General features: G+C 41.6%; 1 protein-coding gene across 1 annotated transcript; it reads right to left on the reverse strand.

The window, feature by feature from the left end:
• Positions 1-1,177: 1,177 nt before the first annotated feature.
• On the reverse strand, positions 1,178-54,378 carry ablim3 (actin binding LIM protein family, member 3). The gene is made up of 23 exons (XM_059345739.1): positions 53,953-54,378; positions 44,466-44,600; positions 30,726-30,909; positions 24,942-25,057; positions 20,964-21,090; positions 20,718-20,811; positions 17,249-17,336; positions 17,093-17,151; positions 16,907-16,978; positions 14,798-14,959; positions 13,738-13,767; positions 13,462-13,588; positions 11,210-11,305; positions 10,855-10,905; positions 6,526-6,642; positions 6,251-6,321; positions 5,855-6,023; positions 4,647-4,676; positions 4,236-4,291; positions 3,907-3,973; positions 3,792-3,802; positions 3,582-3,662; positions 1,178-2,691 (listed from the first exon to the last, which is right to left on the reverse strand). The coding sequence occupies exons 1-23, from the start codon at positions 53,963-53,965 to the stop codon at positions 2,578-2,580; spliced, it is 2,070 nt and encodes a 689-aa protein (XP_059201722.1). The 5' UTR covers positions 53,966-54,378; the 3' UTR covers positions 1,178-2,577.
• Between the last annotated feature and the right edge of the window lie 6,661 nt (positions 54,379-61,039).

Raw genomic sequence — 61,039 nt, forward strand, 5'->3', positions numbered from 1 at the left:
TTGCACTTTGTCAGGCCTCTACCTTCAGACCTGTCCAACCAGCTGTCCCACCTGAAGACTAAGCTCCTGCTGATTTAGCTCTTAAGGTCACTGAGGCATGCAAATCCCCTGACCACAATACGGTGGCAATCCCTCAGTAGGGGAAACTGAAAAATAAAAATAAAATAAATGAATAAAATAAAATAAAATAAAATATCCTTCATCCAGATTTCAACTAACAATCGTGTATCGTGTCTCCATTTTTCAGGGGATTTTTCCGCTACTGCAGATAATTTGGTCAAATTTTTCATGTATATCAATTTTGTGAGTATATCAAAATGTGCTTCTTCTAAAAAAAAAATTCTAAAATTTTGATTTGAGGGGGCAAGACATTTATTTAAGGGGGCTCCGTCCCCTCTTGCCCCAGCGTAGAGCCGGCCTCATGTCAAATCATTCCTAAAGTTAGTTAACTTAGTTAACAGCGTGCTTATTCGCTTTCCTATCTAATTTAATGTGAAGCATAATAAAACTTTCAAGTACGTACAGTAAATATGCAATTTAGCTAGCAGGAGCCAGCATTCGGTTACCTTAGATTAAAAACATTACTGAAAGGAATTTTTTTTTTACAATTTATAAACATAAACTACAAACATATTAACATCTAGTTTGCTTAATTCATACAAACGTCAAGGTGTAGGAAGGCGAATTAGCTATTTTACTCTTTGCCATCTTGGGGCCGGAAGCAGTCTCTGCTGGTTGCCTAGCAACGGTAACAAGAAACAGCAATAAATGGCTACGTGTTGTCAACTTTTTACACTTTAGGAAATCTTTTCATTGTCTTGGATAAATATCATAATCATTCTTGCCAGTAGAAAGGTTGTAGGCTACTCCCTCTTTCTCTGATTTTATTTGTCATTCTGTCAGTTACTTAAAGTCTTTGAAGTGTGTGACTTTGAACCATAAAGGTGAAAAAGAAAATCCCTCATCAATATCTTAATATTTGCTATTTCAATGTTTCCTGCCTTTTTAATATATATATATTTTTATGCTTCTTTATCTATTAATCTGGTTGTTTTTTGCTATTCCTTTGTTTGTTTATTAAAAACCCTCTGGTATATTGATTGTAAGTATGATTGTGATATACATAATTTCCACCAGTGTTTCTTTTTGTTGTTCCCACCTTTTTTGTTGAAATACATATTTTCCCTGCCTTGAATTGTACACTGTCCAGCGTTTAAATAAAAATACAAACTTTTTACGCTTCTGCTCTCATATAGTACATTTTAAACAAACAAGAAATGACATTTAGTTTATCCCCGGGCAAGACAGCCAGTAGGCTTACTAATTTTACAAATGTCAAAACTGTATTCTTCCTAACTACAAACAAAAAGAGGAGACTGAAGTTGTTTCAAGTTCAATTTTTAGTGACAAAATCAAAAATAACAGTATTCAAAGGAAGTAAAGTCTTCAACAACCCTGGATTTCTGTCATTGTGTTAAATACCTTGCAGAGCGTTTCATTGTGAGTGAATATAATCTCTGTAGCTACAAAATTATTGGATTATCATTCTGAAAGAATATAACTAATAGTGAATGCATGGATGACTACAGTCCTCATCCTAAAACATTTCGTCACCGTTCTATTGCAATGAGCTAAAAAACATTGAGCAAGAGGACTGAATTGGTGCGTCCTTTATCTATTAAATCTACTGGATTGCACATTCTTTTAGGTTACCATACAGCTGCACAGTGAACTGTATCTATATGTGACCTTCAACTATTAAACCAGAACATTACATGGAAGTGATCTGCTAAACTGTATATCTGCACTCTCACTTTGGTTTTTCATTTGCACACAAATCAATGCAGGTCACACGTACAATTGAAAAAAATTGCGTCTCCCTCAGATTGTTCCTTGTTTCATTCCATTTCAATTAGTGTAAACCAGATGGACACAGTATTTCAGGTGAAAGAGCAAAAAACAGGGAAACGGGTAAACAAAATGCATCCGTATAAACCAAAGCAAAGTGATGTAGTATGCTCACTCACTCATTCTTCTCACCTAAACATTCGCACTGATAAAGTGTCATAAATGATATACTGTATCTACATTCTACTCATTCAGATTGCTGGTGCTGCACACTCATAACTAAGAGAGCATAACAAATAAGGCAAAGCCAAAATTCTCCTCTTTATGTTTTAGTACTGCGGCTCTGGTCACAGACATCCCCACATGTGGCCTTGTAGGGGCACAGTCATGCCATCCTCCATCCTCCAGGCTTAAGAAAAGCACATCACTAATGTACTACAGTCTCTATTGCTTACACACCACTCCAGCACACAGCCACAGTTGCACTGGCAGCCATGTAACAGTTTATCACTCCATCTGTGCATAATGTCTCTGTGGCCTTCCCTCGATCATCAGAAGTCCACGCTGGCGTGACCAGAATTTGGTTCATCATACGAGGAGATGTAGAACAGGTTCTCAGCCATGGCAGTGAAACTGAGCAGAAGTCTACCGAGCTCTTTCTTCTCCTCCTACAGTCTGTCAAGTCTCTCGCTCCACTTATGGCAGTATTCAACAGACGTCCATACGTTATTAAAACAGTCGGGCCTGTTTCTTGAGCTCATTTCTCTTCCACAGAGCCAGCCGGTCAAAGTCCTCCACAGTCATGCCAAACACTTGGAGGAACTCCTCTGGGGACAGATGACGCTGAAAACACAAAAATATGAAGATGAGACACAGCCATCACGTCATGCCCGTCATTCATTTATAGTACCCACTCAAGTCTCACATTCCTCTAATACACTTGTTCATATCCTAGGGGTGTTGACCCCCACCAGAGCTTCACGGGAGGTCATAATGCCTTGATTTTAAGGGTGTAATAAAAAAGCATATTTTAGCATTTCATTCATTTCTGTGAAGAGAATTAAATAAAGTTATGTTGTTTTGATTAGTATTTAGGATGATTTGTACTTACTTACTTACTTACTTACTTATTTATGTATGAATCTGCTCAAAATGTATCCAAATCACTAACTTTAATCAAATTTCCTGCAGTTATTGTGATCACTATTTGGGTTAATTGTACAGTTTATCAGTTGTTCTACGCTGTTATTGTTATGCATTGAATGTGATGTGAAATATCCATGAAATATAACACTAAGTCTGGGGTCATCAGTTTACACACTGAAAGAAAGGGGGTCCCTTAAAGAAGAAGGTCAGGAACCCCTGCTCTCATAAAATAGTCTTTTCAACTTGGCTTCCATTGAGGACATCAAGATTACAGATTATAGTGACAAAAACTCTTCAGACTAAAGTCAATTTTGTAGGCAAACTAAATGCATTAATGAAATAGAATTTAGTTTTTTCAACTAGAATTACATAACTGGGCCCAGACTTTAATGTAATGACAGAAACTATAATTGACCTGTTCAAATAATTTACTTTTTAAATACTAGACCAGAGTCTCGTTGGTGGCTTGTCAAAATCTCTTAGCTAGGTGGGGTACTGCTCTGGATGCAGCCTTTGTATTTCTAAAATCTTGGCAACTGTGGTAGTTCTCCCATCACAGTTAGCCTAATGGCTCATTCATAACTTACCTCCAGTCTCGCTCTGTCTACATCTTTGGGCAGCCTGTTGCGCCCTCTGGTGGTGACAATGAGCGCTTCGTAGGGGTAAATCTGCAGACAGGGAGAGGCAGCCGTGCTTTATCAAACTTTGGACACCTTGTTACAATAACACCGGGTTATTCTACATATAACCTAACTCACATGGAATGAATTATTCAAGTCATTAATTTAAAACCTTACCGTGTATTCAGCTGGGAGGAAAGAAAGAAAATGAAGTCAGTTCAATGGAAAAAAAACATTAAATTAATTGCTTCTATCTAATAAGGGTAGGTGTTTTAAATTCATATTAAATTACCTCGGCTTCCCCAGTTGACCTCGCTGCCACTGTCGTACTGGTACTGGTAGCAATCTGCACTCTGAGGCTGCAGGTATAAAGAAGGACAGCGACTTGAAATTAACAGATACTGGCATATTTTAAGCCTGAGATAGTATGTAAACATATCTAATATGATTAGGGAATAACACCAGCCCTAACAATAGTTAATTCTGGTGCCCCAAGGTTAATGGCAATTTCATATAACAGATGCAATTTTAAAGATGTCAGACCATCAAAAATAAGCCTCGAGCCTAAATGATTAATAGAGCTAATCATGCTGTGCTGTGTCGTGTTCACTGTGGTCTCACCCTCTGAATGCCGTTGCGTCCGTATCCTGGTAGTGAGGCTGACTTACAAACAAAATCTAAAATAAAGAAAGCAGTAAAGAAATAAAACCTTACTCAAGCCAACAGTACCTTAAATTTACAATTATTTTCATTTTGGCACTTTGAAATCATATAATCAGTGTCAGGTCAGTGCCAGAAGATGGCGCTCATGACTAAGCAAAAAGTTCCAGACGTGTTCACTGTTATACTGGATCTTTGTTGATGTAAGGTCATTGAATCCAACGTAAACACATCATTTATGATCCATAAATTCTCATTCAAAAGCTAAATATAAAAACAGCTGCTATTTAAATAAACTAGAACCTCAGATGAGGTTGGTCTGCATTACGCCTAAATCATTTTTGAATATTTGTGAAATATAAATGAACTCACCACTATCAACGCTGTACTGAGACCTGGGAGCTGTGAAATAAAGAGATCATATAGTTACATGGCATCTTTCTTTTTGTAAAGAAGCAGATATGATGCAGCATTTTTAATCTGCTCAGCTCCAAATTTTGATTAAATTCCTCCAAAAATATTCGGGGGGAAATGGCTATAGAGATCTGACAGCCATCTGTCTCGTTAGAGGTTTAACAAAGAAAGAGAAAATGAGCAAGTTGGGTACCCATCATGCCCTGGGAGGAACACAGAAACATCAAAGGGGCAATAAGGCAGAAAGAGGCCAGGCAGGACTGGTTCATGGGAGAAGAGGAGAAATAATAATCAAAAAACAACAACATAGAAACACCCAAGCACAAAGACACACTGCACGCTCCACCATCTAATCGCAAAACACAGCTTGTATGGGAACAAGCCTTTGTTGCCTTTCAACCGTAGCCAACAGAGTCCCGTTCAGTTGTGTCCCCTCCCATCCGAGAAACAGCTTTAATGAGAGATCTTACTGCTCATAAATAAACCAGGATATGGGACACCAGCTGTGAGAGGGAGAGTGCGATAGATACACAGATAGATGGATGATAGATAGAGAGATGGAGAGTTAACAGAGTAGAATATAGAGAGCCATAACCGGAGAGAGAGAGAGGAGGAGAAACAATTTGAGATGGAGCAAGGAAGTGAAAAGAACAAGCGGACCATTGGATAGTGATGGAGACAGGCTGGAGTCTGAATGCTCAAATAACAGTCCTAATACTCTGCTTGACCAGTGAAGCCTGGTCCTTAACAACAGAAACAACTGGTGGCTTCAGGTTCAGCTTTATCACATCTGGAGCACCTGGTTCACACGGTCTTTCCTCTGAAGCTCGCAACACTCAAAATCAGTGTGATCAGAGATCCTGACAACAATGACAGGCCACATCTGGTGCTGCTGATGGCCTACCACAGGTTCAGCAGCAGCTCTTCGGCTATCTTTCCATCTCAATAAACCGCCCCGCCTGCAGCAGCCATGACCCTCTCTGACCTGCATCCACAAACCCACCGCCTTCACTCCCAACGCTGATGACAGCAGATATTGAGGCTTGTAAAAAAAAGGCGTGTGTGGTGACACATATGATCAAACTGAGAGGGACAGAGATGTGGCTGCACGGGCATGAACTTGGCAAAACAGAAAGAGACAAAGAGGGGGCAGGGTGGATCCTTACATCCGTTGACAGTGTTGTTGTACGCCGTGGTGCCGTAGCCTGTAGTGTTGAGCGTTTCCTTGCTCCCACTACGAGAATTCCTCGCACTGCCCCAGGGGTCGTTGTCATAGGAACCAGATCTGGCTTTCATCTCCTCCTTTAGGATCATCCTCCCGATGCCACTCCCGATCTGCGAGGGGGCGAGGAAAGAGGCAGAAGGGGGGAGAAAAAGAAAGAGGCGTAAGGGAGAACTGCTAATTTAATGTACAGTGAATGCCAGATGATGAACTGCGCAATATTAGCATAGTTTAGGCACCATACCATAAGAAGTGCATTATTTATGAGTGTTTCTGAGGAGGTGGCTTTCTTCAAACCAGATGTTGAAGAAAGAGAGAAAGAAAATAACGAAGCTCTTACTCTTTGAAGACTGTGACTCCAGCCCTCTTCATCTCCTCCTGTTGAGAAGCGTCTTCTCGGCACACGATAGGCTGAGAGAGAAAACAGATTAAAGAGATTCCCTTGTATGAATATAGAGTTCAGAGTGGAAAGCAGTGGGTGAGTGAATAAATATGACAACACAGTTACAAAAGGAGCTGTACTTCGATGTCTGTGTTCAGCAGAAAATGTAAAAATGCAGCTTACTAAGCAGCTTGCCATTCTAAACTCAGTGTAGTGACTACTGTGTTTCCTACCCCTGGGGGAGCTGGTGTATGGGTAGTAGTCAGACTCTGACTGGGAGTATGGCTCAGGAGAGTAGGTGGACAGTCTGGAGGATCTGAGGATGTCCTCACTGGTCCTGCTTTTGGTGGCTGCATCCACATGATTGTCTGTGAAGAAATGGTTTAAGTTAGAATACAAAAAACACACAAAACCAACGTCAGTGGTAATTCTGTGAAAGGAATAGTTTGACATTTTGGGAAATATGTTAATTTACTTTTTTGCAAAGTTAGATGAGAAGAGGGATACCAGTGTCATACCTGTCTGTTAAATATACAACGGGAGCTAGGAGACTGTTAGCTTAGCTGAGCATGAACACTGGAAACAGGGACAGCTAGCCTAATCCATACAAGTTGTGGTTTCACAGGGATGATATGTGCCAACCTATTTTTTGGTACTGCAAGTTACCGGACAACCTCATGGTACAGCAAGAATTGTCAAAGAAGTCACTCTGCCTTTTTTATGTAAGTATGAAATCAACTCGCTTTACTATCTTAATCAATTACCTTTCGAGATGGTGGTCACCAGAGCTTGGCTAGCTGTTTCCCCTTGCTTCCAGTCTTTACACTACGTTACATTAGGTTACATTACATAACATTGCATTGCGTTGCGTTGTGCTATCTCCTGGCTCCAGCTTTATATTGCATCATTGACTATAATACATGGACATAGAGCCAATGTCAACCTCAGTATGGTGGCTCCAGCGGTCCCTATCTTGGCAGTGCCTGACTTCACCTTACTCTCTGCTATTTCAAGAATGGGTGAAGATGTGGACTGCAGATGAGTTGAGGTGAGGTCGAATGAAGCCTGGCTGCCCACTCAGCTTGCCACTCAAAGCTGCCACCTCTTTAATCATGTGTAACTTTTAGCCTCCATATTATTTAAACAGGTGAGTTATATAAAAAAATGAATCCTTGTAGAGTTGTTGTGAATGGGGATATTAGCTATAGAGATCAAAACTGTTTTTGTAACAGGCAGTTTACATGTTTATTTCTGCTGTAAAGTTGGGCATTCTAACATGGGGGTCTATGGGGATTATCATGCTTTCAGAGTCATCCTCAAGTGGCCATTTGAGCAACTGCAGATTTTAACTTTTCCATGTGTTGGCTTCTTTTTTTCAGCGGCCGAGGCTGCTGCCTTGTATGTAATACAGATTCTGTGTACTCACCGTCACTGTAAATGAGGGAAACCTCAGTGCCCTATGAGTTTGAATAAAGCGTGAAATGTGAGGTGGTGTCAATCTTCTCCTCTAGCTTTCACCAAGAACATAATTAAGCCACTTCCCAAAATGTCAAAGTATCCCTCTAAGGAGGAAAATGTGTTAATAAATATCAGAAAAATGTACAGCCAGTACATTTATCAACCGTCATCATATCCACCATTCCTGTCAGAGGAGATCAATATTTCAGCCAACTGCATGAAAATGTCCAGCATTAAAGTGAGTTCAGTTACTGCTCAGCCTCAGGCACACAGTCGCTTCATGAGTGGTGTGAGGCCATGATATTGATGCCACTCTGCGCTAACAGTCACAGTCAATGGGAGTCAATGGATGTGACATGCAGTGTAATGTCAGATAGATCGCTCTTCACTCTGTTAGCCATTAGCCATGCCGGCCCCGATCCATGATCCATTGAATTCCTATACACATGATGCATGACAGCGATGGCAGACATTCTCATCTTTGGGACACACACTTTCGCCACGTCGACAGGGCGGGCCGCTACACACACAAACATACTCACACACATATTCGGTTCAAAGTTGAGGAATTACGGCTGTACAGTATTATCATGGGATGACAAATACAGAAAGAGAGACCCCCCACACCCACACCCACACCCACACACACACACACACACACACAAAGACACCGACATATGCAACATCTATCTACCGACAGTGAGTGAAACAGCGAGAGGAGGGAGATACTTACAGGCAAGGTCACCGGGTAAAGTGAAGCAGAAGGTGGAGGGAAGTGAATAAAAGTGATTGGATGCAATAAAAAGAGGTGAAAAGAAAAGGGAAACATTATTGTAGGGTCCTCAAGGGAGATGTGTCAATGTGAGAGTTTTGTTACCCATACGGAGAACTAGGACAAGGCTAAAAAACAGGGGATATGATTTTTTTTTCTGCACAGGTAACAAACGTGTTAACTGAGTAGTACATAACTGGCCTTGGATGCACACAGATACACAAGTTCACATGTGTCTCTTTGGATTTACATGAATCCTGTTAAGTGCTGAAACAAGAGAAAACAATAATCGATAGCTGTTAGGAGGACATAAAGTACAAGAAGGATCACCATGACTGATGTTTAAGCATGTGCAGAATTCTAACAAGGCAAGCTTAAAGGGGACCTATTATGCTCATCTTCAGGGTCATACCATAGACTGTATAAAGAACGGAAAACGTGTCTGCAATTTTTTTCCATTGTTAAAAGTGAAGCCGAAATATCCTTGATATGGGAGCTGTCATCTTGCCCTGGTGACATCATTTGAAGCCAGTCTGTTAAGTAGTGAGCAGAGGTATCAAGTTCCCACCCAAAAAAAGTGCACGACCGAATCAGAGCACAATGCGAGCCGTCAATCATGTCGTTACAGCCCTGTTTTTAGCATCAAACAAATAATTAAAACCAAAGCTCCGACTGAGCGTCTGTGTTTTGAAAAAGCCCAGTCAGCTTTGATACCTCAGTGTTTGGGTTTTTCTCATCTGTGCTGTCAGCATTTCCGTACTGTTCGTCATTCCAACCGGGGGGAAGACTGTAATAGAGTAACAGAGCAGCACTTTTTGCTGTAAAAAAAAACGTCTAAACCAAAAACGTCACTATCAAACATGTTCCAGTTGGAATGTGGTCTGAAATTAGGAAGATATGAACAACATCAGCAACCAAGATTACAGGTTTTCCTGACGTTAGCATGAAGCTACATGTAGCACTGTATGTCATGTAAACACTGCAGTAAAATGCCTGGAATAGATGACCACGGATGACCAGAAACTCTTCACAAACTGAGGTCTGCTTGAGCAGAGATTAGAAAAAACTGTAGGAAAATTTGTATTCAGAACAGTTGTTTTTACTCACATGCATTACTTTTACACGTTTACGTCATTATTTGAATTTTTGCCCACGTCTGGCATGAACATCCAACACTGTAACATTATATTTTTCCACAGAAAACAAAGAAAAGCACAATAGGTCCCTTTTAAAGGTCTTTCAACTTGCCTGTACTTTATTCTTCATAGGCAAAGCATGTCATAAAACATTATGGCCAGTGATGTACTAAGTAGCTAAGAAATACAGAGGGTCAAAGTGTCTATACATGAGTCGACACAGTTTACTAAGTAATGCACAAATACCAACACACACAGTACAGAGGAACATGCAAGACAACAACAAAGATATTCTATGCTCCATCAAGAGATAGTGGGTCTTGTGATTCTCAGCTGAATGCCTGTTTGGGTGTGATGTGACAAGGGGATAGTGAAACTTTTCTCTCATGAATGTTTACACTGACGCACACTATCCAGATGGCTGAAGTGCATTTCAGTTTAATGACTTGTAAAAACAGCAAAAATAGCATCTTGTGTTAACCGCGCTGCTGTGTTATTTGACTCAACGACAACATAAATCCACACAATTAAGAAGTCAGACTTCCCTCTCACATGCTCACTTTGTTTCCGACCAAAAAGCGAGCACAACATTCGTTTCTGGACTCAAACAATTACACTTACAGTAAGGTCTCCTTAAATCACACACTGACCACTGGCTAACTAGGTGAGAATCTCCACAGCAAATATAAATTCCAGTTTCAATACAGTTTTCCACTGTGCTTTGTTCCATTGTCCTGTTCTATTCTGGTGAATTGTGTGTCCTCAGAGTCCCATGTACTCAACACTTGTCACGCCTGAGCAACCTTCACTTCATTCAGGGTCTATTCCAGACCCATTTGCCGACAAGAACCTGACGTGCCGCGGGAGCTGCATGCAGAAGCAGCTTGTAGCGTGCACACCAAGCATTGCTCTTTTGCATTCGGGCTACTTACTAATGCAACAAGTCTAATTGATCTCTATCTTCAATTTTGGAAAGAGTTGTAGAAGTCAAACTTGTCAATCTTTTCCATTTATCTGGCTTTGTTATTGATGGCTTCAATTTCTGCAGCATCAATACTAATAAATGCTAAATCACAAGGGGCTGCCTAGAAACATCAATAGGTCAGTAAAAAAACATCTACATCGAGTACTCAAACACAGCATGACTAAACCGACAGGAGGACAGGCAGACTAAGGCGGGGCTAACTGCACTGTACCCGTTCTCGTATAGATGGGAGGCTTCCTGTAGATGTTGGGGTCCCCTGTGGCTGAGGAGAGAAAGAGGAGATGGAGAGGTGAAACGTGGAGGAGTAAATAAGGGTGTGATGTGAGTTTCTGTCAGGATGATCGGAGGGAACGAGGTGGAGGTAGGTAGGGGTGGTTCTACGGAAGGTAAAGATGCAGCATGAGGAAAACAATGTGCCAGAGAAATTATGTGTGGTATAAAAATACGACTTGGTCACATTTTCACACACTCTGATCCCCACAGAACTTAAAAATGAATGATTTGTATTAGTGAGTAATGGCTCTATGAGATCGTAAGTGGTGCGATGAGGCGATGGGGAGTCCTACCTGGTACATGAAAATGTTTAGGGGGCTGGTTTGTGGTGGGTGTGCTTGACCGCCCCTCTTGGCCGTAATAAGGTGAACTCCTGCCACTCTCAGAGCCTGCAGCCAGCCACAGCCAATCACAGCAAAGGAAACATGAGCATGAAGGAAGGCCTCAACACATGTCTCATCCATGCAGGTGAAAAACCAATCAGCCTAAACATTCACTCATATTTCAAAGTGAGATAGGATAACTATTCCACTTGTGTAATGACAAAGTTTATTGACTTGTCTTCTTGCGACAGTAATTGCAGTGTCAGTGCACATGTGTAAGAGTTAAATGGAATGACGGCCAAGGAGCAATTGCAGCATGTGAGATAGCAAAACTATTTCGGTGTGAAGTAAAAGAGATTCTGCCCCTCGGGCTGTGAATCTGTACATCTTTTGTCACCACTGAAATTACATGATGGCAGATTTGTTAATAGAGAGTGGTGATGACATACAAATGGGAATGACAAGCAATTTCTTAAAGGTCTCTTAAAGGTATAGTTCAACATCTTTGGGGAAAATGCTTATTGATTTACTTGCTGAAATTTAGATGATCAGAACCAGTTAGCTTAGCTTAGCATTAATCACTGGGAAGAGGGAGACAGAGCTAGTCTGACTCTGTCCAAAAATCATCTGTCTTCCATCACCTCTGTGGTTCAGTAATTAATATATTATATTTTGTTTTTCAAAATTCCCACCAAAACGGAAATTTAAAAAAAGGTCCAAACTCTGTTTCATGATGTAAAGGATGTGACCTAAACATGTCCACATCTGGATGAAAGCACTGGGTTTGATCCAGACCTTTGGACAGAGTCAGGATAGCTGTTTCTCATTAACCCCTTTCAGACTGCCGTTTCAAGCCGCGATATTTAAGCCTCTGTGACATTTCGCCTTCAGTCTGAACATCCCAGAGGCGTAATGGGGGAACCAAGTGATCCCAGCTCTGTACTGCCTTCGGAGGTAGAGACATGACAGGAAATATGTGACAAGCATTATTTGTGCGACCAAGAACCGGGTAATAGGAGAGGAAGTGGACCGTGTCATCAGAAATACGCCTCTAACTTGAGTCCGTCAGAAATCGAATCATGATCAGCAAAATACAGAAAACTTTGCTTGAGTCTGTAGAATCTCTATAGCTAGAAACAGCACGACGGGCGGTTCTTCCGCCTAGGTCTGAGCTATTTATAATTTTTCGATTGAAATCGCGATTTCAGACAACGTGATCATGTGTTCGCCAAAGCTGCGTTTTTTTGCAGCGCTCCTGACTGACCCAGGATCTTTTGTGTCAACTATTTTACTATCATACATGCCTACCATCCTGCCAATCTCACCAATCAGAAGCGGCATGCTAATTGTGGACAGGTCATGCTTATCAATCAGTATTAACCTGCTCCAAGTGCTTTGTAACGTTAACATGTTTTGAAATGGCTTCAGCAGAACCAGAAGCATGTGGCTCTGATGGTAGATTGGTCACCTACTGATCGGAAGGTTGGTGGTTCAATCCCTGGCCATGGCAGCCTACAGGTCGAAGTATCCATGAGCAAGATACTGGACCTAAAATTGCTCCCGATGCTGCCTTCATCAGTGTGTGTATATATGCATAATAATATAATAATAATGTAATGAATTGGCAGGTGGCACCAGTGTAGCCAGTGCCAGTGACCAGTGTGGACTCGGCCACCAGTATGAATGTGTGTGAATGGGTGAATAAGCATAGTGTGTAGTGTAGAGCACTCCAGAAGCAGAGTTAGGGGATTTAATCCCCAAGAAAAAACAACACAGCAGTCATTTGGGAGTATTTCGGGTTTGAGGCTACACCAAAAAAAAAAAAAAAAACCTTGTTTGAAAAAACATGCCCCCTCCGTCTCTGTTGCCGAATCAGTATGAATGTGCTAGACGCAATGCCGGCAGAGCTCATTAGGGAAACACAGTGTGAAAAGGGCTACTGTTTCCACCCTTCGCATTGTATTGATCTCCTCATCTAAAAATCAGCAAGAGAGCAAACAGGCATATAACTGTAAATGTTGAACTATTCCTTTAAAAGACTTAACTTCAGAAGAATCATTCCCAAAATTAAAAAGTGACTCAGCTCAGAAACTCCATTGTACTTCAACTTTGTGCATTTCATATTAAGTACAGCGTGACTGACTTCATTAAAAAATGAACAGACTGATATTAAACTCTGAGGTTATAAGCAGACATTTAGGAGTGAACACCATCTGACTCACCAGGGTAGGCATAGTGCTGCGGAGAGCGAGGCATGATGGGTGACATGCCTTGACGACTAAACGTCGGTGAGTCAATATAACCTGGACTGGAGCACCGCCTCTGCTTCATATCCAGACTGTCGTAATCCTGAAGGGAGAACAGAGATGAGGTTAAAAAAAAGAGCAGGGGGCACAGAGGAGACAAATAGCTTAGTGGCAGGAAGAAATGACAACAGGTCACTTGTTTAAACTTGTCTTAAGTGCTCTGTTATTTACAGTGGGAGGAAGAATGCTTACCTGAGAATAGGGAGAGAGTGTCCCAAGTGACTGGAAAATCAGAGGAGAGAAAAGAATCATCATTTATACTGTACCATGGTGAAATAAAAAAGGTATATCAGATATCATGGTTTACAGAAATCACAAGCAAAGACCAGACAATCTTTTCTAACTCAATCAATGCTTTGTTTTGTACTACATGGGTCACTGGTGGGGTTTTCTGCATGAGATAAAGTGATGATTACAAGCTACACATTTATTTTAAATCATTTAGAGGAACAGCTTGTCTTCTAGGGAATTAAGTTAATTCATGTCCTTGCCAAAATTTAGATAACAACATTAATAACACTCTCATCTCTGTTTAAAGCTCACAATTAACTAAATATGTATTTCCCTGAAAAGTGAAATAATGTCAAGGTGTTTGAGTTAATGAGCTTTAAAGTGGGGGTATGCAAGTTTATTTGAACTTTGGACAGAGCCAGGCTGGCTGTTTTCCCTTATTTCAAGTCTTTATGCTATGCTAAGCTAATAAGCTCTAACTTCATACAGAGTAAACAGAGAGTGGTGTTGTTCTGCTCAGCTAACTCTCTGCAAACATCAAATAAGCATAATTCCAAAATGTCTATTACTATTCCTTTAGTACAGTAAAAAAAAAAGCTACTGGTCGGAAGGTTGTGTAAAAGTGTAAAATCCACCAATCTGTAACAAAATATTGACTTCAGGCTCATCATTTTCTAAGTCACATTTCAAATGAAATCCCCATGGTTTAAAAATGAAGTTTGGTTAAAGTAATTTTTATCACAAAATGAGTCCATTGGTGTACGTCACATTTTTTGTAAGCTTGTAATTTACTTAAATGTTCAGTTCAAAATTACAGTTTCTTAATCATATTTTATCAAATCAAAATAATTCATTCAACCAATTAAAAAATGAAAATAATGAGCCCTCCAAATCCTTTATGACTGGGTTGCAGTTTCTTATCAGCACATCTCCATCTTGAAACGAAGCACAATGTTTTTCCTGAAACAGATCAACGATGAGACCAATGCTCTGTTCGGCCTGGAGTGTGTAGCAGTAGTACCTCCCCATAGCTGTAAGTTTCTAGCCTGTCATCAGAGGTGTATCTGTGGTAGGGCTGGTATGAGGAGGATATGAGGTCTGGCTGTTGGACCTCATATATGGCCTTGACCTTTGGCAGAGCAGCTAGGTCCTTATAATCTAGGATCTGATTCTCCACTCTGGCCTGGAGAAAGGACACACACATACACCCACCACAGACAGAGACAACAGCAACAACACCCAACATCAACCACAGGGACAATGCACAGTACAATACACAGTAGAATGGAAACTCCACTAGTGATGGTGAGCAGATCATGCAGCGGTGAGAGGAGTGAAAAAGCGCTGATGAAGCACACACAAGGCTGCACATGCACATACATGTGTGCGTGTGTGTGTGCTCATCAGAAGTACACATGTACGCTGCAGAAGCTGACAGCTGTGTAAGTTGTTGACCTTCAGGAGCTCAGCATGTGTGAGAAAAGAGAGCAGAGGAAGCAAAGACAGCTAGAGAGAGAGAGAGAGGGAGAGGGAGAGGAGACAGTATGGACGACAAGCGTGCTTACACTGCATTTCTCCCTCATCCATCACCTTAAACAGAAAGGTCATTGATTATGAGACGAGAGCAGTGCGGGGCAGGGCTGAGCAGAGAGGGGTGACTCCTGCTTGCATGCAGACAACCCCTGACATGCTAATACTGCCGACATGCAGCAGCTCTCAGCAGACTGCCAAGCAGCACAGTTGGACACTGTTCCATATGAGGCTGAATCCTCGTTTTAAAATGGAACTGGTCCAACTCTGCAATGCAGAGTGACAATCTTCATATAAACTCTGTATGTATCGAGAAAGCACTGATTTGGTGATTTGCGCAACAAAACATATTTAGGTTTAGGGATACATTTGGTTGAAATATATGGGGGATTTTATTTCCTTTATATTTAGACTACAAATGCATTAGGAATACCTGCTTTGTAACGTTGAATCTACAGTAATTTAAGTGTCTCTGTACATACAGTAGGTACAGCAATACTGTGAGTACTTTCAAAAGAACAAAGGACAAAGACAGAGAATTAAATGCAGCTTGAATGCAGTCACTGTGGAGAAATAAATGTCTGAAGTCAAGGAATCTTGCTGGCAAATTTAAAAGCGTAGGAGTCAAAAAGCATAACTTTAAACTGTAGGTGGGGGATTTCAACATAAATGACCTAGCGAAACAAACACTGAGCATTTGACCTAAGGCAAAAAATCACCGATGAGAATATAGAAACCTTTGAAAGGTCTCCTGAATGTGTTCTAATAAGAGGAGCAATAGGACCTTGGGAATAAAAAGCATTCCTTCCTGCTATATTTTAACATTAGAATGCTAACACAGTCACAGTGTAAATGTTAACATGATCTGATGATGGCTTTAGATGAAAAGTCATTAGGATTCGTCCTCTGGGGACCTTGAATATCTGTGTAATGGCTACTTATTAAATATTACAACCAAAACCTCCTGGAGGAGTTACAGAAAAGTATGTTTCATGTATCATCTCTGGACCATGAATGTCTGTACATAATTTAATGCCAATCAGTCTTTTAGATGTGAATAAATTCTACTTGATGTTTGATAACTTTGGTTATTTTGGCTGGTGGTGCCAATTTGAAATGAAGTGAATAGGGATCATGAATGTGTGTACAACTTTTTATGCCATCCATCAAAAGCTGTTGAGACTTTTATTCTTGACGAAAGTGACTGCTTGACTCTGTCATCCCTGGAACCATACTGCTTAACATTTTAGGGTTTCATCCAAATCTAGCCCAGTTTAAACCCCCATGTGCTTTTGAACCTTCAAATCACAATATATCAGTACTTTCTGGGAGCTGATGACTGAAGATGGTTGATATAAACCATTAACATTGTATTGTGTTGTAACAAGATACTTCTTTTTAACTCCTGCCACATCACTAATGGCAGCAGAGATTAGACAGACAAGTGAACAGGCCAAGGGAGTGAGCAGCCTCTCAGGTTGGTGCTTAACCATTCAAGCCTGCGGGTAGTACTTGTAATCTGGTGTAGGAACTGTGCTTTTAGGGTGAGCTCATTGGCAGCTAAAAGTGACAAAAAGCTGCAAAGTTACAGGCTACTCACGCATATAACCCTACTGGGAGAGCCTATGGAGGAGCCTGGTGGCGAGATGGAGGCCTCTGACAGGCGTCTGTGCTGTGAGATACAAACAGACAAAGACAGAAAACAGAAGAGAGGGGAGAACACACACAGTGAGGAAATGACAGTTTTCATCTTATCTTAACCTTTTCATTTCAAACCCTATCTCACCCTGAGTCTGCGCTCTGCCCTCGCCGCCTGCTTGCATAATGGGTGCCACACCTCGCAACCTGAAGAGGAGAAGACAGATTGGTTTTAGGCGTTGCCACATGCCGCGCATTTGTCTACATGGGTGTAATCTCCAGTATGATTGGCATCAAGTTTCACCTGTCAGGTACATTTCCTCTCCTTCCTTAAACATCAAGTTGCAGCGGGAGCATCGAGCACAGGTCGGATGGTAGTGTTTCCCTCCCGCCTGTGAGGAGAGCAGAGAAGAAGAGGTGTGACTGAACATAAATTGTCATCATAAAGAGTTTCACAGAGTGCGGGCTAATCTACAAATGAGCCGGTCATTATCTCCATATGTTTTCTCCTGTACATCACCAATGGCCTCATAATGGACCGAGACATCATTGCATAGCCTGTGGCTGTTCATCAGCACACAGCCATCACATGATAGCCACCACCCATTCTCTTTCAAGCCATAATTAGAGCAAAGATCCCTGTAGGTCCGTCACATGAAGAAGAGTGTTGGTGTGTGTGTATGTGTGTGCTATAGAGGGTAAGAGGGAAGTAGGTGGCCATGTAAGTGAAGGACACAAGAGTGCGATACATGTCCTTGGATGTCCAGAGCACCCCGAGGGAACACATCCAAACAGGTGAAATGGACACATGAAATGATGCAGTATGATGTCACTGCACCGGATCCGTCCATTAATCCAGTCCGGTTCACGGTCCTGATGTTTCTCACATGTGTCTCGGCGGGGCTGATGGCTGAGGCGTGGCCCCGTCCTGTCACCTCTGCCTCCCTGACACACCATTAGAGAATTTCTATTTATAGAAGCACCGCTGACATGTGGCCAGTGTCGAGAAGACCTGAACGGTTTCATCCGAGCACACCCAGCATGTGTGTGTGTGTGTGTGTGTGTGTGTGTGTGAGAGAGAATGTGTGTCTGGTGGGGTATTATGTCATTTTATGCTGCATTGACTTTTCCTGCTTTTTATAAAACTGATACTTTTATGTGATCTGCAGGAAACCAGGCTTCTTAGACGAATGCACTCTCTCCAAGAAATGTACAGTAGGGTTCTTAAGCTGCATTTAACCAATCCCTGCTCGCCTTATCAGTCTCAGGTTACTCTGAAAGGAAAGCCAGGAGAGGATGCAGCATTTCCGTCCCATGATTTCCGAGCAGCAGAGCGTTTACCGTCTGTGGTCGTACGGTATCAGTTTAACAACTGCTGTTACCATTTCTAATGAGGCCCCCATTCTCTCCGGTGGCATTAATAGGCTGCTATATTTATTGGCGAACTCAGACACTGAGGAAGGAAAGAACTGAAACTAAAGAGAGGAGGTTTTATGCTTCTCTTTCTTCCGCTTCCTGTCTTTATTTCTCCATCCATTCTCCACTTCTCATTAAACTAACAACCACTGGCTCTGGAAAGTTGGACTGAAGAGAGGCTCTGTGCAAGAAGCCTAATCATCAACGCAGACACAAACACAGACAGATTAGTCTGGGTTTTTAATGATGGAGAGAGCAGAAATCAGTTTGGCAAAAAATAAAAACTTGAATCATTGGCTTCTGTGTAGCATTATTTTCATCATTTAACAAAAATACATTTTTTTTTTCACAACAAAAAAGAGGCTTCTTAGGATTTCCATCATTGACTCTTTGAACCTGTTGGTGCTCCTTGGACATGCTGCTCTTTAGTCTCTCTGTCCTTGGACGGTTCACACAACGGATCTTTTATGTTCTAAGTGCTGGATGGAGTTCAAATTAGGACATTTGTCTGTGTGAGTGCATTTCCTGTCCACTGTGGTCTCTATGCTCCAAGGAACCTTTATATGAACTTATGATCCTTTCCATGTGCACTAATGGTGTGTATGTGATGTGTGTGTTTGGGAAGATGAATAAAATCAATGTCCAACTGACCCTTGGGAGCATATGTGGCCAAATGGATAGAGCCTCATTGTCAAAGTAAATTATAACCACAGACCTCCGTCGAGGACATGCTCTTGTAATATTAACAAAACAATTGGTGTATTCCAACTATGATCTGCTCCAAAATTGGATGGGTTCTTACTTGGTCCATGCAACACCCTCACAGCAAAAAAGGGGTGATAAAAACACTAAATCTGAGGAAAATTATCTTGCTGCAAGGACAGATAATTTCACTTGACAAGATTTCTTAAATTAAGATTATTAAATCTAGAAATAAGATTGTTGTACGCTTAAAAAAAGAAATTAACTCTTCTAACTCATCAAGATTCATAAAAATCAGGCAGGTAGTTTTTCTGTAATCCTGCTTATGAACAGACAAAGAAATCCCAATATACATTGTTTGGTCCTCATTTCCCTGAATCTGTATAATGGAGGTGGTGAGTCCAAAGCTATCTCAACCCACAGAGTCACAAAAGTAAAAGGTACAAAAATCAAAATGTGACTAAAACTAGAAAGAAGAAGAAAAAAAAATTCAGGTGCCAAAATAAACACATCATCTGTGAGAGCCTCCACGTGGAATGCATATGTTCTTCTTATCCTAAATGTACTATACTGTACATGTTTGGCTGGCTACTGTTCATGGATCTGACTTTCTGTTAGGCGAGTGAGTTGCACGCTGCATCTTAAAGCAGCAAATCATTATGATATCAAATTTTGACAGGGGAAAAGAATGCGTCAGGCGTGCAGGCACACACAGACGATCAGAGAGTGATAGAGAGAGAGAGAGAGAGAGAGAGAGAGAGAGAGAGAGAGAGAGAGAGAGAAAGACAGAGAGAGGGAGACTTGCAGATAAAAACTGACATGTCCCCATGTCTATAAATAGCCCAGAGAGGCTGACAGTCAGGAACAAAACACTTCACACCAGCCATTCTGACAAGCAAAGGAGCACAGGGACAACAAGGCCCTGCGTGTGCATGTGTGTGTGTGTGTGTGTGTCCGAAGTTTTAGTACATCTGCTCCCTTTCCTCAGGTCCCGACAGACAAGAGACATCCTCCAGAGACTATTCCAAAACATTTAATTAGCATGTACACTTTATCACTTTCATTATTTTCAAACCTACTCCCCTCATTATTTTCACTTCTGTCTATCCGCTGCAGCTCCCTCTCCCTTGCTCTCCTTGACTCCTTTTTTTCCTCTTTTCCAAAAGTGCTTCAGCGTAAGAGCATGCAAAGCGCACATTTCTATCACAGGAGAATTTGCTTTCTGTGTCTCTCCTCCTTCCATCATTTCCCTTCACTCTTCACCCTTCTGATCTTTTTATAACTCCCTTTTCCTCTCAACTCCTTACACGTTGCGATTCAATCTAGCTTTTCTCTTCCGGTTAGTGCTCAACTGTGCTTCTAAAAGTAACAGTGAAGAAGTGGAAATGCACCAGCGTTTGACAAGGCTAACACGCTGCAGCTGAAATTGTTTTGGTAGCACAAAATTTTTATCACTTGCCAATCTTAAGTCGCTCACTCCCTAAAGCACAGCGGGGCTTAAACGGAGGCGAGGATAAAATGCAACTGCTCAATTCTGATAACGCTGATTACACTCAGTCACCACCAGCAACTCCCAGTTTGTATTTTCTGCCGAATTCAGTGCGGCTAAATCTGCGTTTACACCATCTCGTGTTGAAATCTGGTCCCGTTCTCACCTCCAGAACTCTTCCACTGATGTATCTGCTGCAGGTCTCACATTTCACCCCATACTGGGCGTGGTAATCTGCCTCACAGTATGGCACTCCATCCCTGCAACATGGAGAATAAAAACCCTTCTGTAGCGTGTTAAATGCACAGTTTGGCCTGCAGTCTGGTGAGAAACTGGATGTTAAAAATCCAGTATGTCTCTTCAGAGTGAGGTATAAGAATCACATGCTTTCAATTGTTCTTCACACACTCACTTGCTGATGTATTCTCCGGTGAGGACCATGTTGCAGGTCCGACATCTGAAGCAGCTGACGTGCCACTGTTTCTCCAATGCCAGGAGAGACTGACCCTGCTTGATCTCCGCTCCACACCCGGCACAGTCTGGACAAGGGTAGTGTGAGAGAGAAGGAAAGAAAAAAGGAAAAGGAGACAGACGGAGAGGGGAAAGAGGGACAGGAAGGGAAAGACGTAGTGAGCCAAGGTGTAAATGTGCATCTTTAAACACCCACTGTGTTCCTAAGTGTACTTTTCTACCCCTTTGGCACAGCCGCCCTCTTAATCAATAGCCGGTCTAATGTGGGATATTGCAGAGCTGTGAGGCTTGTTCTCTCAACTGTAAGCACTGTTAAACATGATTGAATGCAGGCAGGAAGCAAGAATCACTAAAACAGCCTCAGGGCAAAAACAGTTGCATAAAATCCCCCTCACATGAGACACGTATGAGTCTATTTCTCTCACACACACAAGCACACACTGTATACAAGCAGACTGTAGCATTCCCTCAGGAGGACGCCCACAGCAGGCGTTATTGACCACAACTAACAGGGCGAGAAAGAAGCAGGACAGCACACAGGCTACAAATGATGCATGGCTGCAGAGTGACAAAATGTTGGAAAAAAGGTCAGCGCTCCATTTGTCTCCATTTGGAAGACGTTTGGCCTAGCTTAACCTTTTTTGACCCGGTCGGCTGCCCCTGAGAGAAGTCACAGGGGGCCACTCCACTCGGCCCTGTCAGACAAGACAAACTTTGTTTTGCACTAAAAAAAAAACTGCAGTGTATTGAGTCTGGTTTCTGCAGTCCAAATAAATCTTTACTGTCATTTAGTGGTGATAGTGCTGAGTCTGTAGAGCCAGGATTTAAGCCCCAGACCGTGACTGCACACAGCTGATTTTCTCCTGAGTCACGGTACAGTTCCCATTTTAGCCAGCAAATAAAACTGGATTAGAACGTTTAAAAATTATGTTACAGAGCTTGTGGCAAGAAATTGTTAGATATGGTAACACAATAATTCACACTGAATGACAGAGGAAAGAAAACTGCTTCTGCACGGTTGTTGTTGCACGTCTGGCCACATCCCAGACAATGAAGTCACACCATTTATATCAGCTGTCAAAAGCAAAATATGACATCACTAATTGCAACATTTTGTATATGTTTTTACTCCTCAGCAGCTTCCTAGGCTCTGTGACATAGTGTTTGTTCATTCTTTAGAGAAATAGATTGGTTTTGGGAAACATTGTCAAAAAATCATCATCAATTCATCTAGAAAACAGCATTTTCTTAATGAGCTGGATGAGAAAATAGATTCCACTCTCATGTCTGCTTCTTCAGTTACAGCTAGTGCACATCCAGTAGGTTGTTAGCATGAAGACGGGAAACAGTGTTACAGCTATCCTGGCTCTGTCTGAAGAACAAAATGAAAAAAAAGCACAAAAAAATTGGATCCTGAAGCATATACAACCACAAATTGTAGTTTTCACACTTCTATTTTTTGTTTAATAAAGAAAAAAGAAATTAAATTTAATTAGTGAGGTTTAGAGGAGCTGGCCGGCAGATTTTGTTACAGTTTGACAGCCGTTTCTCCCTACTTCCAGTATTAATGCCAAAATAAGTGAACCACATCTTAAATCCCTTGTCCAAAGAATGATATTAATGTGTTTTTGGAGCAATTTTCTCCTTTAATTTATAGTGTATTGTTGAGAGGCTGAAAAAGGGGGAAAAAAGGAAAAGACTGTAGTGAAATTAAATGCAACAAATGTCCCTGTTCCCATGTCCCATGCTCAACCGGATTTAAACTGGGATTGTGCAGATTAGATTGTACTGTACTTAAATACAATTTTGAGGTACTTTTACTTCATTTGAGTATTTCCACATTTGTGGAATTTGGCAAATATTGAACATTTTACTCCACTACATTTAGCTGACAGCTTTAGTTACTTTTCAGGTTGAGATTTAACATAAACACATCATCAATTTAAAGTGAATATGCATGTTTATATATTAAACCACATAGAAATATATTAAATAGTTAAAATGAGCCCTTCATTGACAGCGGCAAGACACTGCTTACATTAATCCATCAATAATAATAATCTAATAATATATTTAGAATATATACAATCTGAGTATTTTCACTTTTGATACTTTAAGTACATTTTGATGCTGATACTTTTGTACTTTTACTTCAGTAAGTTTCAAACGCAGGACTTTTACTTGTAGTGAAGTAATTTCACAGTGTGGTATTAGTACTTCTACTTTAGTAACGGATCTGAATACTTCTTCCACCACTCCTCGGTCAATGTGAAGTCTAGTTGTTTTACTTTGCAGTTTTACTACATAAAGCAAATTATTCTTCCAGAATGAAAAATATAGTATGATACAAATTAATTTGCAGAACAGAAACCAGAGATCATTTTCTCAATACCATTTTCATACTTTCAGTTCAGTGCAGTCAGCAGCTGGTAAGCTTATCTAAGTATTAAGACAGAAAACAGGAAGAAACAGCTAACCTGGCTCAAAATACACATATTCATACACATCATATCTTATTTATTATACTCGTAAAAACATTTTTTGTGCTGATGGGCAGATTTTGTTATCTTCGGCTAGCAACCATGCTAAGCTAGCTAAGGACAGCCTTCTGGTATAGCGATGGGCTGCGAACATTGACAGTATTTTTTTTCCATTTTTGGGGGCAAATTTTGTCTTGTAAAAAAGAGGTTCCCACTCAGTAGCAGCAGCAGCGTTTATTTCAACCAAACCAGTGTTGATGTTTGAAATCTATTACGATGAATTAAAAACACAATTGTGCTCGAAAGAGAGAAACTGGAATTCAAAAGGTGTTTTAATTATCTGTTGAATACAGAAAATAAGCCCAAGGACATTTCCTTTCATGATATTTTATGAGTTTAATTTGTACTTGTATTACACTACTTCATTTTTTACTCAAAAAGAGCTTAAGAAAAGACATTTAAAGTTTTATTCGGAAACCTCAATAGAAGCTTCACAAAAACATTAAGTATAGCTCTATCCAACAGACATGAGAAAGCTTTAAGGAAACACAAAAAAGGATTAAGACAGGCAACTAAAACTTTGATGAGGGTTACAAAACTACATTTATCAGAGAAGGGGTTGGTCATTGATGCGTATATAAGCAAAAGTCCACTGATAATACTTTTCCATGTTATCTAATGCCTGTTCCAAACCTCTTCCCTAAAGTAATCATTTTGTACCCACTGTCTTAATGGATTCCTACCAATTTTGCACAGAGAGCATACATTTGCATCCTTAAATATCAAAATGACAGAAGAACAGACTGTAAAAGCCAGTGCATTACATTTAGAGTCTGCACTCAGTGTCCCGTCTCATAGACTGCCTCCTCGTAAGACGGAGTGATGAACACGTACCTGGGGAGCCGTTTGGATTTCATTCCCCTGAATGGAGCGATCTGGGGAGGACAGTTATTCACTGCCTCTCCACCATCTGTTATTACTTCACAGCCAGTGAGCGGCAGCCTGCTGTCTGTATGCCACACTTAACAAATGATTCACTATCAATCACTATTGCTGACTTGTCGGATCATAATTTGTCATTTCCCTGCTTTATTCTGAAAGGGCGAGGGCTGTGCATTCTTCCCACCTATCTAATAACCCACAGGATATTCAGCTCATTATATACTTATGCATGAATGTGACCAGATGTGCACTGATTACATAAAATCCTCTATTCTCTGCATGTTTGGTGTTGACGGTAATGAATGAATGATGTGTCTGTTTGTGTTGCATAATTCTCAGCTGGCGGATCAGAGCGACAGGTCGGACCAGTGATTTGACAGACACTTGATTAGCTAAATGAGGTAAACGGGCCTCCAGGACACATCGCATTAGACTTGGTGCACTGTAGCGCCTGGTGGCCCTAAACAGAACAGACAGAGCGAGGTGGACGGACTTACGGCTGGGCCCGTGGATCTTGATCGGTTCATTTGGCTTGACGAGTGTGTGCGAGCAGTGCTGGCACACACAGTCCTTTCCACTGAACGTCACTCTGTCTCCGATGGGGAAGGGTTTACTGAGGGGGAAAAGAAAAGAGAGAGAATTAGAAAACAAGCACACAATAGACGATAAAAAATACCTGCAGTCATTCTGTGTGTTTACATTAAACCCAAAGTGTACACACTGAAATAACAAATGGGTGCTGGCAGGAACATGATTGGGTGACAGACAGGCCATAATCCTGCTGACACAAACTAAATACAGTCTGACATCCTTTATGAACCTGAAAATACATTTCCAAACAGTCGAGGCGACGGGTTAATAGGACGTTGATTGTTGCAGGAGCACCTGGCTGCTCTGTGATTAAAGAGGCGATAATGTGACGCTGCCATTGGCTTCTTAAAAGAAAACTGTCTCTCTCAGTGACAATGAAAACTTATTAGGGAGGCCATGTGGAGTGCATACTGATCTCAGCCGCCTCTTTTTCTCTCAGAATGTCCGCCCAGCTTGCTCCGCTTCGCTCACTCCCTGCACAGCTGGCGCTACCAGTCCAGTGTTTCTTCCGCCGCTTTAACCAAGATTAAGAAGAGTAAATACTGTACACACACTTGCAAACAAGCAGCGTACACGGCAGCACAGCAGAGTCTATGAAATCAAATTTACTACATCGTGATGCACCGTTTTGTTTCTCGATCCTCGTCGGTAGCGTCTTCGAAAGAGTCAGATTGATTTCTTTATGACTGGGGAGGATGTGAGAATGAATGGGGAGCTAAAAGGCTTAGGGAAGGCTGTTTAAAAGACATAGATGGCAGTAATCCTTTTACTCCCCCGCCGAGGCCTGGAGCCAGAGCCAAGACCCAGAGGGAGGCTAGAGTCTCCAGCAGAGCTCACAGTCAGCACACAGGAGTGCAGTACATCCATGTACGCACTTAGAGATGTACAGAGGCAAACATGTCTACTGTAAAGGCCCATGCAATATATAGGAGCAGAGGTTGTGAGCAATACAGTGTGTTTCTAGGGAGCGATCTTACAACTTACTGTCCAAATATGCATGCATCAGGCACATAACGTATTCTAGGTTTGCTCCTTTGTGCTTTTATATTATTCAAACAAGGGCAACAACCATACATAAAACAAAAAGGAAGGACAAATGACTAAAGCAGATGAGCCAGCAGAGACATTTCATCACACAAATTATCCAACAAAGGCCCAGCTAAATACTGAAAGGGACACAAGTCAGTGAAAACAGATCAAGGGTACAATTCATTTAGGATTCATTCTAATTTGCCCCTTCAATTAATCCCAAGGTCAACCATCTGTTCGTAAACTTTTTTAACCGTCAAGAGCAACACGTTTTCTATCAATCATTCAAAGATTTTTTTGTATAGCACCTTTCATACAGTGTGTTTCATGCAGTTCAAACTTGTCTTGATGGCAAGTGACACTATATAAAAAAGCCTAAATCAATTTAACAATTAGAGACCAATAAACACAAGACAATAAGAATGATTAAAATGGCTTGCGAGTGAAATAAAGCTCAAGGAAAAAATACATTTTGTCAAGGGAAACTGTCATGGTGAGTTTTAAAGGGGTCCCTTGACCTCTGACCTCAACATATCTGAATGAAAATGGGTTCCATGGGTACCCACAAGTCTCCCCTTTACAGACAAAAACGCATTATTACAACCTTCAGTCTTAGGAGGATTGATAACAGAAAATTGTGTGATTAATTAGTTAATTTATCAAAATTGATTGAGAGCCCTGAAAAAACAAACAGAAAACAGAAAAACAACATATGAAATAAAGTTGAGTAAAACTTCACAAGGAAAATACAATAAAAAAGTGAATAAAATCATATAAATAAAGCCAATAAACTGTTACTTACTCAAATTCAAAGCTCGATAGGTAGGTTTTAAGTTTATGTTTTAAAATTTCAACACTTCCAGCTGTTCTCATGTCCTCGGGCAGACTTTTCTAGTCTTCAGTTCCAGTTTTCTATCTGTATCCTCTTCTTAACATGACAGGCTAAATCTTGCACGTATAAGCGCCCGACCATAGACGTCTCAGTCTATGGTCCAACTTAAGCACAGGAAATGCTGTCATGTGCAGAAGAGTGTGCATTTGACCTTGTCTTTACCTGTGTGTTGCTCTCGATCCCTCAAGACACTCTTGCCTTGTCAGCCTTTCTCAGTGCTTTAAAAATTTACTCTGTTTACATATTTAATGCATGTTTTTTTTTCCCCTCCTCTTTTTCCTAAACTGGTCACAGAAGTGAAGCTATTCCTGGCTTTTGGGATATGCCCTCTGGCTTTGATCACTGCTGTTTTCTTAAAAAACAACAGCAGGGAAAAGTGAAACTTACAATGTGCCTTTCGTTAGAGCCGAGGCTGTGATGACAAATAGAGAGAAAGAGAGGGATGGTGATGAAGACATAAAGGAAGATGATGGGATGTGATTAAGGACAGGAGAATGATGACAGTAATGCTGAGGAAGAGGAGAAGACAGAGGAGGAGGAAGAAAAAAGAGGGGGGACAAAAAAAGAGCGATGTGACAGAGGGCAGACGGAGCAAGAAAGAAGAGATTCACCCTTTGGCTTCTCGCTGTCTCTTCCAGTTCACTCCACATACACACACACACACACACACACACACACACACACACACACACACACACACACACACACACACACACAAACATCCCCGTCACTGCCAGGACTGCTCCACTGGCTGTCTCCGGCCAGTTGGTGTCAGTTCATTTTTTTTCGCCCACGGCTGCTGGGCATGACCGCATGTTTATCAGCCAATGTCAAGCAGATACACAACAACAGACAAACACAGCTCTCCTGGAGGGAGGTAAGGGGCCATTGCTCTTATGTAAACCTTATAGCACATCCAAACAGACAGACAGGGAGCGGCGGAAGAGCAAAACAAACACTGAGCAGGGAGTTTTTAAGAATGGGGGCATGAGAGAGAAAGAAAAAAGGGCGAGCGACAGGAAGAGTGAAATGGTGAAATAAAATGAGGAAAGGGGCCAACAGGGATGCTGACTCTTACTTCATTCAGGAGGAGCTTAACACGAACACTGATGGAGGTCAGAGGAGAGATGGCCTACTTTTTCTAAAGCTAACAGCGCGAAACACCAGGTCAGCTCTCTTTTTGGAAATCGTGCCTCGACTAAGCAAAACGACAGGCCGCCAGAGCTTTCCAATCAGACAGTTATTGACATTCAGGAGCTGAGATAAGACTGAATCATGAGCTGAATGACATAATTAAACTCACTATTAAGAAATGAGTCACCTTTGCCTCTCTAGTTGTGAAAGATGCAACTTGTGAAGCATCAGCTGAGAAAGGATTTCATGGCCATGAGGCAGAAAGCAGTCATACGTTTCTTATTCAGTAGCTCCATAATGAATCTTCTGTTCCCCGTCCTCTAAAGACCACTTTCACTAATGAATCAGTACTTTTGTGCTTCATCACAGTTAAGGGCAGATACAGAGCAGCACAGATAAAGAAGTGATGAAGTAATGCATTAAATACACACAGGCTGTTGTGCTTAAGTGCCAGGGTAAATGTGTGTGACTAGGAGTAGGCAATATGCTTGAAACCCTTGCTTTTGGCTAATCTTGCGTTTTAAAGCTGCACCAATCAATATTTTTTATTAGGGCTGGGCAAGACAAATTAATCAATTATTTTATCTTGCATTAACGCATTTTTTTCACATTATTATTATTATTATTATTACTTCGAAAGTCCATTGCTCACTGGCTCTTAATGCACATACAGACAAAACATGAGTCACAGGAGGGGTGGATGTTGATCAGTAGTGGCTGTGGATGGACGTCATCACGCGTCTCAACTCAACCAATGAGAGCATTTGGGGCGGGCCTAAGACTGCTGCAGGAACCGGAACAGAAAAGAACTGGCAGGGACAAAAAATGGGGCAGCAGGTACCAAACTCAGGTACATCTCAAAAAATTAGAATATCATGAAAAAATATTTTTTATCAATCATTTCAACTCATACATTATATAGATTCATTATGCATGAAGTTAAATATTTCAAGCCTGTTTTTCTTGTAATTTTGATGATTCTGGCTTAGAGATAATGAAAACCCAAAACTCAGTGTCTCAGAAAATTAGAATATTGTGGACGAGTTCAATATTGGAGTCAACAGTCAGTGGTGATTTGGGGCCATGTCCTCTGCTAGTGTTGGCTGCGTTGACTGTGGACTTCAAAAAACACAGTGGACCATCTACCAGGACATTTTAGAGCTCTTCATGCTTCCACAAGCTCTTTGGAGATGCTGATCTCATTTTCCAGCAGGACTTGGCACCTGCCCACACTGGAAAAGGTACCAAAAGCTGCTTCAATGACCATGGTGTTACTGGGCTAGACTGGCAAACCTACTTGGCTGACCTGAACCCCATAGAGAATCCACAGACTATTGTCAAGAGGAAGGTGAGAGACACCAGACACAGATGACCCGAAGGCTGCTATACATTACATTACATTACATTACATGTCATTTAGCAGATAAAAGCAATATGGTGCCGTAGGCTGATCACCTCCATGCCACCAAGTATTAATGCAGTAATTCATGCAAAAGGAGCCAAACCAAGTATTGATGTATAGAAATGAAGATACTTTTCAGAAGCCTGATATTTGTGTTGAAAATATCATATATTCTAATTTTCTGAGACGCTGAGTTTAGTGTTTTCATTATCTGTAAGCCAGAATCATCAAAATTACAAGAAATACAGGCTTTAAATATTTCACTCTATGTGTAATGGATCTATATAATGTATGAGTTTCACATTTTAAATCTCTTCCAGATGGCGGAGTTGATAGAACCAAAATTATGTGTAACCACTGCAAAGTTTAATTTTCTTATCACTGGAGTGCTTCAAGTCTGAAGTATCACTTAAATGCAATACACTGTTGATGCCAACAAATCATGATCTGATTACATTCATTTTTATGTTGAGATTTACAAGAAGTATATTAACTTCTTCTGTGTGAAGGGAATACTGCTGTTAAAAAGCACCTTATTTGTTTAAAGTGTTTGCAAACCAGATGTTATTGTACTTTTTTTTTTTTTACATATAGTGTGCACTACTTTTGAATTCATTATAGAATTTTGCGCATAACGATGTAATTAAAGTAAAAATTGTAAACGTTGCCCAGCACTAATTTTTATATCAATGGTGAATCTAACAACTGTGTATAATATGAAAGGAGTTGCCTGTCATGAAAAACTCTCCAATCAGCTCAGTGATGTTTGTTAGTGTTTTTCAGTGTATTGTTTTGGTATTACGCCCTCATAGCTTCACGGTTTTGGTTGAGTCTACACGGCTCTCGTCAACCTCAATTCCAGTCACAGCAGGCAGCAGATGGTGAAGGTGGTGGAGACCAAAACAGGACTAAAAAGAGAGTCATCCGTGTATAGTGATCAACTTGATCCAAACAGACGTGATCACTATAACCGGTGTCATACTCATTGATTTGACAAGAAACTAGCTGGTGAATATAGTGGAGCATTTGGCAGCTTAAGAACCAGATTATTTCTTTAGGACCAAAACAAAGCTAAAAAGTAGGGTAAATGTTGGACTTTGTGCACGTATTATTACCCAACCATTAGTTCTACTGTCAGGATAGTGTGTGTCTGTGTGTGTACAGTATGTTTGTGTGTGTGTGTGTGTGTGTGTGTGTGTGTGTGTGTGTGTGTGTGTGTGTGTGCATGTGTACCAGCAGACACTGCAGACAAAGCACTTTGGGTGGTACGTGCGTCCCAGAGCGGAGACCACCTCCCCTGTGATGAAGCTGTCACAGCGGTCGCAGCGTGTGCCGTACAGGCGCTGATAGTCTGCCGTACAGATGTACTCGCCCTTCTTCTGGAAGAAGCCTGATCGTGCCAGATCACAGTTACACACTGTGGAGAGAACAGGTGAGAGGAAGTGAGAAATCAGGACACTTAAAACACTAAAGCATCTGCTCTAACTGGTGGATATCATGTATAAAATCAAATCAGAAAACACTCAGCAGCGCTTGTGTTTTACAAATCCTATTTGTGTTAGGCTGAAGACACTGATATATTTTCTCAGTCTAAGCACCCTCCTTTCTACCTGTTTGTGTGCAGCTGTGTGCTTGTTTGCAATGTGTGTATGTTTGTCTTCACACATGACTGCGAGGGAAGTTATTCCGCTCCAGACAGTGGTGAGCCAATTTGCTCTGATGGGAATATAATGATATAATCAGTGGAAAAGTCATTTTGTGCTAAACAATGTGAAGACGGAGACAAAACAACAGACCGCAAGTTCCCAGCATCATAAGGACATCAGCTGCAGTCTCATTACAGATGGGGAAGGCACCGAAATCATTTGCTGTGCATGCACAAGGTGAGTGCTCGGTGTGTGTATGTGTGTCCATATATTGTGTATCCTAAGTAGACAATGTATGCTACAGTCCCTTGCCATGTAGCTGAGAGTAAATTCCAGTGGGAGTAACAGTATAGCTAAGAGGCGTTTCACAGATCAGTGGCCAGTGTGGTTGCTGGTCTCTGGTTTCTCCCAGTCTATGCGGTTAACCAACAGGAAGTTGACAGTTATTGTAACCTCTGGCTGGAAAAAATACTGCGACCTGACACATGGCACTGAGGAAGGTCAAATGCTGTGGTAAACAGATATATTTTTTTGCATATCTATAAAAAATCTCTATTTCTAAAAGATTGTATTAAGCGAGAAATACTTTAAACTAGCATCAAGAGAGCCTTGACGTTTGATTATTCCCCAACTATCGTTACCACATAACACAACTACAGTCATAATAGCTCTGCAGAACCAACGAGTTACCCCCAACAGAATGGTGAGGTCAATATATTGGCAAAAATATACTTATTTGCTTGATCTGGCAGCTAGTTAGCTTCTCTTAGCATACAAACTGAAAACAGGGACACACCTAGCAATGATAACAAAATCAGCTGAAAACCTCAAACTATAGGAATAGGGGATGCCATGGTGAGGACATTTTTCCAATAAAACAACAATGGTTTTCTTGATTACACCAGCAATTTTACAAGAAAAGATATTGATGGTTAGCCTGGAATCTACCAAGCTCATGTTTTATTTGCTCTGGCAGACGCATCTGGTTATTCTCCCATTCAGACAGATTTCCATCCAGTGTGGACTCCGCCCAGCCACTCACAACCATTTACCTCATTTAAGGCAGATATGATGACTGACATCCATCAAACTGTCAAACTAGACAGTGCTGATCAAATATGAATCAAGATTCTGTTACTATGTTCCCTAGTCCTCACCTCAAATGTTTTCAGAAAGTTTGTGACCAGAAAGCCATGTTTTTCCTGCTTAAAAGCACTGCCCCAACTTGAAACCAACTCTGATTGGTTGGGGATGACAATTAGTTGCTCCAGATGTATTTTTGTGTTCCCTCTTTAATAGCGGGATCCTTGCATACTTTGACACTAAATCCTCCATCATAATCCTTTCTGCCAAACTAAGATTGTGAGATTGTAAGAGGTGCTGCCAGGTGGGGTTTGTTACTTTTGGACGGAACCAGTCTGTTTCTATCTTCTTCTGTCCAGTACTTATAATGCTCATTAACTAACACCTTTTACCTCTCATTGGTGTTTTAGAAGGTATTATGTGCCAGACTTTTTCTTGGCCGGGAAAAGTAAGTCAGCGTTTCCCAAAACTATTACTGAAATGTCACTTTCTGCTTCAAAATCTGCTACAAGGTATTAAGGTTGAACAAGAAGGTGGTGCAACACAACACTCTGTACTGAGCAGGGACTCTCACCTAAATGATTCCTAAAAGATGACTGGACTTCTGGTTTTCTCAGACATGAAGAGCAGATTCTAAGTGTAGAAACCCTCAGATGCTCCTGATAAGCCTGCAGCTCATGGGAAACGGGTCATGGATTGGAAACAAGATCTGAGGCTCTAAACACCAGCTACTGGTAGACTCAGCGGATGTTCAAGACATTAGAACCAGACAGCAGAGAGACGAATAACCTGAGTACAGCTTGGACTACCGGGAAAGAGAACAACTCTTATACCTGGCAGCAGTGCAGCATACATTTCCTGTATGACATGATGGAAGCATTTACATGTGACCAAAGCTGTAGACGTCTCAACTGCTTCAACAAACTATCTCCTGTAACTGGTAAATGATCTGACTGTGGTGAGCTTTTTAGAAGTATTGCATCCAGTAAAAAATACATACATAGAAAACATATATTGGTTTTATACTGAAGCCAAACCACTGATTACTATACAGCATGAAAAAATGGAAATATAATCTACATGGAAAACTGCTAATCATGAGGCTAACACTATCAGGTCCAACTGCTTGCAACAAACTGCCATTAAATATAGGTGGATCGTACAGCAGTACACATTTTAAACTCCACAGTGCATCATCCTGCTTGCACCTTGAATACCAAGAACATGCTGTTAATAAATGGCTCCTTCCCAGCCAAGCTATAGAGACTAAAGTTGCTGCCACAGGCTAAATTTGGCTCCCTATAGCCACCAGCTTTCAGTGTATGCTGGCAGGCTGAGAGTTCACCGACACACAGACACAGACAGACACACACACGCACATAAACCCTTCAAAGGGGCTCATTTAATCTCAAGCTGTTTATGAGTGGAGCGTATTGACTTAATGGTGTAATAAAAGATCAATGGGCCCTCACTTAAAAACAAAACAATCTCGTCTCCCACAGGAGGATGGAAACACATAAATCCATCCCCGATGAGATGGCACCATGCGTATGCAGAGATAGGATGATGAAATAGGACAGTGTGTATGGTGAGATATGATGATGGATCTTTATCATTGCGACAGGTCATTGGCATCAAGGCAAGGCGGCTGCAAGAGGAGGGAGGAATGAGAAAAGGGGATGCATGAGGAAGACCAGAGCTAAGATTTAAAATAGACTGTTTTTAAAAGTGTGTGTGTGTGTGTGAGAGAGAGAGCGCGTGCTCGGTGCGTGCAAACCACATTTCCAGAACCACTGAACAATGGCACAGAGCTTCAAAAAGTGTCCCTGCTGCATTTTAAACCAGACTAACTAAGGCTCTTACCAGAAACCCAAATCACAGGCTATCTGATGCCTTTGTGGAAAAGGGGAATGGAGGAGTAAATATTTCCACATCTACTCAACTCTTCTTTGTGGGAAGAGAAAAAAAAACATTTTGTCTTGAAATGGTTCACTGCATTAATTTAATAAAAAATGTTTTTAATCTTCTAAAAGTAAATGGAAGTAATGTTCTTTCTCCTCTCTCTCCGCCTTCTCCCTTTCAAAATGATTTGCTTTTCAATCTGTGCCCGGATTGATTTTCAAATGACTGGAATCTGCTCAATTAGCCTAATGCACTTCATTAGCATATGGACGTCTGACCAAATCAGAGCCAGCAGACTGGATCTGCTCAGACTGGATTGGATAGGCAGGCTGGATGGTTCACCTGTTCTGGCTAATCATATTGTTTTCTTCTGACTGGACGATTGGCTGGATGCCGTGCAGAGGACGCCCCCCTTCCTCAGTTGCCATAGGAGACGTAAACCTTCCACAGTTGCCCTAGAGACAGCTAGGTCCCTGAGTCTGGAGGATGTGGTGGCACGTTTGGTTTTGTTGTGGTTTGACTGTGAACGAAATGTTATGACTGCTTCAAATCAGTTTGAAACCTTCTGTGGTGGCAAAAAACATTTATCTGATCAAGTTTTCACAATAACGTAAGTCAGTTTTTACCAACAATGATTCAAATTTAATTTCTCAGTTCCCATTAGCAATGACAAGACCACATCATTTTCACATAAGCTGTATATATGTGACATACATAACAAAAGTTGTTCCCTTAACTAAGTAGATAATAAGAGTTGTAGCTGGGGAAAGCTGGGAGACAGCAGAGGCAGAAAACTGTTTGCTTCTCCAATATCTGGCTGTTAAAGGGAATGGGAGATGACACTATGATTGGTTTGATCATGTTACGACCAAAACACAAATATGATTAATAAAGACTTCAGAGTGCAGGTCTTAAAGCTCAATTCAGATGTTTTTGCTCAGATTTTTTGTTTTTTAAAAGTGACCTGTATCAAACTCCAGTGTAAACTGCTCATGGCCCTGAACTGACCCGCATGCACAGAGGAGCAATAGCAAAGAGGTCACTCGCAGCATGCATTGTACAGAAGTAAACATGGAGGCTACTGAGGTCAGCGTATATTGTAGAAGCCAGTTATGAGCAGATGATAACCAGAAAATGAATGAAGATAAGAGAGCAACAATGGTTGGAGCAATGGCTGCTATTTCTGTATGGAGGTTTGTGTGGATGAGGAATTGAAGCCAGGAGTGGTGGGATCGTGACTTGGCCATTTCTTTCAATACACTTTCAAACACAGACTGCTTACGATACGACACTCGACTTTAGCTTGCAAAGAATTGTCACCTCAAATACTTCTGAAGTCTATCACCTCACTGTCCTTCCACTGTCTACCTCACAGTCACCATGTCTGAGTGACAGAACTGTGTTGATTGTCTAGAGTGATGTAAAAGTCCCTTGAAAACCGACATGAGTGTTCAGACTAAGGTCGCATTGGAAAACATCAGACCTGTATCTGAGGTTTGAAATAACATTTGAAGATTTGAAATGATCAGATTCTATGTGATTTGTGCTGTTCACACTGTTATAAAGGGTCACATATGAGCAAAAAAATGATTTGGGCCACTTCTGCCAAAATACCACCCCTCTGCCTCTGTGTCTTACTTTGTGCCCAGATTATGCACTGTTTAAAAAATGCTTTAAAAAAGGGGTTTTCATGCATTTGCACCTGTAAGTTCACCTTCATAGAACCAAAGGTAAATGCAACTTCAAGATGTTGCACCATTCCTCAAAGCCCCCTATTAGAGACTGCATTTATACAGCCTATGAGCAAGCAAGCCCTCTACTTTCCAGGCTCTCTCATTTTAGCTGCAACCATTAAACAGACTTGTTCCTCCACATGTTACAGATACCAGCACAGTGGGTGGAGCCGGGTCAGAGCTTGGTGTCTCTTCTGCCGCAGAGACGTGGCTTAGCTTGGCTCTGAGAAGAAAGGCTTTGGTTACAGCCGCACAACCAGCACCACATGGCGTGGACACCCACCCATAAAAAAAAACAGCCCAAACAACCAACTTAGAACCAGCCTGGCCTGTCTCACTGTCTTACGAGTGGCTTTTGGGATTTATACAGTTGCTTCTCGTGGGAAAGCACACACAGCTTGAGTGGAAAATCATAATTATGGAGAAGTTAATAAAAAGTTTTGTTTATATAAGAACAATGTGTTATTTTACAGAGACATCGTCGGATGTTTCATCAATTAGCTCTCTAAATCCAAACATAATGAGCTTTGCGAGACTAAACTAGATCAAAGACTTCATTTCATCTATTTGCACATTATATGATCTTTCCCTGAATGGCGCTCTAATGAGGAGAGCTAAAAGATGCTGCTTCTCTCCTTCATATTGCTCTTTTTTGGCAACGTAGGAAGTAAGCATCGGGATCATAAGTCTAGTGATTAGAGGTTAGCATGTAGGCCGGTGTCTGCAGCTGTGGTCATTAGAACCGCACTGATTAGGCACCCACAGGGGGTCCGCGTGATTGGGTATTTATCTCCAGCCAACAGACGCAATTAAAATTCCCTTCTCAAAGTCGGCCCGGGCCGGAACCCCAAAATAGTGCTGACAACCCCACCTCCTCCCCTTCTCTTTCTCTGTCTTTCCGTTTCAAGACTGCTTCCAAATCTTTGTGGTTCTGAGCACAAGGTCTCCACTTTATCACAATTTGTGCCGTCTTTTCTCACTGCAAGACTGCACCTCAATGCAACCCTCCCTTTATATCCCAAAATCTCCCTTCTCTTCCCCTTCCCCTCGAAGTCTCTCTCACTGTGACTCCTACCACAGCTCATTATGCTACTGTTAGGTCTTCATAATGTGCTATTAAGTAAATGGACATGCTTTGTACAGTACTTCAAAGTAGCCCCACTGCACATTCTAATTGTTTTACATGACTGTCAACATTGTGCTAATTTCCAAGGCTTTTTTCATAGTAATAGGGGCAGCCACAGTTTAGCAGAGAGGCATGTATGTGGCGGGGCAGTGACAAGTTTCAGCAGGGGAGGTACTCACCTATTCACCCCCACATCTGTGCTACCAACATGAGGCCCAGGCTCCTCTGCCCTCCCCCCTGTCCCCTGGATCTGAGCCCCTCTGACAGGAGGAAGCACTTCAAGAGTAAATAATGTGTTTTCTCAAGTTGTGCCAAATCACAGGGTGAGAGAGGAGGTGGTCAGACAGACAGGAAGAGGAGTCTACAAACACACTAGCAGCTTTGTCAGCCTGTGCTTAGGCTTGGTGCTTTCTGCAAAATGCTAAAATCAGCACATTCACAATGACAATTCTCACATTCTAGTGTTTATCATGTTACTATTTTAGCTCACTGTTTAAGTTAAGCGTGTTAGCATGCTAATATTTGCCAGTTAGCACTTCACACAAAGAAAAGCTGAGGCTAATGTGGATGTTCAATTAATTTTGCTCATAACTCACAGTGTGACACATGTTAACCTGAGGATGAAACTAGATCAATCACTAAAGTTAAGACAATCTTATTAGGAACTTGAATCTCATAAAAAGCCATCCATTAGGTGTTAAGAAATTTCACTATGTACCAAAAGTTGCTGGTGACAGTTGAGGAAAAGTCAGGGAACTACTAAAGCCATTAGGATTCATCGTTTGGGAACAATAAATGTCAGGTTCAGGTCAGGTAAGGTCTACCTGGTTTAAAAAGAAATTCTCATCTTTGGATGTTGAATATCTGCACCACAACTCAAAACCAAAAAATTATTATGTAAAAAGTCAGGCTATCTCCAAAGTAAGGATCTGGGGACCACAAGCAGTGTTTCCCATTAACTGTTCCGCCACATTTTTATCATTAATAGCAAATATTGTAACACTTTTCAATGGGTGGGGTGAGCCCAGTCAATGGATTCACCTCAGCATTTCCTCCATGATGGTGCCAGCTCTAGGTCGGCTTGGAAAGACCAGGGATGAACGTGGCTCAAGGCTCTGGCTGTGGGCTTTACAGCATCGTGCCTTGACCTTGCCTATTCCCAAGGCTGTGGACTTAGTGCTCATGGTGGCCTTTGTCCCTGGAGGGGGGGCGGAGCCCCCTGCTCCCAGCATGTCAACTGGGGGGGGGTGTCCTCAGTGTTTCAGGTCAGCAACTCATCTAACCGGACCCCATCTCATTTACCATGCTTTGTGTGTATGTGACTTTTTTGCCATGTCACCACCACCCACATCTGTACATCCAATATGTTTATGATTAAACTGTTTACGAGAGTAAAAGTTAGATTTAGCTTCTTGAATGTTGCTCTCAAAATGCACCATATTGATGCATTTAACTTGAAACTGTAGAAGTTTTCTTCCATTGGAACATGCCTAGAGGGGCTGAGGTCACCCACCATAGTCTCACAAAATCCTGTGGGGAAACACTTGGTGTCTGGACAGAAATTTAATGCCACCCATGCAATAGTTGTTGAGATATTTCAATATGGAACAAAGTGGTAGACTGACCGACTGACACTGACATCCCTCGAGCCATGCCGCTGGCAGAGCTATAACAAAAAAAAAATAGACACAGAAAACAGACGGAGATGTGGTCGCAGAAAAGGGCAAGAGGGGAGAGAGAGGCAGCTGAAGGCTGAAGCAGGGAGAAATCGTGCATGAGTGACAGGGTCCCCCTAGCATTTGGCTACGGTAGTTGATAGAGACAGATGGTTGCCCAGTGGAGTCCCTTCATACCAGCAGACCAGCCCTGCTGCTGAGGCCTTCAGCTTTTAACCCTCTGAGGGCTGATAAGACACTCAGCTGAGGGGAAAATAGGCGTGAATGAGACCTCTTATGCACACACAGGGAGATAAAGCCTTGTGAAAAGCAATAAAAATGCTCCATGTACAGATGTACTGGTTGAGAGTGTGTGTATGTGTGTTTTTCCAACACAGCCGCGGGTTCGCCGCTTAATGATCCTCTTTATCATTCAGAAATCACTCCTTCACTGAGCCAGACACTTAAGCAGCTCTACCTCACCGTGGCACACACCATTTTACACACACATACACACTTAAAGACAATAGGCAGGGCGTCAGTGTGTGAAAATCCCTCAGGACGGAGACGCTTGAGAGAGACAAGCGGAGGAATAATCCCTGTCATCTATCCCGGATCCTGGAGAGTCGTCGGGGAAAAGCGCCGCTGCCTGCCGCGCTCCCCTCGCTCTCAGCCGGAATCTCTCCCTAGCAACCAGGCATTGGCGTGGTGATTGGACCAGCGTACCAGCGGTTGCTATAGCTACAGGAAGCTCCCCTTCCCTGTAACCCCCCACTTTTTTCTGTGCTGTGTGTCTCTTTTTGTATAACCTCTCTTTCTTTTTTTCTCTCTTTACTCCTCTTGCTTTTTGTCTTTTCCCTCTGCCGCCTTCCCCTCTCTATCTTTCTCTCCATCTCAGTCTGCCCCTTGCCTTCAGAGAACAGAACGGCGGCACAGTACAGTAGGTCGACGTTATTAACACAGAGGTTGAGTGATGGGGGCTAATGGCATCCAAAGGGAGGCTGAACTGACTGAAAAAAGGTCTGCAGAGAGAAAGACAAAGATGCTGCAATTTCACAAGAGCCCTGGTGAGAATACCGGCTAGAAATGGAGCATTAGCAGAGCAGTCAAGTATTTATCTGACCTGTCTGTGTATATCTGCTATTCCCTTCAGCACTGTTTTATGAGAAAAATCTGTTTTCTCTGAGAAAATAAATAACTACTGGGAGCAGCATGGCAGTTTATGTGCGAATGTGCTCCTGTGTTTGCATCTCTGTCAGTCTGCAGTTGTATATTTGTTTCTGTGTTTTCCTGTGAGTCGCCTGCACGCGCACATCTTAGCCTTTGTGTGTGATTTATGTGTGTGTTAGCATTTCGCTCGTGCCACTGACAGGCCCCACTGTTTCTGTTGGAATCCAAGAGTGCCAATTATGCTTCAGAGGCGGGATAAATGTGGTCACTATGTCATTAGGCCAGTATGCACGAGTCAGCCCGTCTGCCGGTAATACAACACCACATTATCCATACTGTACAGCCCACTGCTACACTGAGAAGTGCTACGAGATACACACATACACCCCCACTGCCTTCTCTGTGTCTGGAGTTGATGCATCAATCTGTGAGCTGGCTTCTGTCTTCAGCATTTTCCACAGACTTCTTTCTTGAGCTGATTGCGTGGCTGCTACTTCGTGCTATAATCAGCTGCTGTATAATGGGTTCAGATGAGAGGTTAAATGCACATGATTAGCGATCTGCTCTTCTTCTGACTAATGCATGAGAGAGGAATTATGATAATGTGTCAGAAGGAAGGTAATGTGGCTTGATAGAGGGTGGGGAAAGACAGAGGGAGGATGAAATGATGGACGGTTGGACGTATTTCTGCATTGTAAATGGAAGTATGCGCCCACAAAGTGTGTGCGCGTGTGTGTGTGTGTGTGTGTGTGTGTGTGTGTGTGTGTGTGTGTGTGTGTGTGTGACTGTTTAAGGCTGTATGGTCGTGATCTATTCAGCGGGGGCATCGTCAGCCCTTTTGAGGAAAAAGCAGACAGAAAGAAAAAAACAGGGGATGGAGGAAAAATGGGGGAAATAACTAAGATTTTATGTCATGGATTTCCAGTGTAAATGAATGGACTGAGGCACACACAATATCGTTGGTCAAGGTCAATAACCTGACGCTGATTCTTTGAAGAAAAGAAAAGCCCAGCAAAGAATGAAACCAAATGTTGAAACAAGCCCCAGTCACACAGTTTATAAACACGTCCCACAGATAAGGCAATTGGCAGCTGACAGCGGATTGTCACTCTGGCGCCATGGTATAATACAGTTTAGCCATTAGCCTCCAAATCGCACGCCCCGCATGCCAATGTCATCCTGTCCCAAGATGAGAAATTGATTTCATGCTTGGGTGACTGTCATCAAGAAAGAAGGGGAGAAAGAAACAGAAGGAGAGAGGGTAAAACTGAGAGAAAAAACAACAGAGAAGAAAATATAGAAATTCAATCTTAAATCCTGCTACTGCAACCATTCAGCCACGGAAAATATACAGGGGAACTAATGAATAGCAGAGAATAGAGGCGCCGACAATAGAGAATAGATTGAGTGTATGAAGTTGAAAAGAACATGCAACATGTTTGTGTGTGAGGGGGTTTAGACACCGGACAATAAAAGCTTTAGAAAAGTGCTGGCTCTGCAGAGGCCCATACAGGAGAGCATATTATGGACAGGGATGTGGCAGAGTCTGGCCGCACAATGATGCCCCATTGCCTCATGGGATGAGGAGAGCTCTCTGGAACATGAGAGGGGAGGGCTGTCTGATGGGTGTATTTAACATGATGCTCATCGATGACAGTTTTCCATTACTATGCTGCTGCTGCGAGTGAGAGGGAATTGAAAAGGAAGAAGTGAGAATCAGCTTGGTATTACACTCAAGTGATGATGTAATGTTTAGGCGACACAAACAGCACCCCCATCCCCCCTCTTCTTCTCTTTTCTGCTCGCTTCCTGTGTTCACCCCCCTTTTTCTCTGGGGCACAGAATAGAGCCGTCCTATTGGTTAATAGCACCATAGAGATGCTGAGAATATCCACCAACCAGGGCCCGGGTGCCCCTTCACACCGTTACCACAGCAACCCCTCACAACCACAGCGAGCGTGCACGCATGTATGGATGTGCACGCTCGTATGGCTGAGTGCACATCCATGTGTGTATGTGTGCACTGTATACATGGGTTTTTATGTGTGTGTGTGTGTGTGTGTGTGTGTGTGTGTGTGTGTGACGGCTACTCGTAGGGAGCATGTAACAACAGCCCTCCAATGAATAGCCTTCAGTGAGTTTATCTACAGTATAACAGCTCTCAGCAGTACAACAGTGGAGTGCAGCTCATGCAGGAATAAACACAACTTACTCAGCTTCTTCTCCTCGACAACAGCTGCTACACAGAAGTCAAAAACTGCCAGTTTTGGACTGGACTTATTTCACTATTTTTGTTTAATACAGTATATGTATATGGGGCTGAAGGATGTACGAATAGGGACATTTGAATAAAATACAACATGTATAAAAAGAAATGTTACAGTACTGAGACGCCAGGAGGGTATCCTAGGAAAATGCTCAAAAGATATTTAATAATAGTTAAGAATAAATCTGTAAAATATGAAGACAATTCATCAACAGGTTTATTCAAATATGGAATAGGTCAATATTCATAAGGGAAATCTGATATCTCTATTCAACTAAAATTATTTTGAAAAACTATTAATTATTATTTTAAGCTTGGGCTGGATGTTCCATTTCCATTTGGAAATAATATTATTTGAACAAACATTGCAATTGCGATATGATTTATAATATTGGAAGGAATTATTGTTTTTGCATCATTATTCTCACTTTTTTTGAAAGTATACTTAAAATAGGATCTGAGGATCTGTAAACTACTAAAGATTTTTTTTAAGCCTGTAGAAAGAGATTTGCCTTGCCAAATATGACAACACCTGCCATTGGATATTACACTGGTCTTTATTGCAATCTCAATAAAATTCTGATGAATTGTTAAGCTATATTTTAAGTCTAGTTGATTCATGGGGTAAATAATTATGACGCTCGGACCGAACAGTCCAAGATCTGACCTATTTATACAGTGGCTGGTCCAATCATATGACGGTGCATTTCTCCCAACCTACATCCTGTAAGGTTATATTTAATAAATGTTTAGTGTACTTAGTGGAGTCAGCAATTTCAGTCAAATACACTTTTTGCCAAATTCAGCGAATATCTTCTCACAGCCTGCGAGCTGTCCGTTCTATGTGTGTACTGAAAAAAAAAAATCCAGTGTTCATACACAGCCCTAGCTCTGTAAATGGGAAACAAACAAAGTGGCTCAGATGGAGCCACACAAAACTATTCCAGCCAAACAGCTAGAGTTGCTTTCTTGCTTGGGCACAGGACAGCAGAAAGGCCATGGATGCATAATGAGGAAGGCAGTGGGAGTGAGAATGATGAAAAAAAGAAAAATAGGGCCCTGATAGTGTGTGTTTGTTGGGTGTTAAGTTAAAATATGACAGACTCCACCTTTAAATCAGTGAAGCATAATGTTTTAGCCATATACAACTGAGCCAGTGTGACATAATGTCAACATAATTGAGTCTATGAGAAATATAATGGCTGGTGAACAAAGTAGGGAAAGATTTGTCAGAAATTATGTCACATTAGCCTATAATTATGCAAAAAATGGGTGTGATTAGATGGCTATTGAGTACACACTCCTCTTAATCTAACTGGTTGCTTTTTTCAAAGTCATCTGCAAATGACTGAAAGTAACCATGACTGACTGTCTTTGCTTTGGAAATAGAACTATTAACATAAAACTGAGTACACTTGCTCCAGGCTGTACAGCAGCATGACAAATACAATTCCTCGGTTCTTTGATTTCTGATTTGCACATGCACACATACTTGACTGTCATAAACCCTTTTCAGGCCTGCACTTAACTGTACAAATGCAGAGAAGTTGTTTTTGCAAACTTGCTGAGCCAAAGACAAAAAACATTCATCAAATCACCAGCTTTCTATTTTTTTTTTACACTTTCCAACTGCTTGTAGCCTGAAGCTCCAGAAAAAAAGTCACATTTATTAAGTACTGTTATTTAATCTTCTAGCATCTTGTACTTGCACTCCTAATTCTATAGTCTATATTTATTTCTAATGAATTATCTATATCTACTCCACACACTTAAAGTAATATGAGCCTGAATTTCCCAAAATAACAAACTATCCCTTTACACAGATAAATAAATTACAATGTTACAAAAGATAAACACATGACACACTATCTCTGTTGTAAGAAGATGTGAATGATGCATGTACACACTGTATATAGTGTACAGTAGGTCAGCAGTGCTCACCTGTAGCACTGTAAAGTCGGTTGACACAGTCTCATTACCACAGCATACAACTGAAGGAAAATCCCCTCTAAGTTGGCAGCGCAATAACAAGCTACCTTAGCAGGAGCCTAAGTCCCCTGCAAGGCACCTCTGATCTGTTCCAATCCCCACCGTGAGCTAATAGTAGCACTCAGCATGTACACCAGGTGATGGATGAATAGAGAGTGTATATGTGTCAGTATGTGTGTGTGGGTCTGTGTATAGAAGGTAAGGATGTGAGCAAGATAGATGTCTTGTTTCTAGTCTACTACTGGAATCTGAGTCCCGTCTTAACTGCACAACATTTATGACCAGGACCTCCCATGCCTGGAGACCTTGTAAAACTACACCTGTTTATATGAACACTACAGCTGTTTGTCTGCTCTAACACTTGCTATATTGCATTGTCATGGATCAAGTTCCCATATCTTACCGGTGCAGGTGAAACACTTGACGTGAAAGTGGGTGTCTTGTACTCGTACCACCTCTCCTTTGCATACTTCCCGACATCGCTGGCACCGGATCGGTCCAGAGCTTCGCTCACTGCCCGCAGAGCCTTGGTGATAAGCTGCCAAAGACAAAAAGACACATATTTAATATTCCATTTACTTGATCAACTTAACAACTTTGCAAGGTGAAGTGACGTGTTTGCTAAGCCCCCCTTCGGTTCAAGGTGCTATGCCCAGTGCTGGAAACTTGACAACTTTCTTGCTAGATTTAGTGACTTTTCAGACCTTCTTATTGACTTTATTTATAAAAAAACAACTATCGACATATCGAGTGGCTTATTCAAACCAATCAAAGACAAAGTGAGAAATGTTTTAGACCATTGTAATCCCTTCCTGTGCAACAGTAATCACAATCCACCCCCCTTAACAGCTTGTCAGAGGACCCAATTTTTTCCACACTTTTGAAGACAAATGTGACAACGTCACCAATATAGGTGATGAGTGTATGATGTAATCTGGTGACTTTTAGACCTAATGCGAGTTGACAACACTGGCTATCTTGTCAGGCTTTATATTCTTACACGGCACATATGCAGTTTACAATGACAGCTAGTCCATGTTAAACACATGGACTAGCTATCATTGTAAACTGCATTCTTGTATTTGTTGAATTAGTAGGCTATGCAAAGAGAAACTGTAAGGTCTGGTTGTGTATGTAATGGCTTTCAGGACGAGCTCACAGAGTTTGTTTGGCAAGTGTAATGCTATTTCAGATTTGTTGGAGCACTGATCCAATAAATCCTAGATTGCGCTAACTTCAGTAGCATCCAGAACCAGCTCTGTCAGAAATACTACACACAGTGGATGTGCTGGGCATGGATGGGGCTGATTTGCAACACAATCAAACGGAAAATAATGTTTTGTGCATGTACACTAGTAGAGTATAGCAGTAGGTTAGTTAGCCGGACATGCTAACTTTTGCAGTTTTTAGCAGAAACACACTGTTCCTTCCATTCCTTACACTTCAGCTCTTGTATTTTTGTTTTTTCAGAGAGTAAAAAAAACTATCCAATCTCTGTATGATGTCTATCACTTACCCCCAAACCCCATGTACACCGCTTCAGCATGCAGGGAAATCCAAAGCTAGCTGTGCCAGGTGACAGTTTCTAAGTTATGATTGGACAGTTATTGGTATAGCATGACAATGTAATTGGTTAATCATGTAACCTTAAAACCAATAGAGCTTATAGCCTACACTATGATTGTCGATCATATGCTGTAGATGAGAACCCAACTAACTATAATCACCATTTCTGGGTCTCCAGCCACAGCAAATGTGCCATCCATTTGATCTAATAATAACACTGTGTTAATTCAAAAGCCTAATGGATTTCAGCATTAAGCTCAACCAAACTGCATTTCATATTCAAAGGTGTCTCCATTGTATGCGGCAATCCATCGGCAGAACTAGGGCTGAGTACACTACACACTGTACTGTGTGCAGTTCACACAATAAGATCAGTGTGTAGCTCTGTCAACACTTGTTCTGAAGCTGTGAGGTCTGACACCTATGTAAGCTGGGTAAGCTCCAGGCTTTCTCTCCCACTGTCTCTATTTTTCACACACTCATATGGGCAGACACACAAAAAGACACATACACACTCTCTCTCACACACACACACACACACACACACACACACACACACAGCTGTGTCAGGTTAGAATGTGGATGGATCTCCTTACCTCATTATGCATTAGCTTACATGTCAGACTCCTGCACGCCTGATAGCTATTTCACATTGTCAGGAAAGCAAGTTCTCACATACAGCCTTAACAGTAATGGAATGAGCGCTCTCACAAGCAAAAAGGTCAAAATGATAGATTAATTTGATCTTAAATGAGTGAGGAAAATGAATTTATCCCAGACCTCTTAGGCTATTAGAGGCTCTTTAAAAGGTCCATCTCCTCCTGTAGGCTATAAACAGATTCTCTTGCATCCACAAGCAGAGACAACTAGCCTCCCAACCCTGTGCCAGAACAGCTGGGTTCACGGTCTCTTACTTTGCTCCTTCAGGAGCATCGGAGTGGTCCTACACTCTGTAGAAAGGGTATAATGGCAGGGTAACCAGCTGGCCGCAGCAGTCTACCTGAAGGGCTGAATGAAGGATGCTTCAGTCGGAGCCGCACCAGCATATGGGCTGGCGTGACAGAGCTACTGATTCCATTTCACTGGATGAATCCCAAAGGACATGCAGCACTTAAAAAGTCTAACAGTCTTACATGCTTCATAGACTGAGCACCCTTTGCACGCTCCGAGTTTGACGAAAGTATATGCATAGTGTAGGCTGCAGTATGAGTTTTATGGCATACATGCAGCACATCCATGGGTGCAAGGCAAAATGAATGCATAACTGTATGTGTTTATTTTCTCCAGTGTGGGCCCTGGAAATATGCAATCATGATTAATTCCCACTCTCAATATCCCACACTCAAGTCTCTGTTAGTTCATTGTTTCCCTCACAATGCTGGCAGCACCCCTGGGACCCACTACCCTGCCTGATAAGTGCCCAGCCACTGGTTCAAATAATGACACTCCCTTGGAAGTTGTTTTTTGTATACATGTGCGGGTGTGTGAGAGACCAGGCAAAGGGAAGCAGTCTTTTTTTGTCATAAAACCAAATGAGCAACACTGATCCCATCAGGTGTGAATGAGAGATAATGGGAACTAATAGCATTACATGCAAGTCTGTGCCAGCACCTACTGGAAACACACAGGACATTTATTTACAATGGTGACCTTCTGAAATACGGCCAAAACAAACCTCTGGCACAGTGTGACCACTGCTTTCACAGCCCAGGCAGGCAACGTTGTATAAAAGAAGCAACATACTGTAAAAACTGAGCAAAGTGCTGGACACATACCTAAATAAAAAAGGCAGAGGCGGGGCAAATAGCAAAGATTCCTTCCTTCTTGCAACAAGTATGTTTTAATGAATGGGATTGTTATTGAACTTGTTCAAGGTGCATGCCAGAAAGTCTCACCTACGCAAAGAATCCAGGTAAACAATCAGCTCAGGAGCTGATACATTATGTAACTATCTAATTGTGTCAAGGCGTTCATTCTCATTGAACACAGCCACGCTCTACCTTTCTAAACCCATTATAAAGCTCTCAAACAACCCTCTATCCTCTCCCATGCTGAGGTGTTGAGTCACTCTACTAATGATAGCCACCAGACTACAGGTGTAATCCACTGACTCCAAATCAGTGGCGAGCGCCTCGGGGAGAAAACAGCCTATGGCAGACGGGTGATAGGAACAGGGCCAGGGTCAGAGAGGCCGACAGCATCCCCAGGGACTGAGAGGCTGCTGCTATTTCTACCCCTGACCTGACAGCCCCAGGGAGGAACATAGTGAGAGCTCAGTCATAAGGGATGCATGGAGATCATTGGTGACAAGTGCGTGCAGAGAGGAGCAAGGCGGAGAATTAAAGAGAAGCAAACCAAAGGATGGATTTAAGATGAATTATTTAGGGAAAATATGTGTTGTTTTACTTTTTTGTATTTTAGTAGCATATAAAGGCTTATCAGGGATGACTTAAATCAGCATCTCGTGTACAAAGACTGAATACCTAAGCCAGGTTTAAACAACCCACTCACGCTAAGCCACTTACATATATGCTAGTGATACCTACCTGTAGCCTTTCATAAGCTAAAGTCTACAATCAAAGGTGTAGTAGTTCTGCTGCACAAACTAGGGAGCATCTTGTGATGAAACCAAACCAGCCACAATGCCAAAGTCAGGGGCCAAAGGTCCCTTTCCTACTTTCAGCGCCCTTGCAAGGACCACACACATCCTTGAACTAGGCCTTCATTTTGATCCCAGCTACAAACCTGTCCACAAACAGACATATAAACAGTTGACAAAATAATTAAAACTACAGGTAGCATCTGAAGGTAAGTACAGTAGGAGTCTCCAAGACCACATTTTGTCATGATGACATACATAGAGATTCACAAGGCTAAAACAATACCAGCCACATGCTGTTGTGTTCATTAAATAATAGAACCATGAGGAAGAGTTCTACTCAGTTTAATAGCTCAGTGGTGCTCAGTAAGATAGTAAACACAGACTTCACAAACTGTGAAGGGGGGGGGGGGGGGGGGGGTCAAAACTTAATCTTTTGATATAAATTTACAATGGTGGCAGATATTTTTTACAATGCACATCTTCAGCTGTCACCAAACCAAAAAGCGATCAGCAACTAAAAGCTGAAGCCACTACCGAAGTGCACTAATATGTAGTTTGGCTAATTGCAGCAAGATGTCAGCTTTAAGAAATCACTGTATTAAAGGGGCATCTTCACCCCCAACCTTTCTCTTTCAAAACATTAAATATTTTCCTCAAAATCATGGATCTCAGTCACTTTCATAAGGGTGCAGTGCATTGTCCTGAAAAAGTGTTAATTGCTTCAGAAAGTGAGAAACATGATAGGGGCCAAATTAAAAGAATCACATCACTACTACATTTATGTTTTTCTACAGGTTAAAATTATGCAGTGAACTACCTGGTTAAATATCTATCCGGCTAAAATATGTTTTTGTATTTCAGTAATAAATATTCAGTATATATCACATACTCTGTGATGTATACTACATAGTATAATGTCACAACCAAGCAACAACCTATAATCCTTTAATCCAATATAGCCAATGATCAGGTGTCTCTCTGCCCTCCCCCATCCCCTCTCTTTATCTCCCTTCGTCTCTGTCAGGACCTTGGCCAGGAGCATTCATCAGAGCAATGATGGTGTCCAGTGGCATCACAAACATACTGTCACTCTACGGAGAGAGAGAAAGGTCAGACTGCTACTGACAGTCTGAATGATCACTCAATCCCACCAGAAGCCAAGGTCATGGAGACAGAGACCTTGAGGACACAACATACAATACAGCTGCAATAGCTTTAAGCTGGTTGAGTCTTTTTTTATTTCTATTAATTCAAAATAAATTAAAAAATAGCCCAGAGCTAGCCTACACATCAAATGACGACTGAATGTCTCATGCATCTCCGTGATTTCCTTTCCACAAGGGCTTTAACTGTTCTACACAAATCAAACTGAGCACCAGTGTAGTAACCACATGACTGTAGCTGCAAATGAACAAGAAAAACATGCCTAATTTAATGCTGAACTGTAAATACATATCAGCTGTACATGACTCTCTGCTATGAATATTCATGTATGCATCCCAGCATCTGTGTTTGCATCTGCGCATCTTTGTCTCCCACCTTTGTTCTCTGTGTTATTGAACTAAGGCGTCTGGCAGGAGGAGTGATAAATGGTGTTTGGCTCTGGTTCAGGCTGCTCACCAGATGAGGCAGAAGAGCACGAATCATATATGATCCAGCCCACCTCCCTGTCTACCCTTGTTCTGACTCATTCCGCTCATAAAACAGATAAAAACACAGCTGACATTGAAATTGCACAGGGAGTATCCATCATTGATTCTAGCACTGTCCTGCGTGTCTATACATTTATTTATATTTTACATTCTAGAAGTGGGGCCTACATTTAACACAGATGTTCATGGTACCCAAGTATTATGATTTTGTGGACTCTATGACATTTTGTCTTTCGGCATCATAAGGCCAAAATTTCCCTTTTGTTAAAAGCTTTGATCCATGGCTGGGTATCTGGATAACGATGCATTTCCATGAACTTTGCTGCATATACTGGGGGTGGCAGAGGATGAATCGTTGCCCTGTTGGCATTCCAGTCTTCTTTCTTCTATTGCCTCCATTTGGCCAAAGCAATCTTGAAAAAAATTACAATTTGTTCAGTTCAAGGCATTTCCAGTCAGTGACTAATGCCAAAGCTCACGCTGATGCAGACTAAATTACAGCAAATCTGGTTTCTTACTTTGCAGGGCATTCTAGTGATATCTTGAGATCATGCACAGCATCACAGCATCACAGCATCACAGCATCACAGCATAACAGGATCACAGGATCAGATGAAGATTTGTCTTGTCATGCTTCAAATAATGCATTTCTATCACCGTCCTGTCAGGAGAAACTGGCAGTTATGGGCATGGTTTAGATCTGTGTGATGACACATAGAGGCAACTGTTTGTTCAAAACAACAATGGCGGCTCCTACAGAGATCAGCGAGAATACTGCAAAAGAATGTCAGAACTGGAGTGAAGAGCAAAGCAGGGCACTGAAAGTTTTTGTTTTGTTTTTTGTCGATGGAAGAGATTGTTTTTTATCTCCCCTTGACGAGTTTTGGCAAGACATTTACCAACTGGCTCTGCTGTTAGTGCTGGATGGTTTATCCAATCTCATGACAAGTATCTGCCCAAAAAGTTTCATTTGACAAGTGATAACATCTCAGATGGTTCTTTGTAGCAAACCAACTTCTGCGTCAGGTTTGGTTGTTTCAAGACTGTTCTTGAACTAAGCATCATTCCATGACACAAGTAAATCAATCTGCTTGATTCTACTGTGCTTTAAGTAGTACTATAAGCAGAATACAATCGTCCACATGCCAAACAGATCTCTTTGACAATGTTGACATGTCGATATTTAGCAGGACGCAATATTCACGACTTAGTTCAGTGTGTCAGAATGGCACAAAACACAGACTGATGGAAATGTCTTTGGCTTTTCAGGTTTTGTGGCAGTATATTTATGGCAGTGCTGGATATAAAGTCTTGGGATCACCAAAGTCATTAGAGGATTCAATGTATGGTAAGTGGTAAAATTAAGTACATACTTTTGTACCAATTCATCAAGTTTGAGATATTTTGCAAAAAAAAGTGAAAACATTGACCAACTGGTGGCGCTACATGAAAAGTCAAGGGATCACAAAAGTCATTAGGATTCATTCTCTGGATGTGAACAGTAACTGTAGCAAATTTCATGGTCATCCATCCAAATGTTGGTGAGTTATTTAAGTCTGGATCAAAGTGGTGGACTGACTGACCAGCACACCCACATTGTCATGCATGCAGCAACACTGATAGTGCAGCTAGAAAGACTATACATGAGACTACATAGCTTAGTGAGTTTGACAATACCTCCATAGAGAGCAACTATAGCTGGCCTTGATTTCCATACTTATCATGCATTCAAACCATATGTCTTAATCATTAGGTTGCATGAGACGCAGACAAGCTTTTTGAAGTTGAGACACCCAATGGGAATGCCTTTACGGATCTATTTTTGTCTGATACCCGAGCACTCTGTGTATATAGAGAGGAAGAGAGGGAAGGAGAGAGGTGTCAGGGCTGTCTGTGATGTATAGCTCTGCAGATCCCCTCAGGTCCCTGAGCTCAATGATCAGTATATTGATCAACATGTGTTTTATGGCTCCCCTGAAACACACATAAGCTACTGTACACATACTGCATTTCAGAAGTGGCCTTATTCGTCAGTTAGGTTACATTCATCAAAACTGTGTATTAACTCTGCAGGGATATTTCTAAGTGTGCATATAGTATATCTTAAGTATATAAAATCAAGGGCCTCTCCACCAGAAACAAACCTGCTACACCCACAGTCCTGCTTCAGCTGCCAGCCAGGCAGAAAATAGCAGTCTGACCAGACACACACACACACACACACACATACACACACACGGACAAAACCCAGTGACCATGAGAGATAGAAGGCCCAGAAGATGAAGACAGACAGTCAGAGCTGTGTGTAATTACTGTGTGTGTGTGTGTGTGTGTGTGTGTGTGTGTGTGTGTGTGTGTGTCGATGGCCTCTGGGCTATCACACCCAATGCAGCGGAAAACCCTGCACACAGCACAGCCTAACAGGCCCATTCATGTCCAAACCTTGAGAGTGTTGAGAGTAGAGGGGAGCATATGTTTGACTGACTGGAAGGGTCGGAGAGAGGAGGAGAGGAGAGGAGAGGAGAGGAGAGGAGAGGAGAGGAGAGGAGAGGAGAGGAGAGGAGAGGAAAGGGGAGGAGATGGTCGTTCCTCAGCTCTGATGCCTGCTGTTTTTATGCCTAAAGCCAGAGTACAGACACATGTCACACCATCATCTGCCTGCTGTGACAATCCTGACTCACACGCTTAAATGCAGACATACACAGGTTCACACATCCTCACAACCACAGGTTGACATGTTCATGACGTGTGTGCATTTCCTGTTTAAGCACATGCTTTTAAATCACAAGAGCTTCTGACAGCTCTCCACATGCTGGCTGCATGCACTCCTCCCCCTCTGTGTCAGCTGAGAAAAAGCATTTTTGAAGCTTAACAAAAGAATTCTTCACATTTTCTCAGGGAGAGCGTGGAGCTGCGACACCACTCCCGGCACGCACGGCACGGGAACTGGCAGCCAGGCAAGCCTCGGTACCAGAGGGTTAAGAGCACTGGATGAATAATGTAGTGCCACACAATGACAGGCTAGATTATGAATGATGCAGTAATACCCGGTTCCTCCTGTAGACACAGAGGACAGGGGAAGGGAGGACAGGAAGCACATGACACCATCAGTTGACAGAGCACCTGGAGCACATCAACTAGCTTTAGTGACAGCTAAGGGTCAAGAGTGGAGGGGATTCTTTAAAAAAAGTCTTCCCTTGGAGATCCAAGCCTTGTGAATCAACCAGTGATAACTTGTAAACAACAAAGTTGTTGCACAGGCGTGCACATGCTCACACAGCTGACCAGCCAGCCCTACAGGGGAAAGCCCTGATTCAGCTGACAGAGGATCAGGGTCACAGTCAGCTGATACAAGGTCAGCTTAGCATCATGGCAGGCCCCGGGCCGGTCTAGGGTAAGTATGACAGAAGCCCCCAGGCTGTTATTTGTCATGTGCTGCATCACAGTGAACTAAACTCCATGAGACCAACAGCGGTCAGGTCAGCAGCATCCAGCTCAAGGGGTTTTGCTGTGTTGGAAGACAGGTGGACTTTTACGAAGAGACAACAGCTGAAAGCTTGGGTGGTCTCCCGAGAGAGGTCAAATGTACTGCCGGTGGTGGCGAGGAGGACAAGGAAGGAGAGAAGAAGATTAGGAGAGGTGGGAAGCAGCCATTGGAAGGGTTCAAGCAACAGCTGGTATGAGGACGAAGAATCCTGAAAATGCTCTTCTCGGATGAACTCTGGGCAAATGCTACTTTGACCTCCAGATATAATTAGCTTTCCCATCCTCTCCTAACCTGCCCCGAGTCTATAATAGGGGCATGGCACACACTATAAGCATGAGATCTATAATTATTTACCTATCTGTACATGAAAATTACAATTTAATATCAGTATGGAATTGAATATCATAGAATATTGAAGTGAAGTGAAATTACACCCTGATTTCAAGCTTATGTATGTTGCCACTTTGTGTAGTCTCTCCCATCACATATAGACTATTGTTCAATGGTAGTTGTTCTCTCTGCTCTCATATGTATTGTCCTTGCGCTGCAAGTGGAGAGATAAAGCGCGCACGAATGGACTTACCACTGGAACTCATGATGCCCAATGTTGTTTCTTATCTAAAACAAAGCGTCGAGAATAATCCCATAAAGCAAGAGGAAATCTTCACGGAGCAGTTTACTCCTTCCAGAATTGTGTTATAAAAATGAATATCCAGTGAATGATGCTCCTTATTCTCCACAACACTGCTTCCAGTCCAATTTCTGAGAAGGTGGACGGAGCCAGAAAGATGAGCACAAAAATGTAAAAGAAAAGAAAAAATAACGCGAGGATATTTCCAGTTGTTATAAATCCAAAATATAGCTCTTCTTCTCGCTGTGTGGGAATGTCGCTTGTGTTTTTGTTTTGTTTGTTTTATTTCCCAGAGAAACAGACGCCAGTTACAACACAATGCTGTTCAGTCGGATTCCACCTTCACATTTTCGCTCCTGGCTGATTCCATCTCCGCCGCGCTCTCCCTGGCGGTGTGCTGCTGCTGTCACTGTGCGCCTCTAACGCGCCACCACACAGCCACAGCACACCTGTTCCGGCCGGCACTTTCAAAATAAAACTAGGGAAGTGAGTCGCACGAAAGTAGTCAAAAAGTAGTCATCACCCTTAAAGTATACAGTGCTATGATTGTCAGAGATAACTGATGTTGTTAGTTTGTCTAATAAAACATATTTAAACACATTACTTTAGAAGCCTTTCATTATTTTTAACTTATTTAAATGGTATGTGAGTTTTTCCTTTTTGTTCTCTCAATAATTTCATATCTTTAAAAAATTGATGTACATCATATAATATCTGTGTATATTGTTAATTGTGGGCTTTCCATGTATTTTTTATTTATAAAGCAGGTGTTTAATAAATACTGTGAAAGTATTAAAACACTCATTCCAAGTATAAATGCACATAGCCCGTATTCAGCCATCAAACAAGCTGTCAGGACTTTTTCTGATAAGAAAGTGCCATTTCAGGCATCCTCCGGCTGCAACGATGGCACAGACACAGAGAGCACAGCTGCAGAGGACCTGGAAACACTGACCTATCAGAGCAGACTGGGCTCTTTTAGAGTGGGACTTAAAGAGACAGGGACTAAAATGGAACGTTTCGGACAGAGCTTGGTACATTCAGATGTACCAAAGCCTAATCTCTTAAAAGAAAACCTTACATCAAACATTGTTAAATATAAATCAAATAGACTTTAAGGGCTTTCAGTTAATTTGCACATTAGTTTGAATTATTTTGCAAGCTGTGTGTATCGTATGTATGTCAGGTATAACATTGGTTCTCAAAAAGGCATATGTAAAACTTTTAAAACAAATAATTTCAGCCAAGTAGATTCGAAGGGAGTACATGCCAATCATGTGGTTAATTTATTAATTATACAATAAAATATTATAAAGGAATGCAAGCAAGTGAAATTAAAATGCTTTAAATTGCTTCTTTCTCCTATTCACCATATCTCCATTGAAACACGAGCTCAACCCATTGCAATTTCAATTTGTAAAATGATTATAGCTTGAATATAGTCATCTAAGCACTAGCACACCAAATAGCTGCTCTAGCAGCTCACTGTAGCTGTCATCACAAATGTTATTCTATAAAAGTGGTAATAAGCAGCCTACTTGATGTTGAGGACACGGTTTTATGGTTTTATTGTGAAAGTACGGTTGCATTATTTCCGTTGTCGCTCTTCCTCTCTGTGGGTGACTTGACGGTTTTATCTTTTTATCCTAGGTTAAGCGACGTCACTCTGGGCTGCTGTGAAGGCTTCGGGGACACTATAGCCTACATCACACTGCAAGGAGCGTTAAGTGTTCAAAAGTCATTAGTCTCAGTCTAAATTCATTTTACACACGAGGTGAGATCCTCAATGATTGAAGCATTTTAAATTAATGCAATAATTAGCAATATGTGTGTAATTTGAAACTGTCAGAACAATAATATTGTCTCATCACATTAATAACCCTTCAAGATATCTACAAAGAATACTTGAAGCAAATAAAGACTCCGGAGAGCCTTCATGAGACTTGTTGGTGTTTTTTGCAGTGCTAGGCTGGGCTTGTTGCTAAAACTGTTATGACACCGCCCTCTTCTGGAAAGTCGACGTAAGCAAATTAGTTAATTGGATTATTTACAGTTGAGCTCTTGTAGAGGAGAGGAGGTTAATTGTGTTACTGTTGACAGGTTTACTCTGCAGTGTGTGGTTGTAAAATCACAGTAATTATCTTAACTGGTCTGAAACGTTATGCCAGAGAGTCTGAGTTGGTCCCAAACATTGTTTGTATGATTAATAGCAGAACCTGCATTCTGACTCAGTATTGTGGTTGCATTCAATAGGCTCTATGGTATCAATGTGGAAAGATCTTCATCTAATGGTGAAACACCCATCCGCTGTTTCCTAAACAGTCTCAGTCATTAGTCAAGTCAACTCATGTCTAAAAGCAACAGAAGTTGGTTAAATGCAAGGTCAATGACCCGACAAATTAAAAGACTTACAGCAGGTCTTACTGGACCTAAAAACAGCCCAAAAATATTACAAATCAAAGCAGGAACAGATAAGTTGGGAAAAAACTGTTAGTTTAAGAGCACACTTGATAATATGTTTCTATTACACACTACTATGTGTGTATGTGTGTGATGTGTTTTTATTAAACTACCCAACTGGCTTGTCCCGTGTCCTGAGGAAGCCCTGGTTCTGAATCCTGGAGGAAGCTGGACAATGGGGGGATGTGAGAGGCGCCTCACTCTCTCTCTCTCTCTCTCTGCTGCCCTGCACAGTCTTACCTCTTTGGTTCTGGAGCTCAATGGCTGGACAAGATGTTCTCTCTTTGTCTTTTAATCAGCTTTACTCCCCCACTCAGTTTGTTTCTTAGAGAGCCTTCTTAAACTATAGTGTGGATTTCACAGAAAGAGAAACGGATTACAAAAGCTTTAAAAAACACAATCACAAAATTCCTTCATTATTGAAAGAAAAGATTTGTACCATGTGACCTCAGTGTCAGAAATGTTCTGCTATCTATTCACAGTCCAGCAAATTTAAATCAATGTCTGTATGTACTACATTTTGTGACAAGATAATTAATTATCTTTTCCACATTAGAAATAGTATTTCAGTAATAATAATATTTTTGTTATACACGGTCGCCCATAAAGTTGGAATAAAATATATTTTTTTTACCTCTTTCCATGAAATGATTGAGACAATATGATTTACTATTAAGAGTTAAAGTGCAAATTTTCTTGAAAGTTTATTAATCAATCTCTTACATATATCACAGTGAAAATGAAACAATTAACATAGGATTGTGTCTGAAACCAAACTTATTCCAACTTTATGGGCGCCTGTGTATATGGTTGGAAGGGGAAGAATTAAATAAAATAAAAAAATAAAAACTATAGTCAAAAAAAGGATGAAATAATGGTTTATTCTGTTAAATATGGTCTACTCGTTTATATATACGATTCTGTGCGTGTATAAGGGGGAAATGAATACATTTGAATAGAAATAAAAACAATTAATTATGATAATGTACATTTTGGGAAGAATAAATAAATAAGGTGTGGAAAATTGAACAATGAAAAAAAAGAGGGAATATATTTATCAGCTACAGAGCTCTGAAAGTGACGTCACGTCAAGTACTCGAAATCAAAACACAGCGAGGGAAACGTTTGCTAGGGAAATGACAGCGAGCAACCAACTAGTTTCTTCGTCTGCTGTAAATACAGAACAGAGTGAGCATGGTAGATAGCTGTTGTGCGCCGGTGTTACGTCCTTACTGGTTTCCTCACTAACTGATTGCCGTACTCGTGTGTGCAGCTGTGTTTTGCCTCACTTAGCAGATTTGTCACATTACTAATACACATATAGCTGGCGATTTCCATTTTGCATCTCCTATCTACTGTGGATAATGTTGTTGTATAAGGGAACACTACATCACAGCCACCTATAAATAAAAAGAAAGCAATAATGTTTGCAAGATCGGTCAGAGCTGGACTCGAATTCACTACAGCAAAGTTAACTGCTCGTGAACTGTCACCTGTACCTCGTGAGCTACTTAAGATCAGTGCTTTGTTTTGCAGCAAGAATTATATTGCTTAAGAAGCTTACTTCACTGTCCAGGGCAACATTTTGTTTTGTACTGATCCAAAACAACTGGTTATCTTGAGCTGCACATCGAAAAATTCCCGAACATATTTATACGTTTGTCCCTCTCTCTCTCTCGACTGAGGCTAGTGTTATATTTACCACCGCATTAGCCCGATATGAAACACAATAAATATGTTACGGCAACCAGTTAGTGTGGAAACCAGTAAGGACACAACACCGGGATGCCAGAACAATCAGAGACAAGTGAAATGGAAAGCATTTTATCAGTTCCTAAAGATCCTGACAGACGGCAAAACGGATTACTGCAGGAAAAAAAGCTGAAACAAACAGAAGAAACTGAGCGACTGGACACCACAAGCAATTGATTTCAACTGTTTAGCTGAAAGCTTCTTATCAGGTACAGATACAACGCTTGGCTTATTACTAACGTGCACTTTCATGATGGTCCACCACCCATGGCTTCAACTGAGGCTCATTCAATCTATGAAATGTTATAAAAATGTCATGGTGTTGTCAAGATAACTGCTGTTCACCATAAAGGCATACTTTAATATATGAGGTGGTGCTTTCTGAAACTCATTCAGACATTAATGCTAACTCTACCAAAGATACGGATTAGCTAACTGCTAATTTAGCTACATACAAGTTAGCACATGGCTACATTAACTGCATGTCGCTAATGCTAACGTGCACTAAAGTGATACTCACCTTTCTAGTGAAGCCTAGCTGGTTTAGCCAACAGACTCCATAGCTGAATATTATGCATAAATACTAATTCCGTCCATATATACCGTGTCAGGCTTTGGTAGGTTTTCAGTGACTGTCCAGATTCGGATTAGGGAAAGTTGCCTAGGTAACTCTAGATGTCTGAATACTGCAGGTTTGCATCGTTGTACCTTCTGGCTAGTTAAAGTCTCCTCAGATGCATTATAAGGGTCTGTAATGTTTAATTTGCATTATACCATGTCCTTTGACTTATAATGTGCAGTGAACTCTGAGGGCTTGAAAAGTACTCATACTCTTCCTGCCAAAAAATGGTGTCATAAACAAGAGGAGTCACTTGATGTGCTATATGGTGGGGGGGCTCAGGCAGTGCCTATTCCTTAGTTGACCTATGTGAAGCCACTGATGTAAACAACAGCAGGGGAAGGCTGTTAAATGTGTGATGATATGACTATGTGTGTATGCATATTATTCATTCATTCATTAAAACATTCATTCAAGCTGTCAGGCGGGGTACACCCTGGACAGGCCGCCAGACTATCACAGGGCTGACACATAGACAATCACGCACCCATTCACACCAATGGGCAATTTAGAGTCACCAGTTAAGCCTAAGTGCATGTATTTGGACTGTGGGAGGAAGCCAGAGGACCTGGGGAGAACCCACGCTGACACAGGGAGAACATGCAAACTCCACACAGAAGAGCCGCAGGCAGGAGATGGGAGGCAAGAGTGCAAACCACTAGACCACTGTGTAGCCCTGTATGCATATTAGATTTTGTTAAATGATTGACACATGGGAACAACATTTGTGAAATTAATCTCTTTGGTTGTTTTGTAAGTAATAATTTGTGTTTCTGTTGAAATGTGCTCAGAAAGTTTTTTTTTTTTTTTTTTTTTTACACTGTTTCTCTATACTCAGAAAGTATAAGGTGTCGCTGGGCTGTTGAAAGTTTCTTCCCCGACTTTCCACCTACTGTAACTAAGATTGACCTCAACATCAAAGCTGATTATGATCAGTTTGGATAATGATCTACTTTAATGAACCATCCTCATCCGTGTGTTTGTGTGTGGGTGTGCAGCATGTAGGTGGGTGCCCTGTGGGACTGACGTGTACCGGGTGCTGATTGTGCTCTGGTGTCAGTCCTGCCTCGTGTTTTTGTCCTCCGGACTGATGGGGCAGAAAAACAGGAAGCTGGCCTTCCTGTGCACTGAAGGCAGCGGGGCAGGAGGCCGCCAGGTCAACACAGTGTTGTCAATTGTCTGCAAAGGCGCCAGTGCCCCCTGATCGACAGTAAAGGCAAACATCTCCTGATATGTGTTATTACTGGAATAATCCTGCATACTCTTGCCATGATGGAAACATTTTTCCTTGGGCATTATAAAACAGCAAAAGATGAGCACAGTTTATCCATTTAATGACCCACTAAACACATGACGAAGATCACGTTTTTGTTGCAGTCCTGATGTATCGCCACATTGTACACCCTAATCATCCACTTGGTGTTTTTCTGTTTGGGGTAATGTGTCTTTTGTTTGTAAATCACACTCTTGGCATGTGCCCACTATCAGTAGCACTGATCAGCAGTATGCTGCATTCTTCACTAACCCTCACAATCCTTGCCCTTTGTCCAACCACATGGCCAGGGGAAAGTACACACACATACACACCATCCACCCTGTAACGCTACGCTGATGTCTCCACCCATTCCTGTCTATTTCTAATTTGTTGCTATTCAATACACCCACATTCTCTCCTTCTCTGCCCCACAAACACACGCTTTTGCAAACAGAGCAGAATAAATGGTCTGTGTCCTGCAGCCTTGCATAGCAAATTGCATGATCACATGTGCAGAGCAGTGCTGATATTCTGTGTTCAGGGTGACTTTGTCATGGTGCACTGGGGGCTGGGGATACACAATCAGTTCCAGAGTTTATATTTAACTAAGCAGGCAAAAAACACAAGAAACCAAAGCAACGCTGGCCTGGGGATTATTATCTCCCCAAACACAGATAGGGATGGACGTGACCCACAAAGTGAAAAAGGTGTCAATGATAGGGAGAGGTCACTGTTATTGCTCATGAGTGTAAATACTCAACATTGCCAGGCATTATAGTACACTTAGAGGAATGTGGTCTGATGGGCAAAAGTGTGAAGTCAATGGAATGAAGATGAGTGATCTTTCAGGTATGGACACAACAATTGCACAAGGCAGCTGATTGTTTTGTGCCTTTAATCTGCTGTCACTTTCGGGTGCGTCAAACCAAACTGGTGCGACTGGTGTTGTAGAA

This window comes from Centropristis striata, chromosome 12, assembly GCF_030273125.1.
Source record: "Centropristis striata isolate RG_2023a ecotype Rhode Island chromosome 12, C.striata_1.0, whole genome shotgun sequence".
Lineage (NCBI taxonomy): Eukaryota > Metazoa > Chordata > Actinopteri > Perciformes > Serranidae > Centropristis > Centropristis striata.

Coding starts and splice junctions, on each gene's coding strand:
- ablim3 (XM_059345739.1), bottom strand. Junction 16,979..17,092: donor GGGCAGAGCGCAGACTCAGG/GTGAGATAGGGT, acceptor TGTATCTCACAG/CACAGACGCCTGTCAGAGGC. Junction 4,292..4,646: donor TCAGTACAGCGTTGATAGTG/GTGAGTTCATTT, acceptor TCTTTATTTTAG/ATTTTGTTTGTAAGTCAGCC.